The sequence below is a fragment of the Nymphaea colorata genome, chromosome 11, assembly GCF_008831285.2.
Source record: "Nymphaea colorata isolate Beijing-Zhang1983 chromosome 11, ASM883128v2, whole genome shotgun sequence".
Classification (NCBI taxonomy): Eukaryota; Viridiplantae; Streptophyta; class Magnoliopsida; order Nymphaeales; family Nymphaeaceae; genus Nymphaea; species Nymphaea colorata.
In genome coordinates, this window is record NC_045148.1 from 16,290,779 (window position 1) to 16,353,683 (window position 62,905).

The window sequence follows — 62,905 nt, forward strand, 5'->3', positions numbered from 1 at the left end:
AAGTATATTGCATATACTAAGGGCTGTTTAGCAATTACCTGCAAATGTTTTATGAATCGGTACAAAAAATATTGGAGCAAATTCATGAAATATTGAAACTTTGGCATTCTACCAATCTGTAATAAATTTTTTGGGCAGTTTGGTATAGTAACAATATAAATTTGCCTCAAAGATTAGGATACATTCAGGAAATACTATAAACAAATGCCACATGAAATCTCGCACATGTTCGGCCTAAGGCCGAAACTAGCAGCAGCTAATTAAAAAAAAAAAATCTGGTGGTTAATCAGATGTGAAAAAGGCCTGTTTAATCAGATTTGAGACCATGCGGGACTGTGAATGTGAATGTAGACGTGGGCTAGCTTGAGCATCAAATTTTTGATGCTGCCAATTCAACTCTGGTTAGAATTTGAAACCTCCCCATGTAAATCTAAGGGTGGGCATCCGGCCCGGTAAAGGCTGGCCCGACTCGGTCCGCTTAAAAATAAAACATAAATTTTTAATCATAAAATAAATTTTTAATATAAAATATATTTATTAATAATAAATATATATTATTAAAACAAAAAAAATTAAAAAAAATTAAACTTAAACTAGCCGAACCGGGCCAGGCCGGCGGCCCGGCCTGACTCCCACTCTTATGTAAATCAGCTTGGATTTTAACTTAGACAAATCTGAACCCAATTTCAGGTGATCATACCCGTTCAACTTCTTTAGATTTCAGTAATGACCCATTCATAGGTGTTGTGGACATCCCTAGCAATGGCTACAACAAAACTTCTCAATCAGTTTTTGCTCCAATATCTGGCTAAGTACATCCAACCAAGACTCAGATATAGATTCAGATCCTGGTTCCAATTGGTACCTGAATCTGCATCCAAACTAATTTCCGGATATCGAAATCTGGTTTTGTACAAGGTGCATATATCTGATTTAGGAGCCAATTTTTGCACACCCTGTTGGGATTACAATTGCGTTGCTTGGGGTTTGGAACTAAAATGGGAGGAGAAATTTGATTAGGTCCACCAGCTACTACTCCAAGTTTGTGAACTTTGGTTGAGGTCGATCCAATTGATATCTAGATCTAAATCTAGCTCTGGTTTTATCAAGCTTAAACTTACCCTCTGAAACATATATATATATATATATATATATATATATATATATATATATATATATATATATGGAGGTTGACTTAACAGTTTGAGTCTGCAAAAAATGGAGGCATATGATGATTTCTTCGGTCAGAACGCTGGAAAATTAAGTACTTCAAACTACGTATGCTGCCGTCGATTGTAGCAATTATTTAATTATATCAAAAGACTCGAGAACTTGGGATTCCCCGCCCCGATAAATCCGATCAAAGGTAAGCAAATCTTTTATTGGACAATGAGCTTTACGAGAATCATTTCATGTTCTTACTATATGTGATGTTAGGTAAGAGACAAAGCTAGATCGCTTAATTTTGGGTTAACAAAATAGTGCAAACAAAATGTGAAGATGTTCATAAACAATAATTCAATATAAATAATGTTTCAGTTCAAGTTATTTTAGTAAAAAAATGGATTTTTCTACTACCAAAATTCTTATGCTATAAGAGCTGTCATTTTTTTTTTAAAAAAACATGAATAAAAAAAAAAAAGTGACTAGCTTATATGTGACGGGCGGCTACCTGAACTATCAGAGGACCAGCACCATCCGGTCAATGGCATGAAACAGGCTGCCACTTACGTCATGCTGCTCTTCCTTGTTCGAACAGAGTTTGCAGGGTCCACCAGCACCTGGTGCGGTCTACTTGCTCGTGGCTGTGTTTCTGTCCAGCGCAAGGGTGCTGACCCTATTCCACCTGAGCTGCATTTTCCTTCTGATGCTCTCTTCAAGGACAAGTCTCCAGATACATGGGGGCTGGGCAGTAGCGGAGCTACTGTGTGGCTGGCATGGCCCATGCCAGTCGTTGAAATCTTGCACTCTCATTAAGTTCGACCTAGGTTCAGCTAGGTGCAGCCGCGTGGTGTTCATATCAGACCTAAGCCAGTGCCCCACAAGCACTCATTTTCATACGTGAGAGATCAGTAAGTGCTCTTCAGTCAAAATTTTATGACTCCGCCATTGGGGCTGAGATGGGTCACTGCCCACACCAGCTCATGAAAATATCTATTGGTAGAGTGGTTTATGATCACAAAGTGATGATTCAAAAATTACATAGGATGCCCACACAGTCACTTCAAGAAGCCAAAGCTTCTTCGCGCTTTCCCCAAGGTTAAAGGTTGTGTTGGCTCGCAATTTTCCTTCTCCACTAGATTTGTGTCATTGATGTTCCCCCACCCTCCTCTAGTTCTCAACATTAGTGTTCAAATACTCAATCTAGTATCATTTAACGCTTCAGTTAGTCTCCATCTATATATATTGGCTAACGTATATACATTAGAAAACTTATCGTTTAAACCAATATACTTAACCCAACAAGAAAAGAATATCAATTTTATGAGCCACTACTTTTTTGACATGACAAAGCATCTCACTCAAGCGTGTTTTCTACGAAAAAAATGTATGGTAGCTCATCAAAGGTGTTAAAAGAGTTCAATGCGCCGATGTAAACTGTTCGTTAAGTAGTGAGTTGGTTCAAATCAAGATCAAGTTCAATTAATGGGCAGGACTCAAATCAAGATCAAGTTGAATCAAGTCAAGAGTTCAATTACTGATACATGTTTCGTCGAGATGAGTCCGGAGCAGGGTGGCTGATCTCCTGGTTGGTTCAGAAATTTCGGGCTGGATATTATGGGTCAGGTGCCCGTTACTCAACGTTCATCCTTATCTTTCCTCCCAATTATTGTGGGCAGTTGTCTTTTAATAAAGGGAAGGAAGGGAAGGGGCCCCTATCTCTTAATTGAGCTGCAAGTGGGCTGGATCTGATATGAGGGTTTTCTTATTCTTTAGCATAAGATGTTTAAATAAACAGCTGTTTCACTTTACTTCAAGCTCTTATGTTGTCCGATGCCACAATGTATTTAGATGGTTCCGATCTGACTTGTTTACATCTCTACTTCGAATTTTAAAAAATTTATAATAGGCAGATTCATGGTTAAGAAGAGATACGATGAAGAGGCCGAAGCTCCTCTCTCTTTCTCCCTACTCGTAGAGTTCATGACTACTTTGAAACCTCCGTAGAAAATAGTATATACGTCAAGTAGAGAGTGTCGTGCATCCATCAAAAACCAAACTGACAACCTATATTTTCACTTCACTGGCCCATTAATCTGACCAGTTATGTTACAGCCCTCGAGCACAATCGATTCATGGACGATTATCATGTTTGTTTGGAATTAAGATACAAGTCTCATTTGCATGTTTTTCGATGCTGAATCCAAAGCTCTCATCTGCTTATGAGTTATAAGATTATGAACAAGGAAAACAAAGATAGGGACAGGCAGGAAAATCACAAAATGGGAATGCCAACAAAACTTCGAAGACGAGGAATGGACTAGTGATATGCCTATTCTCAGATTGCCGTTGGGGAAGAAGAAGAAGAAGAAGAAGAAGAAGAAGAAGAAGAAGAAGAAGAAAGAAAGAAAGAATTCACGTGTATAATCGCGCATAAGGAGGGTTTCTGTACCATAATGTTGAAGATAAATGAAAAGCGAAAGTAGGGCAAGCAAGCATGAGGATGTCTTCAAAAATCTCATGCAAACTTTTCCAAGAGCAATGATAGATTTCAGCAATCCCCATAAAGGTATAATAACTTGTAGGCTAGCTCAATGAGTGCATTAGAGTCGTTTGCGTCGAAAGATCAGGACAAAGCTATTGTTGAAGTCAATGTTGAAAGCGCAAAGTAGCTCGTCCTTTATCGTGTTTCTATTGAAAATTATGGTTGTTCATAGGGCGGGCTGGGCATCGGCCAAGCTGGTCTGGTGAGAGCCCCATTTTGACTGCGACTGGACTTAGCCATCATAGATCGCATCTAAGCTTGGTTCAGGCTACCCTAATCCAATTGTAATGAAAAAAATTCAAATATTTATGTTTTACATATAATTATAAGAATATATATATACATATGTGAAAAATATTAATAGTAATATATTGTATCGGATCAAGTCAGCCCAGCCCGACTAGATTCATCGCCGGATTCAAGCAAACCCAAGTCTATTTTTACTGTCCGTGCTCAACCGGACCCATGTTGGTGTATGGAACTTGATCCATACTGGACACTCATATGCAATACCATTGGTGTATGAATTTTTTCTTATGTAAGGGCATTTAAGTTATTTTATACAAATGCAGGTTTCGCCCTAATCTTTATGTTGAGAGGAGGGCCGCAGTTTTCTGGTTTTTTTCTTTGAGAGTGTCTGTGTTCATTTGTGAGTGAATAGTGAAAGATCTGTGCGGTCGTGGACGTAGAAGATTATTGCTCTGAACCACATAAATCTTTGTCTTCTTCCTTGTTGCTTCTAACTCCCTCTTGAGAGTGCGTGAAAAGAGTTTGCGTTGTTCCTAAAAAGTCCTCCTTCAGTCACAACCATGAGGTATGTACCCTAATCGAGGATCGGACCACTTTCTCTTGCAAGCTCGACCAACTGCGGGCACATCAAACACCCGTGACCAGCAAAACTTGATCAAGAGTCTTTACCTTAACGCCCTATGACATCGCCCTCTGGCCATGCAGGCCACCTTATAATAATATTGAGCTACGCAGGTTAAGGGGCCGTTTGACAATAACGATACATTGTTATTGTTTCTGAAAAAATGGAATATAGTCATACAATGCTTAGTTTTATGTATCATGAAACAGTACCAAAGTGTTAGAGACAACAGTTTTATGTATCATGAAACAGTACCAAAGTGTTAAGAGACAACAGAAAGGGGAAGATATGAAAACCTAAACTTTTTTAGGGGTTTACCTAAATAATTTAAAATGCCAAGTTCATTAACAATGTCCAACCTGGAAGCGGACTGTTCAGGGTTTGCTGGATTTTCTTAGCTAAACACACACTAAATGAATTTAGTGACAACTAGTAGAGCTTAATAAGTCAAAACAATTAAACTGTTGATTCTCATTCCAGAAGCTACAAACTCAAGCCTGGGGATTTTAATCGCAGCTCATTTATAAGGCGGCCCAAAGAGGCGCAGGCAAACCAAACCGAGCAGAGTCGAACCCAGATCAAGCTAAGAGGAAGCCCGGTTCATCATTCCGGACCGCCCCACGCGGAGGCCCAAGCCCACCCAAAGGAAGCGTCCCACCACGCCTCCTCTGGCTAAAAATTCTTGCAAACACCCGAAGAGGGAAGAAAACCTAACTCCTCTCTTCTACTGGCTGCCTCGGCCTCTTCTTATTCGAGTCTTCAAAAGTAAACAGGGCGAGGGCAAAGCCAGAAGATCAACACATACATAATCTCTCTTGTTTTTGGTTTGGGGGTGTGCCCTTGAGATAGCGATTGTGCCCTTCCTTTTAAGCTCCTCTGAGGAGATTTGGTTTGGTTTTGCTTTTGCCCCTCTTCCTTACAGTTGCCCACATAGCAAACCCTTCCTCCTCTCTCCAATCTTCTTTAAAAGACTCGGAGAACAGAGAGCGGCGTTGGCCAGGAAAGGTGGGATGAGGAAGACGACCCAATAGATGAGAAGAGGATATCTCTCGTGGGCAATATTGTGGTCGTGGTTATTTGCGGTGTTGGTCTTGGTGGGGAGGTCGGCTTATTGAGAGGGGGTTGAGGGAGGAACAGAAGGGAGAGTGCCACTGTTGCCTTTTAGGGAGGAGGAGGAGGAGGAGATGGGCAGCAGCAGCAACAACGGCAGCAGTAATGGCAGAGGCAGTGGCGGCGGGACCACTGTCGTGGCCATCCCAGCGACGTCGAGGAAGATCGTGCAGAGTTTGAAGGAGATTGTGAACTGCCCCGAGCACGAGATCTATGCCATGCTGAAGGAGTGCAATATGGACCCCAACGACGCCGTCCACCGGCTTCTCTCGCAAGGTATCGCCGGCCGTCTGGGAAAAACCTTGTCTTTCTTCTGCCACTACTTTTGGTTCGACAGTATAGCTTGGTTATCCTTTTCTGGGTAGTCCTTATTATTGTTTCTTCTGGGTATTATTTTGTGGCATTCTAAGTGCTTAGGCTTTTGGTACCTTTGCTGTGAGGGTGCGTTTGTTCTTGGGACTCTTGCTTGACTCAATAAAGCGCAATCATCGAGTTCGTGGTTTGATCATCCGACCATTCTGTTGTTTGTAGTTATCGTGGAGGGAGATGTTATTTTCTACTTCACTCGTACTCTGCTCTGATAGGGTTGCTCGGTCTATTGCTACCTCAATTTGTAATATTGATATGCTGACAGTGGTGTTCCAGTCAGATGGCAGGAGGACATGTCTTTAGGTTTTTGTTTAACTGATTTTTCCTGATTACAGCCTAGCTATTCCCATTGACGATTTCACTACCTATAAGTGCTGGTTATCAGACTTGAGCTTCCCTTGGCTGGATCCTTTGAAGCTTACGTCATAAACTAATGGATATGAAGAATGTGAAGGATCGTTTTTTGCTTTTCTAGGATTGGCATGGCATGTTCGTACCTCTGTAACCATGAGACATTGGTGTCTCGAGCCATTTTGTTTGAGCCTACAGCAACCGTGGTATGGTGGCATTTATACTTGTCATTACAAAGAGCAACCAAATGGTTCATGTCACAAAACTAAATGATGAAGCATCTAGAGATTTTTGCACCAACGTTTAAAATTTCATGGTAGTTATCTGGTTGTGATTGATTATATTATCATTTATTGCTGTTTTAAGTGTCTTTATTCTTTAATATGTTGATACTCGTTTTAACTGTTGAGATTTTTTAGGTTATCCTGTCAAATCAGTTCCATCTTTGTCTTGCAATCCTAATATTATACAAGTGGAAAATTTTGGAAGCAACAATCTGCCATACCCTTCAAATTGCTTCTAATATGTTTTGCACTCTCCAATGTTTGGAATATTCTAAATTTGGTTGTGAAATATCTTGTAACTTGTTGATTGTTCTTCTAGATCCTTTTCATGAGGTGAAGAGCAGACGAGAAAAGAAAAAAGAGGTCAGTGAAAAATATAGTATTTATTTTAAAGTAATTTTACTACCATAAATGTGTTAAAAAATTTAGTTCCTGTTCTAGTTCATTGTAAATTTCTCTTGTTCAAGAAGTGCTGCTGAATCTCCTCAGCAACAGGACTAATGTACCTCTGGGGTGTATCTGAGACTTCTGTTTTTACATAATCTAAATTTGAATAGAAATTTCTTTAAGATTGATAGCGTGTTTTCCCAGTCAAATCAAATGAGCCATCCGAGGTAGTGTCTCTAACTTTTCTCCTTCTGCATTTTAGGTAAAAGAGTCTTCAGACTCCAAGCCTCGTGGAATCTCGGGCCGTGCAGGTAGGATTGGAGTTGACCGTACTGCTTCCCGTACTGGGACCACACAATATGGATCAACTGGTATGCTAGTTTGATCTTGACATTTTTGATGATTACATGATAGGAGCTGTTTTGGTTTGGACATGCTGTGCTTACATTTTTCCTCTCTTTGTTTTTTAAATTGTTTTGCTAGACTCTGGGGAGCCCGTGGTAAAGTTGCACAGAAGAAAGAAAATGGTACAAATGTAGTTCCCAGTTCTTTGGCATCTTTACCCGGTATGGCAGGAAGCAACAATAACAGGAGACTGAATTCTGCAAGGTGCTTTTTTTCATTGCTACAGTGGTGTATAAACTATAAAATGCTATAATCAGATCTTTGTGTTTGGCTTCTTTCCTTTATATCATTAATTGTTCTGGGGAAACCTAATGTAATTAATCTTATTTCCTTCAACATGCTTGTGTTTGATGTTTTGGAGTGGGTTAGCTCCTCTTTCATTTTTACTATGTTTGGATCAATAACCAAATCTTGTTTTGTGTCATCTTATTCTATGAATACATAACTTGTAATTCTGATTCATACCATTTCTATGTGGTAATTTTACTTGAGCTTCATTGTTTTAAGTTCTTAGTTTTGAGCGATAACCATGTGGGTTTGTATGATTCATAACCATTCTCATCCATAACTCGACATCTTACTGCAGTTCATGTTATCCATAACTCAACATCTTACTGCAGTTCATGTTATCATCCAGTCCATCACTTGATCTTTACTTATGCGATGGGTTTAAGGTAGTGCATGCAATTTATGTTAAAATTGGTCTTCTGCATATTTTCTATTGGTTTGTTCCTAAATTTGTTTTGAAGCATGTTTCTTTATCCACCTCCTGACTGAGGAAGTTATATTAGTAAGAGACAGGGTATTTTACAGTATGTAGAGTATAAATAAATGTCATTGTCTCTACTGGTTGCTTGCAGGGAAGTGGAGGGAAAGGTTGGCCCTCTTATCACTGCATTTAGTTTTTAACTGGAGGGTTGTTGTATGATGCCATGCCCGAGTACACATTCCTTGCCTTTGATCCCTAGAAGCAGCCATGACCGTGGTCCGAACATGGCTTTGGTGCTCTTCCAGTGGACATTGGTGAAGCTAGCTTCTAGCTTGGTCCAAAATGATTTAGGCTTGACCTGGTCTGTCAATAGGTGGACCTGTCTAAATTTGGCCTGGCTGGTTAGTTGGCCTGTTGACCTGCATTATCCATATGATTACATCGATTAGCCCCTGATTGACCATAAGGAAGAGCATCTTCAGTTTTTTTGGTGCAACTGGTATAAACTTGGGGATAAGTGGGTGGATTGTGTTCAATGACCCTTCTACAGAAATAAAATTAATTTGACCTATACTTATAGGCATCTTTCTGTTCTGTGCAGACCATCCATAACATAGCCACAATTATAGTGATAATTTCGAAAATATCATAATAAGAAAAAAATGTTAAAAATGAGGAAAACCCAGGTAAACGCATGCACATTTTCCCCGCCTTTTTCCCTTTTTTTTCTTTTTTCTCTTTTAAAGGTTAATGACATGACATCATGGATTTGCCTTTAAACTTACATGAAATTGTTCATTATCATTCTTATCATCATTAAGACATTATTTTTGTGATTTTGTCTAGTTTTCTAATGTCTTCTTATTAATTTTTCATTTATTTTATTTTTACCTAATTTTTTACATTTTTCTTTTTTTCAAAAAAATTGATGAGATTTTCCTGAAATTTTCCCGAGGAAAAAAACTTTGCTGTCGAAAACTCGAAAACAATATTTATGGCTATGATCCATATAACTCTTCAAGAGTCGTCTTGTAACTTTCATTTAGTTTTTGTCTTTCAAGTTTCAAGAATGATCCCAGAATTTATTTTTTTTCCCTCTTAGGTTTTAGCGACCTTGTTCTGTTAACTGGATGCATTTAATGAACTTAATGCAAGTGGGGGTTTGTTTTTTGTGTAATATAGTCCCAGAAATTGCTTGGATGAATTTTCAGGTACTCTCACATAATTGAAAAAGGATCCAGTTACAATCATGGCTTCTGAAATCATGACTAAATAGTGAAGTTATTCTGCAAATATATTTTTCATAAAAACAACTATATGAATGTGATACCTTTAGTGAAAGTCCTAGGATTAGCTCTCAATCTGGTATTTCACCAATTTCTTTTCCTACTGTTTCAGGAAATGAATTGTATATAAATCATGTGTCTTTACAAGAATACATGAGGAAACGTGGGTGTTTCTTGGAGTTTAGGAATTACCTGCACATGTTGAGTAGTCAAGTGCGCTGAATGGTGATGATTTTCAATTTTTTGAATGGTTCACATCTGACATTCTGAAGTTTTTGTAGAACAGCCCGTCTATATGAAGGATGTAGACATCATAAAGAATCTTTTACGACAAATTCTTGCAATTTAAATTATTTTTTTACAATATTTATCCTTTTTCATTGATTTTCATACAATAATAAATATCATAAAAAAACATATGAGCCTACTTACTATTTTTTGCATAAACTGCTCTTATAGTCTCCCATTAAAGTGCAAAACTACTCAAGAATTTAAAACTTGTGATATGTTGTTCTTTTTTATCAATATAGAAAATACAATGATCTACAAGAATTTGTATTAACTCATGTAAGGTGTGCATCTAATACATATCGACCAACAAAAGAAATATATTGTTGGACTTGGATGGTTTTAGGTGATATCTTGTTTTACATGATCTTTTTATCCTTTTAGATTTCAGCAGGCTGATCATCTAATTTTCTTCTGTTGATGTTTATGTGTTATGCCTTCCACCTGCTTAATTATCTAATTTTCATTCATGCAGTGACTTTGTGCCTGTTGAGGGCACCAGGCATACAGGTGACTCAGATGTTGACACCTTGTTGTCTTCGCAACCTACATCAGGATATCAGTCTCCATGGATTGGAATCCCTGGTCAGCCTTCCATGGCAGACATTGTGAGGTCTGGAAGGCCACAAAATAAACCACCTAGCTTGCCAGTTTCAACCATTTCAGCTTCTCAGGCACTGCAAAGTACAAATCCAACACAGTTGTCCCACCATGGTGTCAAACAATCCCCCATGAGTGCACCAGTTCCATCTGTTCCCCAACATGAATTATCATCTCCACAAGACCATACAACTGAGAGTCGAAGTGCATTGAACCATGAATCAAATGTAGCTATAACTCAGCATATCAATGATGATGGCTGGCCAGTGGTAGAGCATTCCTCCACAAATACACCTTCTTCCATATTAGATCCACCAGGTGCTTCGGCTGTTTACTCTAACCGGAATGCGATATCAAATCTTCAAACAGAGAAGGTTGACATGAATTCCAGCTCTCAGCAAGATGAACTGTCCATTTCAGATCAAAGTGTTGGTATTCAGCCTTTACCTGATGACACAAGTGGAACTGCACCAGCAGCAGATATGCATATAGTCATGGAGAATTCTGGAGTCCCACATGAGTCCAGTCGTTTCAAAGATGCTCACTACAGTGCCCATGTTGCGTACCAATCTCAAGGAGTGACCTTTGAAAACTCTGGAGGTAACCTGGAAATAATTAATGAAAATTCATGCTAATAAGATATTGGTTTATGTGTTTTCTGTTAGAAACATAACACAGTGTGCATTAGGGCAAGTCCAGGGATATGGTTCATACATGCTTCTGTTTGGTCTTGCACTGGTTGCATGGTGTGCATTAGTGTTACATCCATGTTCAGTTGGATTATAGACCAACAGATGTGCCATTGTCTCTTTGAATGATTTAGGCATCTGAAAATCTGAGCATTACTTATGCTTGGTCTGTACTTAATGTATATGCTTTTCTGATTTTGCTAAGGTGATTCATTTGCCAACAGATTTACATGTAATTTCATCATTCAGTTGCAGGTTGGTACCTTTTTGTCACACAATCCTTTTTGATGTCCTTTTCTTGAAAAACTCATGGTATGGTTTTAAAGTGGTCAAGAATCTATTCTCAAGCAAGATGTTCAGCCTTTCTGCTTTATTTCAATTGTTGGAGGCGTGACAATTCTGCAAAATATCAAACATACTGTGATCATTTTATCACGTTTTTTATCATTATTTCCCAAGAAAGAAAATGGTTAAAGCTCTTAGGACGTTGGAGTAAAAACAAGTGTATCAGTCTATCAGATGAATGAAAGAAACGGAGTTCATGAGGTATTGTTGCTAAACTTAACGAGAGGTGTGGTTAAAGTTAACAATGCAGTAAGGGAGTTTGCCTTTGATCAGAACTGGAGTTTTCTAGGTACAAAACCTTAAAGAGATCGATTGCCGAACTGCCTTTTGTTGGTGTATTAAAATTGCTCAGAGTTATTAAATTATTTGGATTTATGTTTGATTTTTATATTTATCAGATCATGCACAAGTCTAACTTTTTGTCTTATTTGTGCAGGGGTTGGGGATGACTCAGCTCATTCTACACAAGATTACCTTGTTTCTACATCTGTTGAGGATGTTAATGCAGCCCTGTCATCAAACTTGACACAGTTGCAGCAGCTGAGTTTAGGGAAAGATGAAGTTGCATCATCACGATTAGAGGATAATATGACAGTAATCATGCCAAATCATCTTCAAGATCCTTCAGTGGATTGCTCCCATTTGAGCTTTGGTAGCTTTGGTTCTGGTATCAGTGCTGCATTTTCTGCATCTTTTGGAACCAAAGTTTCAAAGGCTAACCAGGAGGAGGTCTCTCTATCAGCAGTTTCCTCTTCCATAGGGGAAACTGATGCCAGGTATGCTGTTACACAGGTCCATTCAGACTCAGTCTATGGATTCATACCTCTTTACTAACTCAATCTTTATGCAGAAACCCTGAGTACTCTGAGAGCGATCATCGACAAACTGCTGAACTTGAGAATCTTGCTCCTAGAAGTGATTCTCTGGAAACATATGATTCTGCATCTCAACAACTAGAGGTTGTCAAAGACGACAAGGTGGAAGCATCACAGGCACATCTATACCCATATCCAACATCTGTGCCCAATTATGGATTTGAAAACCCTGAGCAAGATACTGTCTCGTCATATCCATTTAGGCAAACAGATCAGGGTCTTTCCCCCTTGACAAGTGTTATGGTAATTTCGCTATGTTGCACACATTTTAGTCTTAAGTTTTTTGGTTTTTCTTTCTTTTTAAATTACAGCTATTTTTATTTTATGATCAAGATTGAAGACCAGTATTCCAATTTCCAATATTCTCTCTTCTGATAAATTCTGCTCGTTACATCTGTGACTGTAATGTTTGCTAACAAGGCATAAGGAAGACATGATTGAGCGGCTACTCTGATGCAGGCATGTATTATTTTATTGTTAGATTGTTGGAAACTGTTCCTCTGCTGGAAGGTTATTCTGCTGACAAGTGAGAATTTTACTGCACATTGTCACTACTGCATCTTGTTCTTGCCAATCTATGCATTTTGGATCTGATTATTTCGATCAGCACACTCTAACATCCTAATACCCATTTAGGAGGTTTGTTCCAGTTGCACTGAAATATGAATTCTTCATATGCACAATGAAGCGGTTCAATTAATTTGGGTTTTAGATCGCAACTATAAGATTTCTTAGGCTCACAGGGATCTTGGCATGCCTGCACATGCCCGCATCATGATTGTCAAGCCTTCTTCCATGTTTGTGTCGTTGGGATGTTGTTGACTTCGTTTCCAACTGACTTGAGTTCTCTGGCACTCTGATTACTTGAACTGCTTAGTTTTTAAGTCATCATGATCTTGACTACTTTTCACATATCTTCTTAAGAGTCGAATATTGGTGTGTGCATACGTACGGAGATCATTTATATTCCTATTTTATTTTCGTTGCTTTTCTCATGTGCTTTTCATTCTTTCCTTTCATATCCACCTCATCTTGACATGGGTACTGCATTATTTCTCTCCTGTTGAGCCTTGACTTCTCTGGGGACTTTTGGTAGCCTGATGAAATTATTTGGGTGACCTTTTTGGAGAACCTTTTGTCTTCCCTGCAGGTTGCCATCGAACACAATAAGTAGTTTTGGGTTAAAGTTCTCTCTTTTTAAGGGGGTTTATGGCTTTTCCGTTATTTGAGTCTGACCTGTGATTTTTAACTAATTCTCTTTCAAATAAAATACGTGCTGTACAGCCTGAAATGTTTCACCTGTTTAAGCTCATAGGAAGGACTTTTATTGGATTTAGCAATTGGAGGACAATTTTTTCCTTGTTATTTGAATTGCTTCCTGAAATTTTGTCAGGAGTGAAGTGTATTATTGTCTTCATATGACCGGGCTGTGCTAGTTTGCTGCAATCTTCCAGATTTATGTTTTAGATTTTAATGTTGACGTTCTTCTTCTTGTTGATTGTCTTCAGCAAGGATATGGGAGTTCGTCACAGAGCAATTTCTTGACATCTGCAGCACAGCCTGGTAGAGAAACTGAGCTTGTGTACTCACCATTCCTCGCCACCCAATCTATGCCAACAAAGTACAGTGGCACAGTATCCTCCATCAGTGGTCCAAGCATTTCTACACCTGAGGTGTCATGACGACTCTTGCTTATTCCTGTTCTTCAATGCAAGTCCCAGCTTAGGTTTAAACAACTTTAAAGAACTAATGTGAAACTACTTTTATGCAGGTAGGAAAGCCTAATGTTTTCCCTACTCAGTCAACTGCACAAAGCCTTCCAGGTGGCAATTTGCCCACTGCTCCAAGTCTTCCTCAGCATGTGCCTTTGCACGCATATTCCCAGCCCACTGCTCTTCCTCTAGGACATTTTAACAGCATGTTAAGCTATACCTATGGCCCACCAAGTTTTGCTTACTTACCTTCTGCATTTCAAGCATATGCTGGGAATAGTGGCTATCCAACACCTACAGCTGCACATGGGGCTGGAATGAAATATTCTTTGCCTCAGTATAAAAACAGCATTTCCACCATGAGCAATTTGACCCCTTCTGCAGCCATGGCTGCTGGTTATGGTGGTTTTGGGAGTTCTGCAAGCGTTCCGCCAAGTTTTGCATTGAATCCCTCTACAAGTGCTGGAGGTACGCCTACGGTTTATGATGATATTCTTGGCTCTCAGTTTAAGGACAGCAGCAGCCATTTTGTGTCTGTACCACAGGTATCTTCAGACTGAATTTGCTTGATGCATGCCGTTCTTCTGTCGGTGATTTCTTAACATTGAATCATGTTTAATGACAGAACGAAGGCTCTGCAATGTGGTTGCATGCTCCTGGTTCAAGGTCCATATCTGCCGTTCCTACAAATACATACTACACATTGCAAGGGCAACAGAATCAGCAAAGCACATTCCGACAGGTGCAGCAGGTTTCACATTATACTGCTCCTGCCCCCGGTTACCCCAATTTCTACCATTCCCAGTCTGGAGTTTCACAGGCAGGCCTGGAACACCAGCAAGCGCAAGCTGATGGTTCCACTACTCAAGTCCCCGCTTCTCAGCAATCTCATCAAATCTGGGCGCATACCTACTGATTCTTCTGGGTAATTTAATGAGTCTATGATGGCTGCTCCAGAATTTGTCACGTTTTATATTTAAAGCTGTCAGTTTGAGGTTGCTTTTAACTGTACATAATAAGTGAACCGAAAAAAGAAAAAACTGTGTTCCACGAGAACAGATTACTGGTTGGCCTGTGCTGGAGGTTGTATTCTAGTTGGACTTAGGTATGTTCGCTTGACTAACTAATTTAATCCTTTTCACTTTTTTTCTTCAGTGCTATGCTTTATGATTAGCTCTTCTGTAACAATGTCCTCTAACAGCAACGGCATTTTGTTCCGTCGCATTTTCTTGATATAGTTTCTCTGCTTCTTAAGTTTCTGAAAGTGCTTCTGATGTTGCTCTGTATGCAAACGTGCTAGTTCGGTGCACATTTCCACATGCATGCTCTAGGTGAGCGGTCTTGTGAGGATATTGGCTGTTGTTAGAAAGTAGGATCAATGGAAACAATAATTATTGCAACTGTTTACAGGTGACTGTTGTACTTAACTATGTCCTAATTCTGAAATCTAATTAAAACTTTGGCAGTGTGAGGGTTGGTTGGTTGTACTGAACCATCTCCTAATTCTGGATGAACATAAGGGCTTATTTTATTTTCACCGCTATCTACTTAATATCGTCCCGATGAAATGGTTTTGCTGTAGCTTATACTTTCTTTTCCGAAGAGAATCACAGTTAGAACTGTCTTCTCATAAAGCAGCTAGGAGAAACAAGTTCCCTAGGAAATATACGTGCACATGGCTGGGGCTGATGTAAAAATTCCTCCTGTGACATCTATGGTTCCTCAAGATGAGAACAACAACAAAGCCATTAGCAATGCCCGAGCCCTTTTAGTTTCAGTCGCTGGCACCAAGGTTTCGACCAATGACTCACTGCGGCGACGGCGTGGTAGGCCAGCCGGCTCTAAAAACAGGCCAAAGCCTCCCATAATCATCACACATGACAGTGCAAACGCGCTCAAAGCTCATGCAATGGAAGTTAGCTCTGGTTGTGATGTTGGAGAATGCATTGCTAGCTTTGCACGTAGGAAGCAATGTGGTGTTTGTATACTAAGTGGGAGCGGGTATGTTGTAAACGTGACCTTCCGGCAACCTGCATCTTCTAGTTCCAGCGTCACTTTGCATGGGCGATTTGAGATATTATCCCTGTTGGGTTCTTTTGTACCACAACCAGCCGTTCCGGGGTTGACAGGATTCACAATTTACGTGGCTGGTGTGCAAGGCCAGGTTGTCGGAGGTATTGCCGTCGGTCCTCTCATTGCTTCAGGTCCGGTGATCATCATGGCTGCAACTTTCCTGAATGCCACCTTTGATCGCCTCCCATTGGGTAATGATCACGATGAGGACGACGATGGTGATAACATGCGTACAAATAAGCAGAGTAATCTCCACAACAACCGTCATGACCTAGCGAGCTTCTACATGCCACCAGCCTTGCTCAAAAAGGGAGGCGGCATTGCCAACTGAACCACGCATTGGGCTGCAAATTAGACTCAAATAGATCTCCTTAAAGTGAGAGATTTACATGATTACTTGCAAGTTCTGCTTCTTCTCTAGCCTTCTGTTTGTTCTTCCATCAACAACTCACGTATCTTCATTTTATAAAATTGGAAAATTGTCCATTCATAGGCCCATTCATTTCTTTTCCACATCATCTCCGTATAAACTTTTCGGGAGCTTGTTTTGCTCGCGATGGGTTCAAACTTTAACAAGTAATCACGGCAAAAAAATCAGTACGTTACGAAGATCATAATGGCAGCAAAATGCAACCGCCAAGGTTAGCTAGCCCTTTGATGAATTGTTGCATAGAAAGGGAGGGAGAGAGAGAGAGAGAAAGAGTAGAAATAAATAATCACGATTGATAGATCGCATGGAACTAATTACTCACAGTTTAACCTTGCCCTTTAAGCAAAGGGAACAATTTTTCCTCAAGACTCAAAAGCACCATTCAAGAACATTGCATACGTACTCGAGCTCAAATGTGCTCGAATGTACTGTTAGGCACTTTCTTTAGGTCAACGGAAAATAAGCACGAAAGCTCATATGGTAAGCATTTGAGAATATGGGTCCACTTCTAAAAAAAAATGCTTTCTTATACAAACAAATTATGAGCAGCTTCAATGATCTGGTGGGAAAGCATTTTACCAAAGGAGAGAACCAGGAAACATTGTATAAAAGATCTTTCCCACAAACAGTGGCTACTAGAAACTCTTGATTAGCCACTTCAAAACATGGCAGAAGATTGGGACTTCACCAAGCCGGTTCAACGGTATGTCAGGTTATGGAACCGTACTTGGTATGTCTTTTTCTTTACTTAAAGAATAGGAAGTAATAATTTTTGCAGTTCCCTTCTTCATTTCTTTCTCCTAAATTTGCTTTCCGGTGTTACTTTGCAATAATCTAGGTTCACAGAACTTTATATCAACTTGTGATGCCAATTAGCAGTCCACAGTAACAGAAAACAGAAACGAGTACGATATTGTAACAAACCAGTGACATTTTATCACGTAGAGTTGAAAATGATTCATTCAGTTTTCTCCTTTTCCATAGTATGCTAAGCATGCCTTTAATGGCTTTGTCTTGACCAGGATAAATGGATGTGCGCTGTTGATGGAACGTTTGAGAAGTTGTAGTCCTACAGTATTAGGAGTTAAGATTAGCTAGAGATAGAATAACATAGTTGCATATTGGGGCGAGTAAGGAGAACGTTAAATTATTATAATGCAAAAAGCATAAACAGCTTAACCTGCAGAACAGGCTGGGTAACGAAAATGTGAATACCTCACATTTGTGGTCTGCAATGGGTATGGTACTGCCACAGATGGAACCACATGCTTAGATTAAAGATATCAGCTTCAACAAGGCTGCCGACGAATATCTTCTGTAGAAAATAAATGATATAAGGGATATGTTGGCATAAACTATATAGACCTAGGATTGCCACCAATATTACCTGCTAGAGTTTTGAAAACCCAGTGGTTCCTTGCTTCCAGTGAGTCAGCTAGATTGCTTGAACATTTATCAATCACAGAAAAATTCTGATTTCAGATGCTACATGCGGAAGTAGTTACAATGGATGACGCGTTGAAAGACAGGCAGAGAACACATAAAAAAGGGAAGTCTTTTATAAGTGCAGGAGCTGAAAGAACAATGCAGACTTGACATCAGCTATTATGCAGTCGGCAGGATGCCAGACGTTTTGCGACTTCGTTCCAATCTGCAAGAAAAGAGTTAAGGTTACTTCTTTCTCCTATAGTTGGCAAGTGATGCCGGAGAAAAGAAAGAGCAGAACCGTGCCTGGTTTCTTGAGGAAATCTGGTTGAACTCCATTGCCATTGATGTCTACATGATTTGGCGTCACATACTTCCCAACAGTAACAACAACGCCAGAACCATCGTGGAGTTCAAACACCGATTGAATTAGTCCCTGCCAATACACTGAAGAAATGAGTAACAGATAAGCATACAACAACGCATAGGCATGTTTACAGAATTAGACCATCCAACCTTGCCAAATGTCCTTTCACCAACAAGGACAGCTTTGCAATTATCATGAAGAGCAGTAGCCACCTGACCAAAAAACATCACATATCCAAGACATTACAAGATGCAACCATGACATTGATGACAAAATGACAAACCAAATACTTACAATTTCACTTGCACTAGCAGTGTGATTGTTTACAAGAACCTGTCACAAGCAGTCTGATGATCATCCTTCTATACAGATAGAATAAATAACCTAATAGTCATTGTCCACACACTGCACTACTTCCAGCATCTACTGATAATGCCATTCCACCAACATTAAAAATGCTATACTTGACATAAGGGCTAGCTATTTTACATGCCATAAAGTTCGTAAAGCTAATTTCTTACATGTTCATATCCAAAATATTATAGAAATATGTGTCATGCGAAAATTTTAATTTTATGAAATTAAATATAAACAAATATCATGGGATAATGGTAAATTTGTACAAACTTCTAAAACAACACAGTGACTTGTCATGAAAAGAAATCTACTTTCATCAATTTAGTTCACTAATATTCCAAACCAATCCCAGAACTTTAAGCATTCACTGTCGTCAATTGACAATCTTAATAGCAATTCCTGGCCTAATTCACATTCTTGATCTCTGGAAAATGTTAATCAATAGCATTTAACAAAATATATTACCAACAATATAACAAGGACATGCCATAGGAAATACTACATGATAAAAATTACTGCTACTTTTTAAGGTTTCAGCTAAGTCCTCGATTATGTTTCAGTCACAGTTTCAATTCTCAGTAAATCAACTTCTTGGAAAGGAAAAGGACCACCTCCCAGGTTATGCTGTCCATTGTTTAGACATTTTAGAGTTAAATACACATAGAATGTACACACACAACTTGCAACAGGTTAGGTACTTCGAAAATTACAACTGAATAATTTAAGGAGAAGGACATTGCTAGAAATATCAGGTATATTTTCCTTTCCTAAAATTAGAGGCAGCTTTTGTAAATTAAGATTCATGGGTAGTAGTTGATTTCCAAAGCCATAAATTTAAGACCCAGTTTCTCTTCCAGCCATTCATTGAATATACAACCTCTCAAGCCGAAACCCACTCTAGGTTTTGTACTTCTGTGTGCCATAGATGTAACAATACACCTACTTTAGACTGAAGACGAACTGCTTTCGGGGTCGATGTCTAGCCACTGATTTTCTTTTCAGAAAGTGGATCACTGGTGCAGATAATTCACACTCTTAATTTGCACAGTACTAGTTATAATTTTAATAGCACTTGTGATTTTGTCAAGTTAAAATTTACCAAATAAAATAGGGAAACCACCAATCATATCAAAAGAATAAGCAAGTCAAGCTCTAACCATGACTGGCACAGTAACAAGGGGGGTGCTGTCAGCAGTAATGCTTTGTTGAACCTGTGGATCCCTTCCAACAGTGTAAATTACCTGCATGTATCCCCCATGAAAGAAAATTTGACGAACAATAATCACAGTGCTTAAACTGGACACATGGCATATATGTAACGTTGCATGAAGACAGAAGAAGACTCTCTTACTGTGTTCCCCTCATCTAAGAATAACTTTGCAACCTCAATTCCAGCCTATAATTGAAATAACGCAGCATCAGAAACCATAGCAATAAACACAAATTAGTCTAAGGGAAAAGAAAAGAACCCCCTGCACCATTTACCATGTACAGAACTAGAAAAGAACTCAAAGACAAGTTAACTTAGGCAGTTGAGAGACAAAATCTCTTCAAACACCATAAACATCTTATAGATAAAAAACTGTTGAAAAATGTTGAGAGTCAATGTTGTGAGGGGCTTTTTAGTAAATATTTATATGTCATGGGAGGTTCCTTTTAAATATTTTGTTTTATTTTGTAGACTGCTGGTGCAATTTTATTAGCCAACCGTAATCCCTTATTAATGAGGGATTATTGCTAATGCAATTGAGTTTCTTCGCTCTCACAAACTTGTTTTTACATGATATCATAGCCATCCTAACCCTGGGACTGCCTGATGCCGGCATGTTTTGTTGGTTTCTTCCTCCTCCTGTTCCTCTTTCTCTTCTCTATCTTCTTCTTCCTTTCTCTCTTTCTGTTATCAACCTCCAGACTCTAAGGCATGTGGGAGCAGTTTCAGGTTGTTGATCAGGGATCTAATCATGCTGATCACATGAAGCTGTGATTAGATGCCCTAGTTTCAGTCGATGCTATGCGGAGCACAGATTGCAGTGGATAACATCAAGGCAGAACTTGCCATGGTAAGTAGTAATGGACATTTGATCAGATCGGTATTTTATCATTACAGGTTGCAGCGGATAACATCTAGGTCTCAGATGATGTAACAAGCTGAGCATGATTGACATCTATGCTCCAGCTTGAGGGGGAGTATTGAGAGTCAATGTCATGAGGGGCTTTTTAGTAAATATTATATGTCATGGATGTTTTTTTTTTTTAATATTTTGTGTGATTTTGTGTACTGCTTGTGTAATTTTATTATCCAGCCCTAATCCCTCATTAACATGGGATTAGGGCTAATGCAATTGAGTTTCTCCTCTCTCACAAACTTGTTTCTACAAAAAGAAAAAAAAAACCCTTACTTTCTAGATTTGAAAGAGATTCATGACTTGACACACACAATGTCACAAGAAAGCAGTTAATGAATTTTTCACAAAATAAATCTGATTAAAACAAATATGAACATGATGCCTAAAAGATATCCCACAGCGTACAATTTTCTGATGGTATGCTAGCTAGTAGCAACCAAACATCGACAGTGACTGTCCTGGGAACACCTGTGCCATCCCCCAACTAAAGTGAGATTTCTTGTTAATGCAAGAGCTAAAGTTTTCCCTCAACAACATCATACATGATTGCATTTCTTGTTAATGCAAGAGCTAAAGTTTTCCCTCAACAACATCATACATGATTGCACACCCAAATAATTTGCTTTCATTTAAAATCTATCCAACATTACTCGTCTTGGCAATCATCGAGAGTAGGCTGCATATTCTAGTGCATCACAAAAGAAACAAACAGCAGAAAATTAAAAAACAAAGTCATGACCTCATTTTGAATACTCATCATTCTTGTCCTCAAAAGGACAAGAAACAATATGAATGCACAAACTTCAAAGATAGAAGCATGTTCAGAAACCTGAACTAGTCCACCAAGGTTGTCCCTCAGATCCAGAAGAAAATAGGAAGCCCCAGAATCTTGAAGATTCTTCAGTGCTGCATGCATTCAACCATAAAAGAGTTAGGAAAGCATAAACTCTCCCATTTTCTCTAGTAAACAAGGAAAAAATGAAAAGAAAAAGAAAATACTCCCATAATTAGCAATTTTTTGACCAAAATATACATCATAAATAACAAATGTGGTCATATTTCTGGGAGGAGAAGATGCAGATATATCTAGTCATAAAAGAGTGAAACAAAACAACATAATGGTAATGTGAGAGAAGTAGCAGTAGATAAGGGACTAGTGAAAATTATGACCTGAACAACCAGTAAATAATAATCAGATCTTCGCATTATTTGGTAAAATTTAGCTATCTAAAATATTTATTATGTAAGAAGATCAAATTTTGCAAACATTAAGCTTGAAAGCATTGTTACCTATAATAAGATCTTTTCTTGCCAATGCATTGAACTCCTTTAGGCGTATATAACCAACTATTGTCTTTCCATCTTCCATCGGTTCCACACGATAAAGTACTGGAGTACGAGCAGTAACTTGCCTCTGAATTCTTATTGTTTCCGTTTGCCCACAATCTGGGTGCTTAACCTAGGAAACATGAAAAGCACAGACTGTCTGAAAGTGCAAAGCAAGTGTAGCTGAAGAACACATGCTTAAAACACAATAAACTGAGAACAACCTCAACAGTCACATATGTTTCCTTAGGCCCCTGAAGCAATGAGGATGCCACAAAAGCTGTTTTACCTTCAACACTTTCACCGTTGACAGACAAGAGCTCATCACCCTGGAAGACACTTCATTAAAAGTAACAAGAAAATGCTGAAAATATGTCATAAATAAGCCAAGCCCTGCATAACAATGATCTTCATGACGGTTGTACACCATGAGCAAGGGGAAGGCTTAGGTCTGAATTAGTATGGCCATTACGAGAGTCATAAATTGAAGAAAAGAAATATGGATATCCCGACATAAGAATAAGAACCCAGTTTATATTGCTAGCAGGTTTTCCTAATATTGTGAGGATTTATCATAATAACGAAATTTAAGACATCAAAGATGCATATAAAGTGTTCACTATTGTGTATCATAATGTGCATTATGGTGTGTATGATCATTTCCAGTGCATGTCCCAAACTCATCAACATTTTCCATAAAAAATTTTCTTCTCTAGAACGAGTTTGCTGGGGTTTATCCCTTTGACTTGTAAGGTTACATACTGTGCATGCAGTCTATTTAACCCTATTCCAATTCCACAATATTATACCAAAGAAGTAGATATTGACTTTTGAAAATGCCCTTTCTGGTCCAAAGCTTATATAATTCAATGGCATTTGCTAGAAAGTTCTCTTCAAGAGTACCAAAGGATACACTTTTCCTTTCTCCTGGACAAATTAGAAGCAAATTTACATTGCCTAGGATCTAAAGACATCCAAGGAGCATAGAGGAATGCCCCTTGAATCACTAAAACCATATGGCATCAGATGCTACATTCAATTTGCTTCATCTGAAAAACGACATGGTTAGCCCCAGGACATTACAAGCACCTTACTAGTCACTTCTGTCCAGAGCATACCTGAACCTTCAGGCACTTTATGACATTATGTGTAAAACTGACAAATGGGCATTCATTTGCCACTACACATGCCAAAAGCTACCATTGTGTGATAAGATCTTGAATGACCACCTAGAACAATTATTGGTTGGAGGAAGCATATGGACCATTGGAAACCCTAGATTGCTACATATTCCCAATCTTATTTATTGTGAGTCCTAGTAGACCCGGATCATTAACTTTTGTAAGCAAATATTGACATCACCTTAATGCATGTTTATCATCTCGAACCTGATATTCTTCCTCTATCTATTTGTTCCCACAAATACAGAAGCCTCAGCTTTTGGTTTCTTTCAGATACCACAATATAATCTCTACAATGGATGAAATGCCTTCAGTCAGTATGTCAATAGAGGAAGTGGTCTCACTAATTTGTTTGTTGAGATTATATCTCTTCAGAAAATTCGAACAGCAGTCCACTAAAAACAAAAGTATTTCTTCATTACAAGAGTTGTGTCATCAATATACAGCTTACCATGGTAGGAAATAAAATAGACACATCTATGAGTTAGTTTGAGGCAATAAACTAAACTGGTTAACTGAAAACGAGGACTAGCAGAAATAACTTGCCAGAAATCATATCCACAAATAATTGTCCATGTTTGCAGATGCATACCTGTCTTACGCCAGCAGTATGGGCAGGCCCCCCTAATACAATCCCTAATACCTTCAACTTGGTGGAACCATCTTCACCATCAACTTCTCGAAGATTTATTCCAACTCCAGTCAAATCATACTTAGCCATCCTTGAGAACTATGTACATTGAGAAGATGATGTCAGAAAAGCAACAATGATCTCTTTAAGAGAAATTGAATTTATGACAGCAGCCAAAAGGCTTACACAGATTTTAGAAAAAGGAACGATAGAATGCTTTTATAAGAAGTCTCTCTCTCTCTCTCTCTCTCTCTCTCTCTCTCTCTCTCTATATATATATATATATATATATATATATATATATATATATATATATATATATATATATATATATATATATATATATATATATATATATATATATATATATATATATATATATAGAGAGAGAGAGAGAGAGAGAGAGAGAGAGAGAGGGAATTGAATGGTGTTTCCCTAGTTTTGGTGTGTCCTCGTGAGGCCCAACCTAAAATACAACTGTTTCATTAAATCTAATAGCACAAAAACATCCAGCATATTTTTCTTACTAAAAACTATGATTTTGATTTTTTTTTACAGAAACAACGTCATGATTTTTTAATCCAACAAGTTTTGAAAGCCTATGGGCCGTTGAGTTTTGATGCTTCATCCCCCGTAACATGTCCAGATAATGGTGATTCAAAAATTGCTGTTTGTTAAACAAGTTACGTAGATCATTTCTATAAACTTATGCTGATCATCCGACCATTTTGTTAGATGATTTGGGATGCGGAACATGGGCCAGGCAAGACATAGAAAAGCGATTAATCAACACTTTCCCACGCGAGAATATTCATGTCCCAGTCAATAAGTCTGCATAAACTTCGAGAGAAGTTATCCATGACAAGGAAAGATGCATACACAAACGCTTAAAAGAACACAACCTACTAGTGAAATGCGTACCTCTGATGGTGTCAAGAACCGAGTGTAAGGATCCCCTGCGCTTGCAAGCATTCTCTTGATTATATCATGAGCTCTAGACCTTGAACGGATGGGGTTGCGGAGAACCTCTTCTCTCTTTTGCTGAAATGTAAGGAACATTACATCAGTTGGATTTGCCTAATATTGCAGCAATGCCATACCAAGCAATGACACGAAATATCTATCCCCAAGAAAAAGTGTAACGGGCAAGACCAATTCGATCCCTTGAGATCATTTTTATGGCAACTACTATGAATGACTGAATTCGCCTGGTTCTAACACTGGTCTAAGTCTACAGCGTTCTGTCCTCCTCAAGCTTGAAACCAGTGATCTCAAACTTGGCAGCCTGAGAAGCTACCTGTCCAATCCAAGAAATGGCCCTCTGGGAGGACTTAACACGGCCAACTATACACGGTGGGCCTAATACATCCAGAACTCGCTAGAATAGAAGAGAAATTACCCTCCACCGCTCGGGGTCCCAGTTGCTGTTTCCGGAATTTATGAAGCTGTCATTGACGATGCTCCAGGCCTCATCCACGATCTCTTCGTTTGACACAGTGGAGGTTGCGAGTTCGGGGGCAGTCTCCGCCGCAGTCTGCTCCTCGCACTTCTCCGCGACCATCCATTCCAGCTCTGTCTCTTGTTCCTTTGGGTGGTCATAATTGGCAGGAATTTCATGGGCGAGGCCCAAAGAATGGGTGTTGTTGAAGAGGCTCAGAGATAGCACTCCAGCGACACAGCGAAGGGCGAGAGTGTGATGCCACCGCCGGTTGGCGACCGGCTGCGGAGAAGGAGCAGGAGGAGGTCGGCCGCTTCTGTTGTTGACAGCCGCCGCCGTGATGAGCCTGCTGCAGCATGCTGCGCAGTGCATTGCTGCCCGCCCCCTTTCCCTCCAGTTCTCCTCCTCCCCGTCACGCCCGCCATGGTTGGTTTTCTCTCTTGCAAGATTTTCATTCTAGGACCAAAGTATTTGGATATAATCATGAAAAGTGCCTATTAGTTTTTGCACTTGTATGACACTAACAAATTGGAGCATATTTTGGCCATTTTTCTCCAATTCGGGTTTAAACCATTACATTTGGTAAGGCAATCAAATTTAATACCATCAGTTTTCTTAAGATAACGCACTCTTCATCTTGTCCAATATAATAAAGTGTAACGTTCTAACTTAAAATTTGGCTCAAATCCTCTGTTCAGCAGCTGTCAGAAAAAAAAATGTGGCGGTAAAAAGCAATTCACTACGAGCTTGTTTTAGATTAAGCTATAAAAAGTTGCCCCCTCACGAAAATTTTTATTCCTCTCTTCTATTCTGTGGTGACCGAAAAAGCACTCGAACGGATAAAACTGGTTTCAGTGGGCCCCAGCGCCCGCGGGAAAGGTTAGCGTTGGCGCGATGGACGGTTGACTTCAAAAGATGAACGGATGTGCTCTGGCCTGTCCTTTAAAATACGAACTGGATCGACCTCTTCTCAACCAGATCCAAGAATGGATGCAGCAAGTACTGAGTTGGATATCTATTGAATCCTCAGTTTAGGATGCCAGTGAATCCGATCTATATGATGTTCACATACTTGGATTTGAATTCGATTGAAAAGCTCATATTATATCTGAATCAGATTTTTAAATTCACAATCTGATTCCAATTTGAATCAAACTTTTCAAATGAATACATATTGGGTATAGGATATCTACTTTGAAATTGAATCTGAATATGAACTTGATCAGGTAATTACCTGAAAATGAATTTGCATCCAAGCACGGGAGAAAATCCAATCGGATTTCTTAGTTGGATGTAAATTTTTTTTTTTTTTAACCATGTCTTACTCTTTTTAGGTATTGGGTACGCTATCCAATCCAATTTCTTAGTTGATGTTAACCTTTTTTTTCACCATATCTAACTCTTTTTAGGTATTTTGATCTGATATCTAATCTAAATTCAGTCTATTGATATATGTATGCTTGTGTGTGTGTTGATAAGGGGCTCTGTCTTGTTATATATATATATATATATATATATATATTGTGAAATGATTCTAACTATCCAAAGTCAATCAACCATCTAATTAAGGTCATTCAGCTAAAACATATGAATCTAATTAAGGTCATTCAGCTAAAACATATGGATGGTTGAGAAAAAAATAAAAAAAAAACGGTGCAAACTAATACTATATGACAAAATTACTTTTTATTTTTGTTTTTCTCTTAACTGTCAATCATATTAGATCAAACATTAGATCAAATAGTAATGACCAAAATCAACCACTATTCAATATATATATATATATATATATATATATATATATACCCATCTTCCATGTCTGAAGGTCTCTTCTCCCTCACCACAAAATATGCGCGTCTTCGAGTTGGTGGCAGAGAACGGCCGGCCTGATTGAAGTTTGAATTCGTCAGATTCCATCAACTAGGTTTCTTTCATGGGTTGTTTCAATCAAATTGCATGGACTCTTTCACCTCTACTTAATTAGGTTTCTGGAGCAAATGAAGAAGATTCATTCTGATTAACAGTGTGCAGATTGGTATTTATTTCAGTACATTCTATCCAATTCTGGTTGCTCAGGGGATTATAATACATATAGAAAAACAAGTATAAGGCGATCAGTTGGTAGTTGCTTTTGTTTGATTGTGAATGCGCTTAGAGTCTGTAAATCTGTCACATGAATCCACATGTTGAAGAAGGTAGGTGCCTGTAAAAACACACACACACAAAGAGACCTTGAGAGAGGGAGAGACAGAGAGAGACTTGGACAATGAATATCTCTTGATTAATTGGAAAAGGTTCTCACACTAACATGACACAAACTCTTAATCCTTCCATTTCATGTACAAACCACCAGATCAAACGCCCCCACATAGATGATCATGACTCTTTTTAACTCATTCACTCAATCCTAGTCTGAACTCTTCATCCGTCCATCACAGTCGGAGAAAGGCCTCACTTGCCGGGGACGAAGTTGGTGGCGTAGGCCCAGGCGTTGTTGTTGACGGGGTCGGCGAGGTGGTCGGCAAGGTTCTCGAGAGGTCCCTTGCCGGTGACGATGGCCTGAACGAAGAACCCGAACATGGAGAACATGGCCAGCCTGCCATTCTTGAGTTCCTTCACCTTAAGCTCGGCGAATGCCTCGGGGTCGTCCGCGAGGCCAAGTGGGTCGAAGCTGCCACCGGGGTACAGGGGATCTGTCACCTCACCGAGCGGTCCGCCGGCAATGCGGTACCCCTCAACGGCACCCATGAGAATGACCTGGCAGGCCCAGATGGCCAAGATGCTCTGTGCATGGATCAGGCTGGGGTTGCCGAGGTAGTCGAGCCCTCCCTCGCTGAAGATCTGAGCTCCGGCCTTGAACCACACGGCCTCACCGAACTTGACGCCGTTCCTGGCGAGCAGCTCGGGGAAGACGCAGCCGAGTGCGCCCAACATAGCCCACCTAGCGTGGATCACCTCCAGCTCCCTGTTCTTGGCGAAGGTCTCGGGGTCGGCTGAGAGCCCAGCGGTGTCCCAGCCGTAGTCACCGGGGAACTCACCGGTAAGGTAGGATGGGGGCTCGCCGGACAAGGGGCCGAGGTATTTGACACGGTCTGGGCCGTACCAGGGGCTGCCGGAGGAGGCCACCCTGGTGGGCTTGGAGACGCTCTTCCTCATGGTGACGCGCCCATCACCGAGCATCTCTGAGGCGGCAGAGGGGGTCAGCTTGACCGCCTTTCCGGCCAGAGTTGGGGAAGACAGAGCCATGGTTGCCATTGCTTGCTCTCTCTTCTCAGATTTCTCTTCTGCAAAGGTGTGTGGGTGAGTGAGTTTAAGTGGGGCGCTGGCCCGTTCTTTTATAGTGTTCCGGGAGAGATGGAGGGTCCTTATCTGAAGAAAATCTAAATGTGGTTGCTCATTGGCTGCCTGAGAAATGGCGAACAACGGAGAGCCAGACGCTTGGCAGGCTGTGGAACCACAAGTCAGAGAGATATTTGGGGCCAGATTGTAGGAAGCTGGACGTGATCCAGAATCTGATATGGTGGTGGCTCCGGCAAATCAGCACCATCCACGTGGATTTCATATCTAGATATTGCTGGTGTCACCCAACCCTGGTGAAACTCTTGATTTCCTTGAGTGGTTGTTGGCGTACTGAAGGGTGAAAAAAATTGAAGTCTTGAGCGGAACAGAACTTTCGGGAGTAACTCTAGACATGTAATGGGGCATTTGTTTCTGAACCGTGAGGTGATCTCACAGATCTTAATAACAATACCCTTTTCTTTGTATCTACCAAATGGGATGAATGCTTAATCATGATTATGAGTTTAAGTCTCAATGAAGGATAGCAACAAATCTTAGCCCAAATAGTTCTGTGCTTAATCGCAACTTTGGATGAAGCTACTGGAAGAAAAGCATTAGGTAGTCCTCTACATTAATCAGTAATCTAAAGCTTTCAGAAGAAAAAAAAAAAACATCACCTTAAGCAAGTTTTGGTTTTGCTTTGCAGGTTTCTTACCTGAAGAATGGGACAAATTTATGCAATATTTGTTGTACCCATCGTTTACCCCAACAGTTGTCTCGTTACTGGTTGCGATTGTTGCATATGAAGTTTTCAAGTATCTAAAAGGAAAAACAGAGTAAAAGTTAGAGGAAGGGTTTGATTCAGATGCCTCGCCTAGCGGTTGTGTTCAAGTGGAAGTTTTACATTTGACTCTTTCATGCTGCTTTACCTTCAATATTGGATCCTATAAAGGATAAGATTCTCTCTAACTGTCACAGTTGAGGACAGAAGTCCTCTTCTCAGCACTTGCATCACTTTGATGTTCAATCTGCTCGAGGACCGTCTTTACCCTTATTAAGTCAAGAGGCAAACTTGAGTGTGAAGGATAAGTATTCCCTTGACAGATTAGTGAACAGTATCCAATCCATACATAAGAAAAGTGATCTGGGGTGTCCCTGTTGTACGTGTGCTGCAAAGAGTAGCTCATACTGTTGAAGTAGGTGTTTGTTTTTGTTTTCGTGAAAGAACAATGCCACCCAAGCTGCGTCGTCAGTTTTCAGATGCATTGTATGCTTCACAGGAAATCACACTCGACATGTAAGCAGAATCTTATATCAGAGTCCAGAATCCGGCATGACTCCAGCCTAGAGTCATGGTTGGCTTGTGGTGGATACTCATAGGCTAGCTAAATACTTTGACTGGTGAGAAAACGCCGGTAGAAAGGATGACAAAAACAGACCGTTGTCATTAAAGCATCTGTATTTTTGTTGTCAGGGATTGGAAATGGAATGATGTAAATGATTGTACCATTGATACTTCATGAAAGTTGTTTCTTTTTTATGTCGATTAAAAGTAAAATCCATACATTTGTGCCACAAGGAAGCAGCAGGGATGTACTTTGGTTGCATGCATGTGAAGGTGTAACTGAAGTGAAACCATAGTTCTTAGTCTGGTTCAAACTGCACGGCTCGTAGCAAAGCGGACTCCATATCTGCAGTTCATGTAGAATAAACAATCTAATCTGGCAATTTATGTTTGAAACCTGTGTTGCAGATGCCTTCCATAATGCATTTCTTTGTACTTTTCTGAAATCTTTGTTATCCATAGCACATACTTTGAAGCACAAATGAGATATTGAGAAACAAGCGTTCCAATCTGCACGCACTGACATTACTGAATCAATCAATTGGCACATTATATTAGTGAATGCGGTAATCAGCAATATATAACAAGACACCTTTCTTGACTTTCGTATTTGTTTCATTCCTTGCCTAATTGCAATCCAGTGGGTAAAGCAAATGAAGGCTCAACTGCCCAATCCAGCAAATGGTAGTGATTTATCGTTAGCCCATTTCGCTCAAGCACATGGACAATGATGGGAATAAGTATACCTGGTAATGCAATTCTTCGTACTGTCGTTTCGGAAACGTCACCTTAATATTGAAGCTTTCCCATTATAAAATTTGTCCTACCATCGATAATCCAGCATTGATTTTAGGACATCGGCTTTAGAACCGTCCCATTGCAAAAATATGCTTCCACATTTTAGCCAACGTCCGAGTTTCAAGCATGATTCGGCAGGAATGACCTGCCTGCCAAACCTTCCTGAACTTTTCACGAGGTTGGAGGGCCAGGAACGCGCAGTTTGAAGCAGCATGTCTTTAACGATATTTATGATTTGTGTGTGTGTGTGTGTGTGAGATTGTGTCAATTATTTAATTATATCAACTATTCCAACCAATCGTAGATTATTAATAGAAATATACTTTCAGTTGAAATATTTTCAATCAAAGAAGTTTTTTGTCCAATATATTTTTTATTTTCACAAAGTAATTATGTTGTTGATTTTATGTTATTAGACGCATCGTACTTGCACATGTTACTTATCCATTCCAATGGTTGGCAGAATTGACATCAATAGGGATTGACTTGAGTTAGAAACTCGGACTCTCATGCCCCGATCCTATCCAACTGATTGCATGTAAACGGGAACAGGTGCATGGACCATGTTCTTCAGTAACTCTGACATTCGTCACTTTGCAGCCATTTGTCTAACGTTGCACAAATTGCTTTAATCTACTTCCTAAGGTTCGGTATTCTAAGCCACGCAGGATGTAGATATTTTCTAAAATTAGCCATTATAAAAAAGTGTTCTTGTACGTTATGGTACAAAATAGAGTAATAATTCGTATTCACTAATCAATAAGTGCAAGCACGGATTGAAATTAGATATAGAAGCACAAGTAGTAGTCAAATGGTTCAAATTATGCAATACAACATTTACAAATGCAACGTAGCAAACACAAGGCGTGCATTCTTTATCAGAACGAGCTAATGAACTTATGTGTTCATGAATCTTTGACGACACCCAATTTTAGACCAATGTTGAATTCATTACACACTTGGGCGAGGACATGTCTGGGTCGCCTGGCGTGGCTGCCTATCGAACTTGGGGAGTCGGAGAGTACTGATAGCAGAGTACTGTGGATGTTAGCAAGATTAACAAGAACCTGAAGTGAACTGTGAGCCTTTCAGGATCAATCTGAAGAGGGGCAGATCCCTTTAACAAATCTGTTCTTGAACAACCCCGGCTTGAACTTGCATGGCCTTGTGTGCTTTTACTAAATTAGAAGCCAATCCACTTGAAGGACCAACATTCCATCGGTCAATCTCAAAATGAGTGGAGGAAAAGAGAAACAGGCAATGTTAGTTTACTCTCTTGCATCTACAGTAATAACGAACTTCCCCCAAGCAGAGGTGGCACACAAAGATGGCTTCCACAAAAGTTTCAAAAGTTTCGAAATTAATGATCAAGAAAAGCTGACACAAATCACTTGGAACATTATTAATTGCCAAAGAGTATAAACACATAAAAAATCTATCAGGTCCACAGGCCACAACACAGAAGATTACAACTCTGGAATGGACCTTAGCAGTGAAGTTCAGCAAGGTGCTCAAAAATTGCATGTGCAATGGTAAGCAGATCAAACCAGATGAAACCCGAACCTGAAACACCACAGAAATGCATCACCAAGGAGTTTCTTCAATATGCTAGGGTAATTGAGGAGAAGGGTAGGAAACTGAAAAATTAAAATAAGAAAAAGCAATATAAATACCTACTCAGTAAATGGTTGCCGGATGTTTATGTCTGCTAAGATAAGCCTAATCCTGTTGGTATAAAATGAGATAAACCACAGATGTGACCACACTTGAATCATCGTATAGCCAAAAATTGATAACCTCCACTATCAGATTCACAAGTAATCCTCTCAAGTTTCATGTGAAGGTGCGGTAGTTGCAGACAAGGATGAGCCTATTTGAAGCATAATAGTATAAACTGGGCTGAATTCCTTTTCCCCTCTGCTTCTAACATTAGCAGCATAATCATCAAGAGTGGCTTTGATCCCTTTCCATATCTGATCCTCACCTTGGGAATCCAGCCATAGTGAGTATTGTGAAGGGGTAAGCCTGTTCCTCTGCATTGGTGACTGCAAATCATCTGGACCTCGGGAGTAAAGGTGGTGAAGAATTATGCTAGGAGGTAGTTCTTGCAGAAGTGGTGATGCAACCAACTGGGATGTTTCCAAAAATATAACAGGTCGTAAAGCACGAAGAGCACGATATGGTGCACCTAGCTGCTCGACCGGAAACAAATTCTGCTCCACCACCAGTTCCAGCTCTGCCATATCCTTTGCCATTCTCAGTTTTCCCATCTCAGAAAGAGGTCTGACAAGTGAAGCATGTCTTACAAAGAATACTAGAACTCGAGAAGCCATTCTCCTGATAAGCCTGGAAGAAATTGTCTCTGTAGTTGTGCCAACAGCATTTGACATGGATGAAGGCAGCAGCCTAGATAGAAATTCAGTTCTTAAGTGAATTATGGCCTTTTGTAGTTCATCCATGTAACCGGATGTTGCATTATCTGCTGAATCGGTACTCTGATCACCAAAATTCTGATCATGAATCTGTAAGATGCAGCTCTCAAGACGCTCTACCATGGCTTGAAACAACGATGTTAAAGAATCACAGGCGACTCCATATATAGCACCCAAGGATGCAGATAGAACCTCAGCAGCAACAGCTGGCAGCCCCAATACCATGGATGTCACACGTGAGTGAACTTCTTGCAAGTGCTGACATAGCATAAAATTTTTAAGTTGTGAAGGAGTTGCAGGTCCTGTAACTTGCCGAGACTCAGGGCCAGTTGATATCTGTTTCGAGGGGAATACAACAAATATAAGAGCTTGTGTCGGCATGATAATGAAAACTTCTATTTTTTTTTTAAAAAAAAATTGGGAAACAGAATTAGCCATAAGGCCCAGAGACCCTCATCTGAAAGGCAAAGAATAAGGTTTAGCAAGACATTGTAGTGTGGGAAAGTACATCACAAAACAAAATGAGAATCTGAATTTAAAATGGATACTTGGACTTGGGATGCATTGAATGTTATATGAGGAGGATAAAGATGTTCTATCAATTGTTGACTGAATACATGTATGAGAATGTCATCATCAGCATTACATCACTCCTTTTTCTCTCACCCTGTAGCATCCATCAGAAGCACCAAGGGGCAGCACGGTTCCACTAAACATAAGTCACATGCATACTAAAGTAATCGTCTCATACACATTTCAGTAGTTAGTGTGATGACCGTTACGTTGGATGTCACATCCAATGGTTGAAAAAGCACTTCTAATATTAGCAAATACATAACAGTATGGTGGATAAGGAAGCATGAGGAACAAAGAAGCAATGGAATTCAGAGTCATGCAACATAACAAGAAGTGCCTAAACCTGAATCATTGGAATACATCGACATGTCCAGAGGTCTAATAGCCTGAAAAAGTTCCCTAGAAATTATAATCAAGACCTAGAATAGTTGGTCTTGCCAAAAAGTAACCCATATAAGAAACAACGAATAATAGATCATACTAAGAAGAGGAAAAAAAGAAAAATGAGGGTCAGAAAAATTCAAAGGTATCTCCTTCTCTCATCATAGAACAGTTATAACTTTATCATCAGTCATTGTAATTCCAGGGAAAAGGATACCTGGTATTCAGCTCTTTCTGCTAACAACAGCAACACTTTGCCAATTTCACGTAAAACCAGAAGGGTCAAGTGGCCATCCAGTTTAACGGCTTCAATTTCCTCCTGGATCCGTGAGATGATTTTTGACATGTGATCTTTTGAAGGAACACTTCCACGAGCAGACACTGGAAACACATTATTGACAAGATCTGACAGGCGGCTCAAGCAGAGAGCCAGAAAGGCCATCTGGAATGGCTCAATGGCAGTAATCATCTGATCTTTTCCATCAAGACCAACAGCCGGTGGAACACCCTTCACACCAGTGTCACGTGAAATTCTTTCAAGCAGATTCTCTATCATAGAGTAAAGCTTAGGGTAACCTGTAGTAAATATTTCCTTCACAAAACTTGATGTTGTGAAAGCTGACTTCATTTGGGTTGCAAAGGATTTCACAAGTGCTTCCCAAACTCTATCTGTTAATGTTTGCTCACCTTCCTGCACATATAGACATATTTTAAACAAGTTTGACATAATTCCAGTTGCAAAGAACATAAGGAAAATATTTCAACCATGTAGCAGCAGAAAGAAATTCAAGAAAAAACAAGACGTATAACAGGTTTATAATTGGAGGCTCTCCTCATTTTTTCCTCTATAGATAAAATTGTGATAATAGTTCTGGCCTGCAGTTATAAAAGCTTGTAAGCTCAAGAGCCAAGACTGATCACCTAAGCCATGTCCTATCTTTATAGGATTACAGATGACAATCAGCAGCGTACCCAGAATTCAATTGAGTTTTATCCATTAAACATAGGCCAATATGATAGTGATAACAAGAAAGTGCTCCAGTACAACTTCCAAAATTTTTATTAGTAGGTAACAAATGTAGCTGAGTGCTGACAACCAAATGTTAAAATTGCCATACCAGAATAACTTATTGTAAATAATGACATCAATGGAAGTTCCTGGTCGGCTCTGAAACCTGAACTCACAGGCTATGTTTTTGTGCTTCATAATGCAATGGTTGAAGGATTTACTTTACCCAGAAAAGCACCTCAATAGCTTCTTCATCTCCAGACATATCTCCGTGAAATCTTGAGTGGAAGTCTCTTTGTATAATTTTCCCTTATGGCAGCATTAACATGTGCTCCCAATCTAACGGCAATGTTTCTCCACATTAAAAGAAACATGGTGCTTTCCATCCAACGGAAAGACATTGTACGTTTTTAACAGTGACATCGAATATGTTGAATTTCTATATCTCATATGTTTTCCGATAGAGGCAGTATTTCAGTAATGCAATAAGCCTTAAATCTCCCCCAAGCACATTTTAATTTACATCCAAATTATTTATAGTGAAACTGAAACATAACTGAATCTAACAATACCTTACGTATCCTATAATCATGATTCAACTCCACAGCTTTTCACTTCCCCAATTAAAGCTATTAATCACACATGTGGACCATTCATTTCTAATCATTAATTGCTCAAAACATATAATTCCTTTATGCTCAATGAATTCTGACATGGTGTTGCCTTTTAACATTTCATTGGCATGGCTCTCATAATTCTCACATCTTTTAGTTTTCAAGCACTTTCAGTTTACCATATGATTACTACAAAAATGTTCCGATGTGGTCTGTTTTTTCTCTTTTGTTACCTTCGGGAAGATCATCAAATTGTTAATGTTACAATATGGCAAATGTGTTTTTTATTCTCTTTTAAAGAAACTCAGATTTAACAAGTATAATACGGTTACAAGATTATGACTGACAAGCAGACCAAAATGTAAAATGACAGATGCCAAAAGTAGAATACTTAACAACATGAACTCCTAATCTTTTGTTGAACTGACCAAATTCAGTGATGACATATTTTGTGACGCTTTAAATTATGGATTTCGTGTGGAAAATAAGATAAGGATGGCAGTCCTTCCACAGTGTACTTTTAATAAAGAAGATCACCAACTATGCATATAAATCGATACCCTTGCAGACTCCCAGTGGAAATCCGGATACACATTTTCTCAAATTCTAATATGGGAACATCAAGACTGATCTGTTTTTGCTATTACTCACACAATCAGGAAGCAGTTCACTTGCAAGATGACTCAGTTGCTGTTGAACCACTCCAATAAGTACACTTGCATATCCTCAACACGAGAATGATCAATTGTAAAGCATACGATCAAACTTTTTTTCTTACACATCCTGTCCCAGACAACAGATAAATCTAGTGCCACTGGAGTAGACATCAGACCAGACTAGCAACCAAGATGCGAGAAAGGAATTAATCTGAATGCATCAAAACACATGGGAAAGTGTAAATGCTTTCAGATGTGAGCTCATAGCATTTGAATAACGGACGAGTCTGCAATTATGACTGAACAGTTATAAGCCAACAGACACAAACGAGGAAAGATATGCTAATTCTTAAGCCAGCAGAAAGTTGGATAAACGTGAAAGGAGGTTCAAGAATATAGAATTCCTTTGTTACTAAGTAAACGCAGTTGATTACCATTAAGATCTCATCGAGGAACAGGATATGGGTAAAAGGATCCCGTTTCTTCGAGAGAACCCTCTGCAAGTGCCACACAGCGACGACGACCGAATGCAACTGGTCCATACAATTCCCCATTCTCAGCCATAGACCTTCCCTCGCTCTCCCACCTCCACCAATCTGCGGCAGACCGCTCCTCTGCACCGCGCCCGGTCCGAACCCCCGGCCACCGCTACTACCACCACCTGATCCCGAGATTGCCTTCATATCCAGCGCGGCTCCGATGCTCTTAATTCCCATATTCTTATACTTGCTCACTATCGCCTCCACCGTGGTCTTCAATTCCCCCATGTTGTAGAACACCTGCAATCCACTGCCAACTTCGGCTTGATTCAGGCCATCCATGCCCCTCTCAAGGACCTTGATACCCTCTGCCCGCAGTCCCGTGGCGGCCTCAGTCAAGAACCCTAGCTCGTCGTCCACGACGGTAATCCCGGAGAGGTCGCCCTCCCGGCGGAGGATTTGGATGTCGTTATAGAGCTGGGCGGCCTTGGAGACGTCGAAATCAGGGGTCTGCATTAGGGATCTGAGCTTCTGAGTCTGCCGGAGGAGGCGGACGGTGGATTGGAGGAGTTCGATGGTGGTGTTAAGATTGGAGAGCTGCAGAGTCTGGAGGCGGATGAGGCGGAAGGGAGCCGAGACATCGGATCGGAGACGGGTGAGCGACGATTGAAGGCTGGAGACGGAGGAGCGGATGAGGGTGAGGGAGGAGTTGCAGTCTGAAATGGACGAGAGCTGGCGGAGGAGATGGTGGTGGCGGTGGAGGATCTGAGAGCGGAGGTGCTGATGGAGGAGGCGGATGGCATTCTGTAGATGCTCGGAGCTGGAGGCGGCGGAGCCGGCCGAGAGGGCAGATGCGGAGAAGGCGGCGGGGTTGAAGTCAGGGGAGAGAAAAGGGGAGAAGATGGGGTCGGATTTAAAGGCCTCCAGAGGGGAAGGGCCAGAAGCGGCAGCGGCGGCAGCAGCAGCGGAGGCCGCGAAGGGAGAAAGGGCCGCCACTGCGGTGGCAGAGAGAGGCGAATGGAGTGGAGATGTAGGCGTGGAAACTGTTGTTTGAATTGTCGCCGTTGCAGAAGCCATTCTAGCGGCAATGCTCTCTCTCTCTCCTCAGTTCCTCATCTTAAATTGCATCGAATTCAGAATTTCCTGATTACAGGATCGCGCAGAAGCCATGGCCATCGCCCTCTCTCAAGCCGAGTAGAAAAAGAATCGGTATTACAACTCAAACCGTTCCTGGTGGACGGATCTCTGAGTCCGGAATCGTTACGGTCGTTCCACTCAATAAGTCTGGGCATTTGGTCGGTTTGGGCCCAACCCGACATCTAAAAACCGAGTCAAATCTAATTCAGCTGGCTCGATCCGATTAAATTAAAAATATATTTTAAATTATAAAATAATATATAATTATAATTAATTGTTAATAAAATATTATAAATAAATATTATCTGACTGGAATTGTGCTTATCGGACCCACTGGAGCCATCCCGATAAATTATCGGCCCGGCTCAGGTCCTTTTTTTGGGCCTGAGCCCAAGTCGGGCTGGGTACTAGATAACCTAACTTGAGTTAGATTAACTTGAGTTACTTGACTTGAGTTAGATTTCGCTGGAATGTTGAAGTACCTTACAAAGAGCTAAAAATTATTTTTTATTGATTTTTTTTTTACAAATCGTCAAAATTTTATATGCCTGTGGCCAGTCTCGGTACTCTGATTAAGTTCAATACTTAGATTTAAGGTCTCCACAAGAATGAAAAATGGTATTGAAAATAGCTTTATATAAAAAAAAAATTCAAAATTTTCGTAGACTTCCTTTTTATATTATCAATTGCCGTACTTTGTAGCTCTTTCAGCATAAATTATGACCTGCTCACAAGGAGTTGACATATCGGTTTGGGCCAGTTGATAGGTAGTTGGTCATTGGTTTGAAGGATGTCATTCTCTTCTGTGTTAAAAATGGGATGAAACTAATATTTTAGCTGATATGCATTGGGGATTGTATGATAGTATTCAAGTAGCCTCTTCTAAATTCGATGGAACTGGAATAGATCAGATTCAATTTTTCTTTCTTCCTTTTTTTTTTTTAAATAAACATCTATTTGAGTAATTTGAAATAGTGCTAATATAATACGTTACGCAAGAAAAGGAAAAAAATAGATGTATTATTTGTAGTCAAGTCAAGTTCTTCTTTTTTGAAACAGATTTCATTATGTAAAGAAAATGGAGTTGGGTTGGCTTAAGTTTCTCCTGAATTTCTTGTTTAATGAGTAATTCAAGTCTTAGCCAAGCTCCAAGCTGATTTGACACTCTAGAAGTGACCTTATTTAGAGGATTTATTTGAAGCGAACTTCACATTTGGATTTAAATTAGAGGTTATATATGTTTAGTAGGACTACATTCGATCAGGAGATCACTGGGAGAGATAAGGTGTTGATTGAAGCTTACTGTCTAATGACAGAAAAACAAAGTATGGGATTGAACTTTTCTTGTTCTTAATTGCTTGGCCAAGATGAGAAATTCTTTCCTTCATTTGATGGTAGCAGCGACTGACATTCCGCTGGATGAAGTGATTGGCTCACTTCAGTATAGATGCAACGGAGATTACAAATTCAAACGGAAGAGAGTTCTTTTGCTTTTTGTTTGAGATATTATGAAACATTTTCCTGTTGAATTTGAATTTTTTCATCTCCTGCTGTTTTAGAATTGTCATATAATCGTGGCATAGTCGCAGCCCTGATGGCAGCACTTCAGAGCTACTGTTCTGACTTACACATTAAATCAAACTACAAAAATTAGCTCACACTTGTCGCATTTAGCTTGTATCTGTATTTGGAGTAGGACTTGAAAGCCAGCAAACTACATATTATTTCTTCACTGATTAAGAGTTACCATCACAACAAAAAGCATGAGCCAACCACTACAAACAGAAGCACAGCAATTCAATCAATTCCTTGTTCTTCAGAGGCCAACACATACATTTTCTTCTTTCCTCTTTCATATTGAAATCATGCATAGTAGCATCCAGCATAACCTGCATGTAAACCAGAGAATCAGCTTGAAAGTAGAAGGAAATGTTGCTTATCGGTTACCCAGCTGCCATTGAGAAGTGAAGAAGATTTTTCTGACAGGACCATAAGCAGTAAGCATTCATTTATTAATTTTTATTTCGTCTTAGTTAGGACTGAGGTTCTGCACCTATTTAAGTAGCCGGTTTCTGCAGCCAAAGCCTATTCTCTAAAATCGGAGATCACGTCTACATCTGAAGATCGGTCAGATCAAATCTGACAAGAGACCAAAATTCAAATGCAAGCAAATAGTTGAGCACCAGATACGTTTTCTGTCTTTGTTTAGCCGTTCAAGAAGATAAAAAATTTTGTGGGGATATGCATCCTATTGCCCTACGATCCACGAAATCAGTGTTCGCATTTGTTTGGTTGCGTGAGAGATAGTAGATATGTTAAGAGAGCGCTGAATCTTGGTGGATCATAGAGGTGTTGATCATGATTAAATTTCTTACTTGGATCGGTGGTTGTGATCAGGGCAGAGCCACCAAAGTAGCAATTCCATGCATTCCTTCCAGTAGAACTGTAATAGAGATTCATGGCAACAGAGGCATGGTTGATTAGGTTGTCCGGATAAAAGCATGCGCTGCCTTTTGACAGTACCCCACAGTTGACGTGGGATTGTGAGCATGAAAAGTTGAAGTTCCTGCGGAGGGTCTCATCGTCTGTTGATGGCTTCGCCACGCACCAGGTCTTTTGAACATTCCCCTGCAAGGTATATTGAATTCACTTGTTTGCATTCAAGCCACCAAATGTGTGTGTGTGTGTGTATATATATATGCAAGTGCAACAGCTTTGTTTCATATCCAGAGAGAGAGAGAGAGAGAGAGATTAACCTGATCATATAACAGCTTCGCTTTATTTCCTGCAAAGATACAGATTAAGAGAAGATCAATGAAAGAGGAGCAAAAGAATGAGGTAAGGAATTAAACGCCGAGCGCATGATATTAGACGAGATATAACAAATAATAGTGTAAAGACCCTGAAAGGGAGAACAGATTCCCCATGACCGAAGTGGGCAGGTACCTTCAGAGAAGGAAGAGAGTAGAAAAACACCAACCATTAGGAGACCGAAGCTAAACCTGCCTGCCATTCTTGTGATCACCACAATGACGATCCTCTAGCTATCGAGAGTTCTAGTGAACTTACCTGCTGGAGCCCTTGCAGAGATGAACCTGATAGAAGGGTATTTATACCAAACAGGGGAGGGAGAGAGAGAGAGCACACTACAGAAGATTGGACCAGACTTGCACTCTGCTGGTAGTGGAAGCCTGATCAGGCACTGATGCAGAAGCATGTGACAGAGCATCTTGTGCTTTTTGGCTTCCTTTTTCCCATGTTCCTTCTAACTGATTCTTTTTGAATTTTTCTTTGGATGAGAGAGCATTGTGCTTCAGCTTCATCTCACTTAGTTTCCTTCCACCTGTAAGACTTTTACCTTGCATCTCTCTCTCCCTCATGCATTTTCTAGTCATAGCTGTAAGTGCCAGAATATTTTTGAAGAACAGCGCTATGTTATGCTGAGATTTGCTCAAGACAGATTGTTGGAGTTCTGCCATGTCTGTGTGGGGAAAGAAAGAACAGGAGAATTATTGAAGGAAGAAATGAAAGCCCTGCTACTTTTGGAAAAAGTACGCTGCAACTTTACATGCCAAAAGGCAAAGCCCGGCAGTTTATTATTTAGTTACCCAAAAGCTTGTGCTAATTAAGCTTGGAAACTTGCCCATTAAGAAGCTCATTTGGAAGAGTGAAAAGCATGCACCCTCTCATCTTTCCAAAACTTTATGAGCCAGTTTTCCTAATTTAAAAACTTTTGTAAAAAAATTTTTTCGAACATCCTGACAATTTTGTCTCGGAAAGCATAGAAGAAAAAAATGCAGGCAGCATTCGATATTCCTTGACAAAAAAAATGTACAAGCCATATATACTAGAGGTTGAACAATACAAGGAAATCTCTACACTTAGCATGAATTAGCTAACGTTCAGAAATTTTGTTCAACGACTAGAGATTTCATGAGTAAGGAAACTGTCTCCCAACGTTGAAATCTCTTTCTGTCACATCCATAATGGTCGTTAAGAAACTTGATTAGTGCTTCCAATTGTGGAAAAACGGGTTTCACTCCATGAAAATAAGAATTCAAACAAACAAAACAACACATTCATATATGATTCAAAATTTATAGATTAAGAAGAAGAAACTAATGAACAAAGTATGAAAGCAACATACATACTAAAAAAAAAAAGAAAACCTTATTTTTGGGTGGAAATAGACTTGGTCAATGTCGACTGAGTCCACAAAAGTTGGATACAGTCATAGATTTGTTGACCATATCTGGTACAATTTTGATTATACCCGAGATGCATCTACCTAGCATAAGGATCAGCTAAATACAGCCAATCAGAGTTCATCTGATTGCAATACTCTGTCCATTCAGTCAATTTCGGCCAATCACAGTAGCTGTGTCCAAAGACTGACAAGAGTCGAATAGAAAATCCATCTACATTTGCAATTTGACTAACTACCCATGAAGAATTATAATACAAACACATTTCACTTATGCACATACACACAGCGTATTATTTTCTTAGATTAGGGATGCAAACTGTACGCATAATGCAGCATTTTAATTAGCTGTAGAATATCCCAATACGACCTCTACTTTTCCAAGTTTATCTGAAACCCTTCATATGCTTTTCTATCCATGTCTCACCTTGCTAGATCATATTGGTTAGACTATGTGTGGCCCACTGACAGCTCAATCTTGCTTGCACCCAAATCCAATTCAGGACAATAATTCTCACAAAGTGAGTTTGGGATATAGCAGATTCTCATCGTCTATTCCATCTCTGAATGTTTATTCCCCTTGTACCCAAGCGGTTATAGCACACTAGGTGGCAAAGGTGGTTTATCTTTTAAAGGGACTTGTGTTCAAATCCTGGAATGGTCACTGTCATGTTCCAGTGTATTCTTGTACACAATAATAGGTTCTGAAGCAAGCTCTGTGAGCTCTGGGAGTAGAGGGCACGGAGAGAAAAGGAGAAGTGCAGGAGGAGGTGTAATGAACCACTCACCCTTAAAAAATAAGAAGAGTGTTTATTCTCATATTATGCTCTTTTGGATGCTTATGATATCCTGCTCCTGCCAGCCATACAGTGCAGTTTGTGGTTCTTACTGAAAGATGCCATCTTGCAGTTTATGCATATTAAGAAAAAAGAGCAGAACTATATATACTACTTTATGCCAAGAGGAAGATTTTGGGTATCGAACTCTTGACCTCCTTTTGTTTGTGGGTCTAGAATTGAGCCCTCTAACCAGTTGGATGGGAATTTAGTTGGTGCATTTTTTTTTTAAGGCTTAGGACGACCACTCAAACATATCTTTGTGCCCTGAATATGTGTTCAGGTCACAGATTGAGGACAAGATTCCTTATGGGTTGTCAAGTGGGCTTGACCCACCAAAGCTTGGCGTTGCTATCACACTCCCAAAATGTCATAATCACTTTGAGATTTTTGGAGGCATTAACTGTGAAAGTGATGAAAGAAACTAAGAAGTCGTTTAGCAGCAAAGACACTGAGTGAGTGTCTAATGAATCTACTCCAGATATAACAGATTCATGGAACACTAAAACTAGTTGTGAAGTGGGCTTGGCAAGTGAAACATGAAGGAAATGTGGTTGACTAGGTCAGGCTAGTATTCATATATGCTCATTACTAACTAAAAGCACATTTTATATCGTGCAATGAAGTTATTGAAATGCTTAGCTTACAAGAAATAAGGTTACAGTTAAGATTCTTTTTCTTAGAAGTTTAGTTCACAATTCAATCCTACTTCTTAGAGCCTTGGACCCACTGTTCTCCACAGACAGAGTTGATTTAAAAGATCCGAAGGAGAGCATTTGGTAGATAAGGACACTAATATAGTGTTTCACAAAGATACTTCAAAGGTTCGGTTAGCAATTCATGGAAAACTAGAATGCGGTGTTTGAATAATTTACTTCATTCTTTAAGGCAGATTCATGAAACAATGTATTAGTGTTCTTGTTACCAAATGCCCATGAAGGAAAAAGAATGCAGCTTATACTTCATAATTGAACCAGCTTAGACTATATCTGGTTATTACCTGTGGCCTTGAGGAACTTAAGCTAACACTTGACTACCATTTTGCCTTGTTGAGAAAGGGGTTCCATGGGGATTGAAGCCACATTCATGGTTGAGTGTCTTTCAAATTTCTTGGTCAATTTGTATGGTAGATTTGATATAGAAAATTGAATCCACATTCATGGTCGACTTTCAAATCATCTAAGTATGATATAAAATTTTCACTGTTTCATGGAAATTGGCAAAATTGAAAAGGGGGAGCGGGGAGAGAAGGAAAGTCATGATTTGTCTAGTCCCTTCCTGTGGATGTGGATTCATCACAAAATGCTCGCTAAAGGAAACCAAGCATATGAAATAAACAGGAGCTACCACCTGCTCTGCCATGAATCTTGCAATGGCAGGACCTCCAATTGGTAGAAATCTTAAATGTCCCCTAAAGTTCACTGTAAAACTTACTCAGCTTTCAATATTATTCATACGGAAAAGAGGACCTTCACGGGCTTCAAACAGTGTGACGTAAACGTGAGGATCACTGGTGACGCCCGCTCCCGATTTTTTCACACACCTAACTTCGGAAAGGAAACATTAAGCTTTTTGAGTCTTGTTTCATATTTGCATAGTTGTAAATCCTTTTTATTAATGACAGCAATTGTGTGGGTAATTGGGTGTTTTGAATGTTAACGGGTGATGTATTCGAGGAGTTGGTGTAATAGCTTTGTGTAGAGGGTCATAGGCGGTCAATATCTATTTCAAGTGTCAGGAATGTCTACTTTATATGTTGTAAGTTGAAGTGCAGTAAAAACAGCACTTTAAGGCACCGAAAGCAAGCTTTGAACCTTAGAAAATAAGAGTTTGGTGGAAGTTTTGGCTCTTTTTCGGACGGTGGGTCTCTCCAGCCCACTTACCCAGAATGCAAATAATGCATCATGGTTTTTTAAAAAGTTAAATAGTCAATTGCTTAGACTGCACTAAAGTTGGCCAAATGATATTTCTTTTTTTTGTGTGTGTGGTTTTTCATTGCATATTTGTTCGTGAACATAGAGGAAAGAGCTCATTCGATAGTCTTGATGAAACGAAACACCTTAAAGATTTTTTGAGGGGTCTTAAATTGAGTTACCGTGGAAGGATTCTAAAGCCCGCTAACGTAAAATCTATTGAGTTTGCGAACCAACAAAATATGATGATTATGTTGATTACGACTCATCCTCGTGACTTGATTGATGGTTCAGGAAACGTTACATGCAGATTTATTTTACAAATGAAAAAAATTACTCTGATTTATAAAAATAATTTATTTGGACAATTAATCAAGAGTTTAGAATCGCCTGGGTGAGAAGCCGCGAAGTCCGCCCTCTTCCCTCTTGCCCTTAAGGTTCAGATCTGTGTCAGGAACAGTTGTTCCTTTCAACACCAAAATAGCACTTACCAGCAACCCAAAGAAGTAGCATTTATGAGAATTGAACTGACAGACTCTTACTTATAACTTCATTTGTTTTCGACAAGAGCAACCATAGAAATGTTATGGATATATACAATTATTGGTTTTTCAAAGATCGACCACAGATTTTATTGAATAATGGCTACGTAACCTTCTTTAAAAATCTAAAATACAACCACTTCCTCGACAGCCTATAATTCTTTCCACATATTCTAGTCCAACGTCACACTTTTCATTTGAATAACGTTTCATCAAACGGTCCATAACATAAATGTTTATAATGTTAGTTTAGTTTTCAAAAAATGAGCCAAAACCTCGATGAGCCTTTACAAAATAGAATCACTTGAGATACCAACTTAACATGATACAGATCACAACGTGTATCAAAACTCCATTGGAGAACTTCCATGCCTTACAGCTTCTAACACTCATCCCTACCCTGAAGCCATCAATCTCCTGTCAAAGTGGGGGCGGAGGCTCCACAGTTCGCTGCCATTATTTTTTACCTATAAAGTAACTTCTGCATGTGAAAGATAACCGTTCTCTACGGCCGTATTGGGTAAATTAACCATATGGTATATAATATAGCAGTAAAAAAATTCACCAGGAGAGAATTACGAGGCTGGCAAAGTTTTTAAAAAATTAAAATATCAATAGTAGTAAGTGAAAAAAGGAAAGTCCTTGACCATTTTTTTACTGTTTCACTATTTACCCGAGGAGTTTTGCCGATTGGTGAACCACCCGGTGGCGTTTCAAGAGCCGCGAATGGCAGTAAAAGGAGGGAATTAAGGAAGCAGGAGGGTCAGGCCTTCACATGCGTTTACTGCTCTTCTTTGTCTTCTTCTCGCCGTTTCCTCTTCTTCTTCTTCTTCCCTTCCTCCTCCACCAAGAAACGACTGTAGAGAAATATAACCGTTGGCTGCCCTCCTTTTATTTAAACTCCTCCATCTCCTTCTCCTTCCCACTCTCTCTCTGCTTTCACCAATCTATCTTTGTCTTTCCCTCCCTCTCTCTCGCGTAGCGTCGCCGTTGGTCGTGGTGATGGCTGCCATTCCGGCTGTTTCCTCCGCTCTTGCCCTTGTGCTGTTGCTAGTCATTGCTTCGGGTAGGCCCTTTTATTTGATGTAAGATTTTCGCCTGTTGTGGTTGTCTGATCATCTGACCTTCTATCTAAATGCAAGGTCCTCGGGGTTTTGTTGGTTTACGCGAATTTGTCGCTAATGATTCTGCAACAAACGTCTGAATCTATTGGCATCTTTGCTCTTCCTCTTCTTCTTCTTCTAATGTCTTCTTCCTTCTTCTCATGGCATTTTGCAGAGTGCAGCGTAAGCATAGCGAATGAACAGGTAATTCCTCTGAACCCTTTCCACGTTGGTCCTAGCTGTCCTGCAGAGAAAGAGAGAGGGCGAGAGAGAGGAACCAACATGAACTAGTAGTCTATCTTTTCACGAGTCGAAACAATGTGAAATGCATTCTCATGTAAGGGATAAAGTAGGCCTCTTGATCATGCGTTGAGAAAATTGTTCACAGCTCTCTTAGGCTCGGGTTTTTAGGCCGCTAGCGGCAACTAAGAAAGTGTGTGGTTCTTTCTTATTGCTAAACTGGGAAAAGAAACAAGTCTGAAGATGCGATTCTTTTTCTCATAGCAAAAAGGTGGAAAAGACACTCAAAGATATTCCGATGTATGAAAAAGTATGTGTCTCAGTCTTGAAAGTTGTATCCAATACGTGCGCGCTTCATTGTAGGATATCATTTCATGAATTTTTTTTGCAGTCATGTGATTTTAGGAAAAAGGAAAACATGTAATAAATTTACGAAACTTTCATTTTGGTCTCAATAAAAATTTTGAAAAAAAATATAATTTTGCCTACCTAAGAAAAAAAATTCTAACTTTGGCCATGATAAAGACAAACTATTGGCCTTTCCTTTCTCCGAAACAAAGTTCTACTGATGAATCAAATGCAGCATCGCAGTTTAAAACTTAATGCCATGTGATATATTTACACAATAGTATCAAGGCATGACGAAAGTTCTTGGGTTGCTGAAACTATCCGGTATATTTGGCGACACGTAAACTCGTTTAAGATAGAGAATTTTTGAATCCCTAAAACTTCCCGTTTTTCTTAACGTGAACAGCACCCTTTCACTTCGACTTGCAAATAGCCGTTTCTTCCCCCATCTGGATCCAAACCCAAGTCCACATTCATTTAAAAGTATTGGCCGTTGCATCCAATTCCGAATCCAGACCCGCTTACATACTACACATTGATTTGCATTTGATTTGAAGAACACTATCTTGATAATATTGGGGAGTGTTGATTTAGGTTGTTTAATGTGACTGGGTCTTAGCCTCCTCCTTCCTTGTGTATGCTGGACTGGGGACCTTGGACTTGATCCATTTGCAGCCTTCTCTTGTTCTCCCATGGTTTTCATACTGTGACGGTTCTCTGTGATGCGAGCAGAACGCGGGGCACACGACGTGGTGCGTTGCGAAGCCATCTTCTGACGACAACACATTGCTCAACAACATTCACTTCTCGTGCTCGCAGCCGCACGTCGATTGCGGGACCCTGCAGAAAGGTTGTCCATGCAACATTCCAGACACGCTCATCAACCATGCCTCCGTCGCCATGAACCTCTACTACCAAGCCTACGGACGCAACCCATGGAACTGCCATTTTGGCGGCTCTGGCCTCCTCGCTTTCACCAACCCAAGTAAGTATAACTAAAACTCTTACAAGTAGCCGGTGGATTCACTTTCAAGTGCGTGCAATTGGTTATTGATTGCCTTTAACAAATTTATGCTTTGAATGCAAACACAAAATGCTAATGCTAATCTAAACAGATTGGCCAGGAAAGCGGTAGGGGTTTTGTATATATAACTGCAATGGCATGCCACTCTAATGCTGTCGCCTCCAAAATCTAATTAAAAGCCAAACGGTAACAGCTTATGAATCGTTAAAGAGACTAAACGAATTCAGGTTTTCTTCTTGATGTTTCCCCTGAAGGCGGCAATGATTTTGCCACAATTAAACTGATGAAATCATTGTCAGATGCATGGAGTTCCTACTGAAAAAGGAAGTTTTTGAAACATGTGCAGGTTATGGAAGCTGCATCTACTCTTAAGAGGAAGGAATATCGAAGGACAACAACCATATAGAACCTCTTGGAGCAATCCTGCTACTAGTTATACCTGCACCCCCTTGCTTGTACTCATTCCGACTTAGCTCCAGCTGTTCTTGCGAATGCCATGTGACTTGAGGTTATAATATGAAATTAAGAAAGCTTGCTTTGTGATCATTCTAATGCAAGAAAACATCTGCTTTGTGTGTGCCTTCCAGGAAAGTTGCAACACTGAAAAGTCTTTGAACTTTCTGAAAAATATTGGATAACTGAAAGACATGTAGAACGTAAAAACTCGAAAAGCATAAACGTGCAATAAAAATAGGTTTAGGAGTGCCCCAAAAAGGTTTCTGCATGTGTTGTCCAAGTCCACAACATATTTGGAAATAACAGTAAATTTTTGTGAGATGGGGTTGCGTAGCTAACCATAAGTTCAAACAGGTGTAGGCGCAAATACATACATCCAGCCGCAGTTTTCAGGACACGGTATTGCATCAGTTTAGCATAGCACACATGAAAACACCTGCACGCACGCACACAGCCACAATTTTGGGACAGGGCCACTGCATAAGTTATATTCATGAAACTAGTGCGGGTACAACTGTACAAGCCTCAGACATGAACACACCTGCATGCGCACACACCCACACACAAAATACTAAAGGCACCTGCACGAACAGCTTGAATATAAAGAGAGAGATCAGGAACCGACTTCAAAATAGCTTATTATATATGGCTATAAACGGATGTGAATACAACTTTACTAGGCTATGCTTCTAAAAAAAAAGAGGAAAAATCTACAAATCCTATGCATGTAATCGGCTCAGATGCTTCCATAACCAAGAGATTCCCATCTGAAGGGAGGGAGAATAAACGTAACTTCAGGAGGGCTTTTAAAGAGAATACCAACACAAACACATACAGCAGCAATGGCCACCATTGATAGAATAGCAGGTCTATAGTTCAACATCCGGTACTGTCCAGATCTGTAGAAAGATTGGCGGTCGCAAAGCTTGCATTGAAGCTGACCAGTTCTGCTCATGTCAATCTGTAATTCATGAGATTTTTGCTCATTGACCACTGTTTTGCTCATGTCAATTTGTAAACCACGAGGCTTTTGCTCCCACTTATTGACCACAGATTCAGAAGCTCTTTCAAAAGGTTGCAACGCATCATTTGGCATGTGTATTGCTACATGGCCGATAGTAGGTCTCTTCTTTTTCTTCTGTTCAATTAGCTGAACATAATCATCATGGCCTTTCTTCAATGCAAGACCTTCTGGAGTTAACCCATCATCATCCCGGTCACTCTCCCAAGTATGTAACCAACACTGTCAGGAGATAGGAAAGGAAATGATGAATAACGACAAAAACATGAAACAATTTAAAGAATAAGAGTGCACGGTAATTTTGTGTTAGGGAAACCCGTAAGTACCTCTTCAGGGCCACTAGTCAAAATATTTAGCACTCTTTCTGCACCTGCAGTTTCAGCCGCAACATGAAGAGCAGTAACACCAGATGGTCCTTTCTTATCCACTCTAAACAAAGGTGAGGTAAGCAACTGTGATATACTTGCTTGAGGTACTGCATTCTGTTGAGGAACATAGTTTATGAGGAATTCAACCATTGGTCCACAGTTTCTCCTAACTGCTCTATGAAGGAGACTGACTTCATCCAAAAGTTGTTCCATGTAATAATATGCCAATCCAATTTTCGTATCAAATAGAATATTTAGAAGCTTCTTTAGAACTGCACACCAATCACGCTCAACAGAGAATTCCAGAAGCCACTTAATTTCTAGATTGGATAAGCGTGAGTCTTGATGATTTGGAAAGTCTAGATCATATGCTAACCGAAACCGCTCCAACAGCCAGCCAAAAACATGCAAGAACTCTAAAACCTCTCCTCTTTCTTTAAATTTGCTGGAATCAATATCACAGTCATTCATTAAACTCTCTAATGTACAGAGTTCAGAACAAATGTCGTCCTCTGCAACTATGAAAGGTAGGAAGCCAGTACTCAGCTCCTGATCTTCAATCTGAAAAGCAAGCACAATTATGGAATTTGGCTCATATCACTAATTACTACTGTCGTGAAAATTAAACCATCCAACATTACAAACCTCAATAAACCCTCTGCCATATGTCTTCGGAAAAGAGCATGTGAACCTGAAGTATTGGATTTCCTCATGGCAATCAAAGGTATCAACTGAGAGATCCCCTTCATTGCAAGAAGCAGAACTTTCATGGATTAACTGCTTTCCTTGATACGCACAACATAACCTAGAGGATAAAAAGATGTCACAAATTGCATTTTTGGTATAAAAGGGCAAGGTTTTTCTCAGGTATAATAATACGGCAAAATTGAAAATCTTTGAAAAATCTTGGGAAATATAAAAAAAACTAAAAATTGAATGTAAAAAATGTGAAAATGTATACTATTTATCTGATAAATGTGACAAGAAATATTCAATCTCACACACTTTTTGGTGCTGCTGGTAAGATTTGTGGCTTTAACGGTGAAGGTTGCTCCCTCGGAAAAGGAAACAGCAATAGGGGTAACACTTAAGATCATGGGAGTATCTTCATAACTTAAAAGGAATGACCTGTCTAACAACACTCGACCTGCATCACCATAATATCAAGTTTCAATTAGTGCCATTAGAAGAGAGGTCAGTGCTGAAACAACACTTGCTATAGAAATTAGTCACCCAAAATGGTTCCATACCATTATATATGAATGCAAGTTGATGACCAACTTTGGCACATATCCATCCAGTTGTCCAGAAGATGTCATTAGAATCCTCTAGAAGCCGTTTTAATTTGGGAATGAGGTTCCTAGAAAGCTAAAGCAAAAATGAAAACAAAGAATTTATCATGTCCAATATTTTCAACTATGGACAATGAAACACAAGTTACTGCTATTGGGACAAAAGAAACTGTTTGGTGATCTCCATATTTAAAAGTACCTCTTGCCATGTTTTCAGAGGTAAACGAACATAGATGGTGAGCACTATACAACCCGGCCGGATGTAACTTTCGATATCAGTTGGACTCCGGGAGAGCCAGCTAAGGATCTAAGCAAGGGAAAAAAAATAAGAGAAATATCTAGGTAATCAAAATCTGCAAATGGTCTTCCCATGACACAGGAAGAACATGAAAAATGATGTATAAACAAACGAAACAGCATTGTGTTTGTGCCATTTAAGTACCTGACTTCGTAGAACATGAGGAAGATCACTTGGATCTTTACCAAAGAGTTTAAATATAATCCGCTCAGTGCAGCACTGGAATTAAAATGACAGAGACATCAGGGAACTGCTTTTGGATATAGATTGGTGAAGAATAGTAACAATGTCAGGTCAGGCACAATCAATTGAATTTCGGATGGTAGAAGGTAAAAATTAGTCAGTCAACATTGTATAAAAATAATATCCAGTAACAGGCACACATGGGTCATCAACTAAATTATGATTGGCATAATTCTTGAAAAATCAAAAGATTTCATCAACTAAATTATGATCGGCATAATTCTTGAAAAATCAAAAGATTTTAATCTGTGGAATCAATTGCTTGAACCAACGATGGAGATCATTAAAATCAACAGAAAGGATCGAGAATACTTTCGTTACTCTTTTTAAACAAGTATGTACATTTTGACAAGGCACTGCTCGGTTCGGGAATATGGATGTCATATATTTGTAAATGGCATGCTTGTGCAATGGAAAAATTTCTACTATCTACAGATACATGAAAAATCAATAAATAAAGAAACACTCTTCCTTCTTAAGCCATGGAGATAACTGAAATAGAATGTTTGTTTAGCTGTTACATTTCTACTAAGAAAAGGCTTACTAGCCAACTTGCAATTTCAACAGTTATTCATTAGTTAAGGCAAACATGGATGGAGAGGAAAATATGAATAAGGTACACTATCAATATGGTTTGGTTTCTAAGTGACTGCAGCAATGGTGGTTCATCAATACTAAATAACCATATTCCTACCTAGTACCTACATAGTATTTCATTAATGAGATATTGTCCATTCGTCTATATGGGATCATCTAGATAAAAAAAACAAGTTACGTTTTAGGAGAAATTTCCACAATTTGGGAAACTCTGTTGATAAAAGAAAGAATGCACTGCACTTACATACTTTTAAAGAAGACCATCCAGAAATAGAAACAACACTTTGGAAAGGTGAATGATTAAATTTAGTTGTAAAAGAGGCTAAATTGGCAGACATCAAAGACAGCCTTCATCATTAGTTTATGTATTCCTATGCATGCACCAGCCCATGATGCAAGTGCATGGAAAATTACTACAAGTTCTCTTTTGTCACAAATAGGCAATATTTGAGGAAAAGAAGGAGAGTGGAAGCAAGCAGCATTTTCTGCATCTGTGTAAATCCGGTAACTGATAAAATCTAGCAGGTAGATAGTTGTCGTGCATCAACAGCTAGGCTATCTGATCATTAAACAGATGCAACTTCAGCAAAATTGGAAACTTGTCAGCAAGAGACAATCATTCCTTTTCATTGGATACTAACAACCATCACCACAGAAAGCATACTATTACCTACTAGTGCTAGTAGAACCTCCGAAACTGTAACCATACCTGAACTTCCCCACTGGAGCTGGATGCTGACTTGTCAGATGCTGATTCTGAATTTGCACTTATTTGTGGAGGACTTATTTGGCCATTGTTCTGTGCTGAGAACAAAGGACCAGCAGAAGAACCAAACTGGATGGCATCAAATCTTTCTGAACTAGTAGTTGGTGACAACTTATCTGATTCTTCTCTTTCATCCTGGGACTCAATATATATGTCATTCAGGTCAAAGTCATTCAACCTGACATGGGTCCTTCCCCATGTGGTGTTCTTATGCTCCATTTTTGCTGAACCATCTGGCTCTTTTTGTTTATCGAGAATAACTGGAAGACATCCATGATTATCCTTAGCAATTTCATTATGAATTTTTCGCAACGCCTGTGCTGCTTTTATAGCAAAATTTCCTGATTGGCCACCATTAATTATAGCAAGATCCTGAGCATCAATGGTTGAAGGTACTGAATTTGCAGAAGCCAAAACCCTGGATGATCCAGGAGTCGAACTGGGAAGAAATCCAGGAGACCCTTGAGAAGAAACTAAATTGGAGGTTTCAGCACTTTGTGGGGATTGAAGTGACTGAACAAGTGTGCACAACTCTACTTGTGAAGCGCCATTCAGAGGTCCTGTGAGCATCCTTAAAAGCTGAAACAAGATGCCTTCATCATTTTTCTGGTCGGACTTATTTGCTACAATTACAGAATGGCTGCATCAATACCTTGCTTAAAAAAGAGAATTACCAAATCCTAAGGAATTTGAAAAGATTAGCTGCATTAACATTGCTCATTAAAATGCAAAACTATGCCACATGGATGTGGGGTGCGGTGAGGATGTATGTATATATATATTATAAGTATCTATATATATATATATATATATATATACTTATGTGGTTGTTTCTTAGCTTAAGCTGTCCGTTTTTTTTTCACTTTTATTACTTGAAACTTTTTATGAAAATGTGCTGATAAAAATGTCCTCACAAGGAAGCATCTGAGACTGATCTAGTTACAACCTATGACAGAAACTATTTATTATGTCAGGACAGCAGCATAATGGAAGAAGCAGTTGGATGAAAAGGAAGGAATTGTAATGAACCAAGGCCAAAGATCAGCAAACAGAAACATAGTAAAGACTACAATTCAACTTTATTTTATGTCTTCTTGTTTTAGGCAACATAACATAACTGTCTACCAAGTTGACTCCATGATGCTCAACTATTAGTTGCTGTTGACGGTGATGTATTAGCATGCCCATATAGCAAGAATAAAAGTACAAAAAACTAGTCTGTAAAATTAAATATGAGGACAGAGATAACATGTAATTTCCTAAAACTCACTGTGCAAAGCTGAGAGGGTCCTTAGAATGCTAATTAAGATGTATCTGCTGATATTTTCTTCATTCAAGGAGTTGGCACCATTAGCTGACTGAATGTTCATCTTCCTTCTTCGCCTATTATGACCTGCTAGGCGTCTCCTGCAGCTTCTCTTTTCTTCATCGAATTCTTGCAGCATATGAAACCTACATGTGTTTGCAAGGCAATGATTTAGTGTTAAAGTACATAGTAGCAGGAACTGAAGATATCTTTTCAAAAGTAAGACCTCTATTCAAGAATGATAGGCTTTCTAGATTTTATAATATTTTAAATTTTTCATTAAATGGAAAAGAAGTAAAAGAATGAATGACGTATAGTAGCAGATCAACCACCACGTAGCTCTATGATCTATCACTAAGGCAGTACAAAATATTATATATATATAAGGAAAACCATGATGACTAGCCTATCCCAGTTAGAATAAGCATTCCTCTCTGAGGGACAGAAGCATATATATGTTCCAGAAAACCCTTCTTTGTGGTCTGCAGCCGCTAGAAAGATGGACCTAAGAATGAGAAGAACCACAGACGGGAGAAAATCAAAAGCTGATAAAGAAGGAAGCATGAAGCCCGTACGTCAGACATTAGGCTACCAAACAACCAAAAGTCTACTGGCCAACTAGCAACTATAAATATCACATAAACATCTCCATCATCCACTTCCATGTTACATACATTACAGGAGTCGAAAGTATAAAGAGGCATTTTAACATGACAAAACACAGAAATCAGGCCAAGGATTAGACAGCTGACAATGGAAAAAAAAAAAAAAAAAGATTACGACCACAGATAAGTTTGACAACAGAATAGGAAGAGACTGACGAACTCAAAACAGTTGGGGAAACTTATGGAGGTACGGTAAAAGATTCAACTCGTGAGTTAACTGCTCAACGCTCTTGTCTATTTGAGTCGCTCAGATTAACAAATAAAAATGAAGAACCGTAGATTTTTCATCTCCTGGTGACTAAATTGCTGAAAGCCCTAAACTTGCAAACAAAAGGGTCATGCAAAATGTACGTCGATACCAGGAGCCTGGAATTGCATTACTACATCCGAAAGGCAAAGGTACACTAACAGAAGAAGCATAATAATCATGAAATTGCTTAATTGTCAAAAAAAGGAACTGAAAGAAGGAACAGAAAGCTTAATTGTCAAAAAAAGGAACAGAAAAAAGGAACAGAAAGCCTTGGGACACAACCTGCTGCACTGTTGACAGAATCTTTGTATGACACCTCCAAGGCTCACAGATGCAGACTTGGCGTGCATCTCACACACTTTATGGCGTCTATGATAATCCTTTGCCAAACGAAGATCTGCAGTACAACCATCAACTTGGCAAGTAGGGTGATTCGATACTGCCAATGGCGGCTTCGACCTTTTCCAGTCTCTTCCTTCACATTTCCCGTTCTCCAACTCGGGGGACAAATGCGCATTCACTTCTCCGAGTTTCAACGATAGGGAAGCATCCGTTAAGGTGAATTCACCGTCCGTCAAGACTTTCCGGCGCTTCTCTGACGCTGCCGTCCCGTTTCCAACTTCATTCGACGGGCCATTCGTGCCAGACGGATGAACGATTCTGCAATCATCAATTAAAGTAGCAGAGTTTGACGGCTTCGCTATGAAAAGATTCCCGTTCCATTGCCAATCATTCAAATCCCATTCGTGATTACGCTCGGCACTCATTAACTGCTTTCCTTTCAGCATAAATTCTGGAGTCGAAGGCGTCGGAGTTCTTCTTGGCTCGCCTTGAATTTCCATTTCTGGTGCCATAAGAATCTTAGCAGGCGCAGAATCAACCCATGTCGACAAAAACCCAAAGCTCGCCAAATTTCAATGAGAACCTGCCCCTCAATCACGCTTTAACTACCATTCTATAAAATCCTCTCCTGGAACGAAATTGAACCAGTGCACCCTCAAAGAAACCTAAAATAAACATCACCGACAGATGATCTTAAACAAACATTACCAACTTCCATTCCTTGAACGCCTTCGTCAATAGATCCACCAGCCCAGCACCAAAACACAACCAGAAGCCAAAAAAGAGAGACGAACCAATGCAGACTCTTTCCTGATGTCGAAAAGCCGAGAATCCAATTCTGCTGGCAGAAACCTGAAGAAAAGGGGGTGAACGGACCAAAATTCAAGCCCGACAATCAACAAGAGCGAGATAAAAAGAAGAAAAGAAAACAGCACAAGTTGACTTTGTCGGGATGGCTAAGAAATCTCAGCATAATCAATCTAACCAGCAAATAAGCAGAAAATCTGGCGGTAAAAACCAGATCACGGGGGGTGTAGATTCTAAAAGGAAAAGCGGAAAGGGACGTGCAGGGAAGCACCTGTGGGCTGTTGATTTGGGGAGAAAAGAGAACTCAGTGGGCAACCGAACCCCTTATGCAACCACCAATAATGAGCAGATTTCTTCCTTTCTGTTCTTCTTCTGCTGGTTTTCCTTTTCTCTCCTGATGCTTCCCAATCGTTCTATAGTTTGGTGGGGTACAACAGAAAAGAACCGGGGAAGGCGATTAAGTCAGCAGCAGAGGAGGAGTAAGAGGAGGAAGGTTAGTCGAATATGGAGGGAAGAGGAAAAGGAGACTTGCTTTTTTCCGGCCCCACACGTCCACTGGTCTTTTGCCTCCTCCCCATCCTCTCTCTCTCTCTCTCTCTCTCTAAACATGCTGCAATATTACACGCAAAAAATTAATCAACCGCTCTCAGAAAGATCCGTATAAACTACTCAGACAAGCGGAGAATGTACTTCCCTCTGTCTCGCGTCACAGATCTCTCTCTCTCTCTTTCTCTCTCTCTCCATCTCCATTATTAGTCTGATCTTAATCACTAGATCAAATTCTCAGTTGCTGTAGTTCAGTGGGCTTCAAGTATTTGACGATGAACCCCAAAAGAGTTGGGTGGCTTCAACTCACAGGCATCCACATTTTCTGCGCCAGTTAAAGCATGCAGATGTCTCAAGAGCAGAAGCAATAACCTGGAAGTTTCACGCATTCAGACAAGCAACAACAGTCTTTCAAACCAAATATATTTCTCTCTCTCCCTATCCTAGTCAAACTTCATCCTTGGTGAAATCATAAAACGCGGAATCACCGGAAAGAACTCCAAAACTTGTATAGAAATCGAGAGCAACGACCAATAATGCAGCCATTCAAATCGGTAGCTAATTACTAATGGCTCAAACTTGAATCCGAATCCAAAACTAAGCCAAGTCTGATCTTTGGGGAACTTGGTGAAACTTAAAAAACTGTTGAAAATCTGAACCTTCAAGTCCTTCGTTTGTCACTAATTCCACATCGTGCCGGGCATTTGTGCCCACCTGTGTTAATTCTTTGTGACAGAAAATCAACATCAAGCTTGAAAACGTTGCTTGATCCATTGAAAATTCCCACGCCGAATTCAGATGATGAACAAACCGAGTGCGCCGCACCTAACTATATTTTATATTTAAGAAAAATGACCGTCTTGGCACATCTTAATTTCTATTTTAAAACAAACATCTAAAGCAGTGTTTGGCAAGACCAAAGATGGATTCAAACCAAATCTAAGGAAATATATCCAAAAACCTTTCTTTCTCAGTGAAACAATCATGCTTCCAACAAAACGAATCCCGGATATTAGATTTTATTCCCATCAAGGGGTGGGTTGCGATTAAGATCCATGGAAAATTCTCGGTTGCCAAGAATCCAAGACTTATCAAGTATGAATATGAATATGAATCACAATGATCCTTGTGAACAACAATGATCATTGCCTTCTGTAATTTTGTGAAGCAGTAGTGTTCCGTATTCTTTACTCCGTTAATCATGCATAGTACTAGTCCTTGCATTAAATGAATAATTTTCAACGTTTGATCACGGTGAAAAATCTGCAGGAAAGATTGTCGCAACCTTCTTGGTGAAGGAAAATATTTGCTGCTCTCATGTTCTGAGTCTATGGTGCTATTTATTCTTTCTTTTCTTTTTTTTTTTCACATTTGAGATGTTTGACTTGGTCACAGTCACCGCAACCTAAAACCATGTACCATACTCCTTGTATTAAAATGCATGATCTGTTCCTTTTCGGGATATGAGATTTGATCTGCACCAGGAAACATGATTTTTCTTAATCCTATTTTGATAATATGCAACTTAAAAAGTTCACATCGTTCTGAAAGAACAAAGGAAAAACCCAGTTCCAAAACCCTTTTAGTCGTGTTTGGATGACACCTTCGAAAACGTAATTTTGCAAAAACCAAGTTTTGTGGCAAATTGGTTTTTTAACCAGTTTTAGAAACTTTTGTTTTTGCGCTTTTGAGTGCATCTTTGTGGATGTGTTTTCTTACAAAACACGGTTTTGATCGTCACCCAAACACGTCTTAAACGGCGTTTTGGAAGCAAAACAATATTTTGCTTCTACGATGGCATTTAAGGGACTCACCCAAACACATACTTTTGTCTTTTTCCCTGGCCAAAACTTATGTGAAGAGAGAGCAGACAAGAAGAAAACTTCCAAAGTATCTTAGATTTCTTCTGTCTTATATGTGCCTGTGTTCACAATAGATCGAGAAGGATTCATCTTAAGATTGTCAGTTTGATTCTTATATTATATGATAATAATCAATCATTCTAATAAGATCCCAATTTTTTTTTCTACATTATTTTATATTTTTTCCTTTCTTTCTCTCTCTTTTTCTTTTGTTGTCCTTGATGGTCATGATAACATCATTACCATCTATCATCATCATCATCATTAAGACCATTCACATCTCCACCATCATCATCACTGTCGTTTTGTATCTTTGAACTCATCTTCGTTTTCATATCATCGCCAGGGACAAAGCTTTCTGTTTTATGTATGGTAATGGCCCATGATGTGAATCCTTCAAAAATGACATGCCATACATGCCCAAAGCAAGTTGTCAAGCTCACGCATAACCAAAGAGAACAATAACCAATTATGTGTTATTATTAAGTACATATTTCTCATCCATTTTAGTTAGGCGAATTCAAATTTTGAGTTGCCTAATTTATAATATTCTTTTATAATAATAAATTGCTGATTTAATTAGAAATACAAGTGCCCAGTGGAAAGTAGCGTGGCGGGCAGCCTGAGGAGCATGCAAACGATGCATCTTTGATTTGATGTTCATGGGGTGCTATTTTTCTGGACTACAAACAACAATATATGTACATGACTTTCAAGTTGAAGGATGTACCGTAAGTCTATTTAGATTCTCAAGTAGTCATAGACCTTAGTTATAAATCCGAAAAAATCAAATGGACTAAATGAATCAGACAAACCCATATCCGAGATCTTGTTTCGGATCTGCATTGTCTTCCATCAGTTCAAGAGGGTCATGAGCTCCAGTTTGGATCTTTCACTTGCATTGCTTCAACTTTCAACAATCTTTTGCATTCATGAACCTTGCAATCTCTACATATAGAGATGTCTTAATATAGATGCAGATACGGAGGGTCTAATTGTCGATCGACAACAAAATCTAAATGTTCATGGACCCAATGCTTTCATCCTTGACGATAAACATCGCAAATGGGGGCTCTCTAATGAACTGTTGTAATCAACAATGACTTATGATGGCAATTAGCTTAAAATTATCACGAAACTGATTGAAACTATCAATAATTTGGTTTCATTTATTGGGTGAATTTGGGCTAATAGAACAAAAATCTCCAAATTCCTTGGGAAACAATGTCACTATAAACGTTAAGAACAAGAAAAAACGAAAGGGACAGTAATTTTTTGAGCAAAAAAACCTACCTTAAGGGTCTTGGGCAGTGTCTTGGGGCTTAAGTGGGTAATGGGCTGTCTTGTGTAGACGAAGTACACCTCACCCTTAACAGGGTAGAAATGTAGCACTTAGGGGAATCGAAATAAGAATGTGCCGTCTACGCAACTTTTTCTCCACTATGTTATGCTGTTTGGAATAATAAAACATCATTAAGTTCTCTTTTTCGTCGCGGTTGAATTTCGGGTCCAACTTTTTACCTCTTGCCCTTTTTTTTTTAGTGTTCTTGTTTCTTCTTGACCTTTCCTTGTTAGTAACCTTTCAGATCCACTCTTCATTCGTTTTTTTTTCTCTCTTTTGTCCTTCTTCTCGTCTGGCGGTTTCCTGGGGTCGTGTCTGGAGGTTGTGGCTCATTTCAGTTTGATGACGCATTTGAGAAGAGCGCAACATCAGGTTCTTCAGGGGCACCTTCTCTTCGTCGGAATCAGTGACTCGTATTGTGCAGGGGGGATGTTCGTTTTGTCATTCGGCTACGACGTCATCCTTCGTCTACAACTGGGTGATTGTACCGCTCCGTCTCCCCTCTTTCTCTCCACCCCTCTTATTTTGTTTTAATATCATGTGGTATATTTTGTTTTTGCTTATGTTTTGCAGTTGTTATTGTTTGGAAGACTTTTTGTTTTTAAATTTTAATATAAATTCTGATTTTATCAGCTCTCTCTCTCTCTCTCTCTCTCTCTCTCTCTCTCTCTCTCTCTCTCTCTCTCTCTCTAGTCGTTGTCAGTATGTGTGTGTTATTGAGGAATGCATGCTTTTGGTCCGTTGTTATTCTTATGGGCCGTCCGTACCCCTTCTACCATACCACCATCAAAGGGTACGACTCGAACCGATGTGTTTAATTTGATGCCCCCACTTTGTACATTGCCCACGTGAATGCGGACCCACTCCAATAACATGACTTGAAATGTGGGCCCATATATCAACTCCCCTTATTTAATGAAATAAAATCTAATCCAAATTGCATTGGTTTTTATAAGGTTTTGGGTCTCTAAACAAATGTGTTGTAGTTTGCCATATGCTGATCCATGTAGCTTGGCACGCTGGTCACTAGTTCGAGTAGCGTAGCCATCAACCGAAGTCCTAACAAATATATATAAACCCATGTACTAGCTGACATGCATATCATATATGCACATGTAACTCTAACCTTGAATATAACAAGAAGAAGGAGGTTTCGGCTCACCCTGGTGATGAGACATTCCTCCTGCTCAACCGATTGGAGCTTGCTAGGAAAAAAGTTGTGTACATCATTGTTCCTTTTATAACGATGTATAAAACCTTGTAGTTGAGAGAAGTTTTGATGACAATATATGTTTTTATTTGGAGGAGCATAAAATCAATTTTATAACCAACAATGAGGACGGGCGCAGTTACAGTGGGCCTTAATGAGGAAGTTGACCTAAATTATTCTTTCAATTAACTCTAGGACAAGTATCCCACATATGATGGATGTGAGTATATATATATATATATATATATATATATATATATATATATATATATATATATATATATATATATATATATATATATATATATATATATATATATATATATATAGACACATCGAGAAAGAGATATTAGAATTTATGATCGAGCTGTTGACCCTAAGATAGAATGATGAATTAACTATAGAGCTTGAAAAAGGTAATTAGAAAAAAACAAGTAGATCACAGTATATATATAGACACATCGAGAAAGAGAGATTAGAATTTATGATCGAGCTGTTGACCTTAAGATAGAATTAACTATAGAACTTGAAAAAGGTAATCAGAAAAGAACAAGTTGATCACAGTATGTCATAGGAATTCCCTAGTCGACATTTATACTACATCTCTCCGTGGGGATTATTCGGCTCAAGCTAGTGATTGGTAGACAGTTGCTCACTGGTTCGAATGGCATGAGCATCATCTTCCTCTAGACATTAGATGGCGGCGGCGCCACGGGCCTCCAACTTTTTTCCAAGAACAAAGAATAAAATAATCACCGGTATAGTCGTGTTGTGATTGTAGTTGGCAAAAGTCCTTGGTGACTACAGAAAGCTTTTGAAAAAAGAGGATGGCTAGCCCCTCTCTCTTCCCGTGTTCTAATTCAACCCGCAATCGCCAAACCAGAGGCTTGGGGTGAGCCCTCCGGTTAGCTTCCTGCGCTTGCGGCCATGGCGTCTGCAATGGCTTCCAGAATCACAACATCTGTCAACTTCCACAATGGTCACAAGTCGTCGCTTCGGCACACAAACCGAGCAATAACAATTATCTGTCATTGTATGAAGTTCAAAAGGATGCACTTTGGACCACAAAAAAGTAGTCCGCAGATCTTATATTAGAAACACACATGCGGGGCTGTGTGGGCAACTGCCCATCTTCCTCCTCCACTGTTTGTCTTAAGAAATGTTGCCCACCTTCCTCCTCCACTGTTTGTCTTAAGAAATGTTCCCATGCAGGACCATCAATGACGCATAATAGAATGTCCATGTGCAGCATTTGGGAGTAACTGAAACATTCAAGG

At 39.5% G+C, this 62,905-nt stretch overlaps 8 protein-coding genes across 14 annotated transcripts; 3 read left to right on the top strand and 5 right to left on the bottom strand.

Annotated features, from left to right (window-relative positions):
• Positions 1–7,571: 7,571 nt before the first annotated feature.
• LOC116264054 (uncharacterized) lies at positions 7,572–15,141 on the top strand. Its single transcript, XM_031643974.2, has 7 exons — positions 7,572–7,687; positions 10,242–10,966; positions 11,837–12,176; positions 12,251–12,518; positions 13,784–13,948; positions 14,047–14,532; positions 14,613–15,141. Exons 1-7 carry the CDS (start codon positions 7,647–7,649, stop codon positions 14,901–14,903), a joined length of 2,316 nt encoding a protein of 771 aa, XP_031499834.1. The 5' UTR covers positions 7,572–7,646; the 3' UTR covers positions 14,904–15,141.
• A 521-nt stretch (positions 15,142–15,662) lies between these two features.
• Positions 15,663–16,391, top strand: LOC116263596 (AT-hook motif nuclear-localized protein 16). Its single transcript, XM_031643332.1, has one exon. The coding sequence runs from the start codon at positions 15,663–15,665 to the stop codon at positions 16,389–16,391; it is 729 nt and encodes a 242-aa protein (XP_031499192.1).
• Positions 16,392–17,325: 934 nt separating this feature from the next.
• On the bottom strand, positions 17,326–25,756 carry LOC116264707 (carboxyl-terminal-processing peptidase 1, chloroplastic-like). 5 transcript variants are annotated; one of them, XM_031645061.2, is made up of 14 exons: positions 25,303–25,756; positions 24,825–24,944; positions 23,865–24,002; positions 22,316–22,420; positions 22,056–22,224; positions 21,595–21,671; positions 19,991–20,035; positions 19,797–19,880; positions 18,577–18,615; positions 18,432–18,494; positions 18,222–18,351; positions 17,878–18,141; positions 17,706–17,802; positions 17,326–17,559 (listed from the first exon to the last, which is right to left on the bottom strand). In XM_031645061.2, exons 1-12 carry the CDS (start codon positions 25,711–25,713, stop codon positions 18,089–18,091), a joined length of 1,434 nt encoding a protein of 477 aa, XP_031500921.1. In that variant the 5' UTR covers positions 25,714–25,756; the 3' UTR covers positions 17,326–17,559; positions 17,706–17,802; positions 17,878–18,088. The 5 variants fall into 5 exon arrangements, with proteins under 5 accessions (XP_031500921.1, XP_031500920.1, XP_031500922.1 ...); XM_031645060.2 differs by having other exon boundaries at positions 17,706–17,805; XM_031645062.2 differs by having other exon boundaries at positions 17,671–17,805.
• A 1,844-nt stretch (positions 25,757–27,600) lies between these two features.
• On the bottom strand, positions 27,601–28,662 carry LOC116263533 (chlorophyll a-b binding protein of LHCII type 1). The gene has a single exon (XM_031643272.2). It carries the CDS (start codon positions 28,594–28,596, stop codon positions 27,793–27,795), a length of 804 nt encoding a protein of 267 aa, XP_031499132.1. The 5' UTR covers positions 28,597–28,662; the 3' UTR covers positions 27,601–27,792.
• Positions 28,663–32,141: 3,479 nt separating this feature from the next.
• LOC116263531 (conserved oligomeric Golgi complex subunit 5) lies at positions 32,142–38,105 on the bottom strand. Of its 2 annotated transcripts, none has more exons than XM_031643270.2 (4): positions 36,866–38,105; positions 34,370–34,843; positions 32,441–33,531; positions 32,142–32,326 (listed from the first exon to the last, which is right to left on the bottom strand). In XM_031643270.2, exons 1-3 carry the CDS (start codon positions 37,985–37,987, stop codon positions 32,590–32,592), a joined length of 2,538 nt encoding a protein of 845 aa, XP_031499130.1. In that variant the 5' UTR covers positions 37,988–38,105; the 3' UTR covers positions 32,142–32,326; positions 32,441–32,589. The 2 variants fall into 2 exon arrangements, with proteins under 2 accessions (XP_031499130.1, XP_031499131.1); XM_031643271.2 differs by having other exon boundaries at positions 32,437–33,531.
• A 1,610-nt stretch (positions 38,106–39,715) lies between these two features.
• Positions 39,716–41,170, bottom strand: LOC116264750 (glucan endo-1,3-beta-D-glucosidase-like). The gene is made up of 4 exons (XM_031645126.2): positions 40,994–41,170; positions 40,804–40,832; positions 40,423–40,675; positions 39,716–39,936 (listed from the first exon to the last, which is right to left on the bottom strand). The coding sequence occupies exons 1-4, from the start codon at positions 41,058–41,060 to the stop codon at positions 39,911–39,913; spliced, it is 375 nt and encodes a 124-aa protein (XP_031500986.1). The 5' UTR covers positions 41,061–41,170; the 3' UTR covers positions 39,716–39,910.
• A 5,203-nt stretch (positions 41,171–46,373) lies between these two features.
• On the top strand, positions 46,374–48,803 carry LOC116264615 (glucan endo-1,3-beta-D-glucosidase-like). The gene is made up of 4 exons (XM_031644937.2): positions 46,374–46,608; positions 46,821–46,849; positions 47,966–48,218; positions 48,604–48,803. The coding sequence occupies exons 1-4, from the start codon at positions 46,545–46,547 to the stop codon at positions 48,627–48,629; spliced, it is 372 nt and encodes a 123-aa protein (XP_031500797.1). The 5' UTR covers positions 46,374–46,544; the 3' UTR covers positions 48,630–48,803.
• Positions 48,804–49,338: 535 nt separating this feature from the next.
• On the bottom strand, positions 49,339–57,700 carry LOC116264106 (squamosa promoter-binding-like protein 1). 2 transcript variants are annotated; one of them, XM_031644093.2, is made up of 12 exons: positions 56,940–57,700; positions 56,656–56,713; positions 55,802–56,526; positions 54,569–54,750; positions 53,242–53,921; positions 51,837–51,911; positions 51,594–51,701; positions 51,353–51,470; positions 51,108–51,249; positions 50,748–50,907; positions 50,061–50,663; positions 49,339–49,956 (listed from the first exon to the last, which is right to left on the bottom strand). In XM_031644093.2, exons 3-12 carry the CDS (start codon positions 56,371–56,373, stop codon positions 49,450–49,452), a joined length of 3,147 nt encoding a protein of 1,048 aa, XP_031499953.1. In that variant the 5' UTR covers positions 56,374–56,526; positions 56,656–56,713; positions 56,940–57,700; the 3' UTR covers positions 49,339–49,449. The 2 variants fall into 2 exon arrangements, with proteins under 2 accessions (XP_031499953.1, XP_031499951.1); XM_031644091.2 differs by having other exon boundaries at positions 55,802–56,489; positions 56,570–56,713.
• Positions 57,701–62,905: the final 5,205 nt, after the last annotated feature.

Coding starts and splice junctions, on each gene's coding strand:
- LOC116264106 (XM_031644093.2), bottom strand. CDS start 56,373: ATGGCACCAGAAATGGAAATTCAAGGCGAGCCAAGAAGAACTCCGACG. Junction 51,250..51,352: donor ACTTGCATTCATATATAATG/GTATGGAACCAT, acceptor ATGGTGATGCAG/GTCGAGTGTTGTTAGACAGG. Junction 50,908..51,107: donor CTTACCAGCAGCACCAAAAA/GTGTGTGAGATT, acceptor TTTATCCTCTAG/GTTATGTTGTGCGTATCAAG.
- LOC116264615 (XM_031644937.2), top strand. CDS start 46,545: ATGGCTGCCATTCCGGCTGTTTCCTCCGCTCTTGCCCTTGTGCTGTTG. Junction 46,609..46,820: donor GTTGCTAGTCATTGCTTCGG/GTAGGCCCTTTT, acceptor GGCATTTTGCAG/AGTGCAGCGTAAGCATAGCG. Junction 46,850..47,965: donor TAAGCATAGCGAATGAACAG/GTAATTCCTCTG, acceptor TGATGCGAGCAG/AACGCGGGGCACACGACGTG.
- LOC116264750 (XM_031645126.2), bottom strand. CDS start 41,060: ATGGCAGGCAGGTTTAGCTTCGGTCTCCTAATGGTTGGTGTTTTTCTA. Junction 40,833..40,993: donor ACTCTCTTCCTTCTCTGAAG/GTACCTGCCCAC, acceptor GTATCTTTGCAG/GAAATAAAGCGAAGCTGTTA. Junction 39,937..40,422: donor GATCACAACCACCGATCCAA/GTAAGAAATTTA, acceptor GTTTACATGCAG/GTTATGCTGGATGCTACTAT.
- LOC116264707 (XM_031645061.2), bottom strand. CDS start 25,713: ATGCACTGCGCAGCATGCTGCAGCAGGCTCATCACGGCGGCGGCTGTC. Junction 22,421..23,864: donor ATACTGCTGGCGTAAGACAG/GTATGCATCTGC, acceptor AGTGTCTTCCAG/GGTGATGAGCTCTTGTCTGT. Junction 19,881..19,990: donor TCTTAGATGAGGGGAACACA/GTAAGAGAGTCT, acceptor GGATACATGCAG/GTAATTTACACTGTTGGAAG.
- LOC116263531 (XM_031643270.2), bottom strand. CDS start 37,987: ATGGCTTCTGCAACGGCGACAATTCAAACAACAGTTTCCACGCCTACA. Junction 34,844..36,865: donor TCCTCGATGAGATCTTAATG/GTAATCAACTGC, acceptor CTATATGTGCAG/GAAGGTGAGCAAACATTAAC. Junction 33,532..34,369: donor CAGAAAGAGCTGAATACCAG/GTATCCTTTTCC, acceptor CCCTCGAAACAG/ATATCAACTGGCCCTGAGTC.
- LOC116263596 (XM_031643332.1), top strand. CDS start 15,663: ATGGCTGGGGCTGATGTAAAAATTCCTCCTGTGACATCTATGGTTCCT.
- LOC116264054 (XM_031643974.2), top strand. CDS start 7,647: ATGGCAGGAAGCAACAATAACAGGAGACTGAATTCTGCAAG. Junction 12,177..12,250: donor ATAGGGGAAACTGATGCCAG/GTATGCTGTTAC, acceptor ATCTTTATGCAG/AAACCCTGAGTACTCTGAGA. Junction 13,949..14,046: donor CAAGCATTTCTACACCTGAG/GTGTCATGACGA, acceptor ACTTTTATGCAG/GTAGGAAAGCCTAATGTTTT.
- LOC116263533 (XM_031643272.2), bottom strand. CDS start 28,596: ATGGCAACCATGGCTCTGTCTTCCCCAACTCTGGCCGGAAAGGCGGTC.